This window comes from Lolium rigidum, chromosome 1, assembly GCF_022539505.1.
Source record: "Lolium rigidum isolate FL_2022 chromosome 1, APGP_CSIRO_Lrig_0.1, whole genome shotgun sequence".
Lineage (NCBI taxonomy): Eukaryota > Viridiplantae > Streptophyta > Magnoliopsida > Poales > Poaceae > Lolium > Lolium rigidum.
In genome coordinates, this window is record NC_061508.1 from 296,013,361 (window position 1) to 296,084,750 (window position 71,390).

Consider the following 71,390-nt stretch of genomic DNA (forward strand, 5'->3'; position numbering starts at 1 on the left):
GTTTAGCATTTTAGATAGATAATCTTGTGTATAATTTTTTTGAACAAACTCATATATTGCTACCGAGCAAGGTAGGTAGCGTGAGTCATTTTTTCCGAACAGACTTGTCTAGCATGTGCACCTATTTTAATTGTAAAAATAAATGTTTTCTTGCCGAACGGACTCAGCTAGCTAGCAAGTCTTTTTTTATAGCAAAAGACTATTCATACGACCAAATCGTGTGAAAGAGGGAATCTAACTTTTAGATTACACGGATAATGCAAATTTAGGTATTTGAAGGACAAATCGTACGTGTAAAGGATTCTATTTTTTTTCTTCCTAAATTCCACGTATATTACCAATCTAGCAATTGGATGCTCTATCACAATCTTGTTACGTGATTTAGAAGATTAGTTAGGGATGGCCCCACGTAATATTTTTTCTTACCATGTACGATGGTCCTTCTAAATCACGTGGGTATGGCTCCATGTATGATGGCGGTGTATGTCCTTAATAGCTTGTACGTGTCAACTTTTTACGTAACATATATCGGCTTTAAATCTGTACCATTAAAATTAAGATCAATGACATATATATTGAGTCTATGTGGATTAACCTGGTGTCTCCGTTAAAAGCCTCTTATTTTGCTTTTAGTATATAATAGATTATCATGGAACAAAAAAGTTCAAATGTAACTAAGTTAGACATAAAATACCCATACGTTGCTCTGGTTCCCTTGGTTTATTGTTTGTATCTATTGTTTGTATCTCTCCGTTGCAAACATAATGTATATAAAAACTCGGTTATATAGAAAAGAGGCAGCCGCCACCTAGTACTATTTATGTAATAATAAGATACTACCTCCGATTCAAGGAATAAGACGTCCTCGTTTTACGTGTTTTTCGTTTGACTAAGAATTACTTCAAATATATAAAGATTGTTTGTATGAAATTAACATCATTAGAAAGTGCTTTTCACTACGAATCCAACTAAGTCTAATACATATAATATAACGAAGATTTTATTGCTCAATTTTTATGGTCAAAGTTTGCATTGGAATACGTGTGCGCTTTATTTCTTAGGACGGAGGTAGTATCTCGCTTGGTTGCTTGGGACGGAGGTAGTCCCTAGTCTCATGCTCTCTATATAAATCTCGCTTGGTTGCTCGCTTGGTTGCTAAGGCTAGTCATAGTGGGGAGTAACTTAGACTAGTAACATGGTATATGTTACTAGTCTAAGTTACTACCTTCATAGTGGGTAGTAACTTATATGTGGTGTCATGCATTGTGTTATTTACTATGGTGTAGACTCAACTTGTCTTGGGCTGTGTGATGTTATGGTAACATAGCTAGTTACCACCTCACTCTCTTTCTTCATTCATTGACATGCCATGTCACCAAAATCCCTTGGGTTATGTGATGTTACTAGCTAAGTTACTCCCACTATGAGCAGTCTAAGAGCAAGTACAATAAGGCTTAGTCAGCAGGCTATAAGGATTTAAATATAATATATGTGCTTAGTTGGAGGAGAGAGAAGAAGAGAGAGAAGGTGGGTGGGCTCTAATGCAATAGCCAAATTCCTAGCAGCGTCTTCCTGCAAGACTTTGTGAGACTAAATAGTAGGCCATGTGTTGATAAAGTAGTGCAATCTTAGAGCCAACTATTATACATGCTAGCTATATGTTGACTATAAATGAGGTGGCATATTGCTTATAGCCATCAGCTGGCTATATTATTGGAATTGCTCTAAGGCAACGGGCGTCAAATAGGAATCACCGATTTTGCCCATGGGCGCTCCCCTCCACGCTCCATGGCTCGGTCGAACCTGGGATGGGCCGAATACCCATGACACGGAAATCTAGTGGCCAGGTTCCGATACCCAAAACCGGCCGAACCGCACAGCACGCACGCACGCCGCACGCGCGCGAGCACGTGCGCGTGAAGTCATCAACGTACCCACGGCGTGTCAGGCCAGGCGCATGACAGGTAGGGCCAACCGCAGAAACCCTAGATCTATAGCCGCGGCCGAAGACGCACACACTGCTCCTTATCTCCCGGGGAGTTGCGCCCGCGGCCGCCAGTCAGCCAGCCAAGCCCCGCCGCCGGCCATCCTCCTCCTCCCCTCGCCCCGCTTCGCCTCGCCCGCCGCACGCGAAGCGCCGCGCTCGCCCGAGGTTTCTGGCTTCGGGCAGCCCGGACCCTGCGACACCGGCCGTGAATCTCTATCTCTTCCCGGTAAATCTTCATGCCCACCTGCCTTTGCAGCGCGGATTGGTCCTTGCAGTTTTCTGCTGACACTGTCTGCTCGCAATTGTAACGGTTACTGCGAAAACCAGGATAATTCAGATGATTTCGTTTCGTGCAATTCGCTACTTCCTGCTCTGTACCTCATCGCGTCCATGTGCTGGAGTGTCCTTTTGGTTCGCTTGGTGTTCTTGCACGGCGATTCCCCTGATTCGCCTTGCTCGAACGCCACACCTGTTTTGAGTTGCGACTTAGCTTAGTAGTATGGTTCTGGCAGCAACTTTCGTGATTTGCTCTGCCCTGAAATCAGATAATCTGTTATGCATCTTCAACTGCACAAGCTCGTGTTTTATGGAGCTACTAGTAATGGCATCTGAACTAGTTAGTTTGCTTGGATGTTACGCATATGGCCCTTACTGCCAGACCACCCCGCCAACTAGATCATGCTTGAGAACACATCAGATCAGTTAAGTCCCCTTTTGTCTCATCGCAAAAAGGAAAGGAAATTACCCTCTGAACATTATTACCTAATTGACTGAGTTCCAGAGTCTCAGGTACACCATTTACATCCCTGTAATGTTTTTGTCATATGGTCAATATATGGATTTTCCCACACTAAGTGTTGTGTCCTGTTTTTTGAGAACATTGAAGTCAGCTTTTCCGTTGGGGAAATCCTGTATTCTAGAAATTGCTGAAACAACCAACTAGGCAACTGCTACTACGCAAAGTTGCCTCTCTGGCTGAATAAATTAATTTATTTACTGAAATTCTGTCCAACTTATCGCAGTTGCCTGATTTCTGTGTTTGTTTCACCTTCGCGAAAAGGAAAGAAAATTACCCTCTGAACATTATTACCTAATTGAGCCGAGCTAAGTTATTCCGTTGGAGAGATCCTGCATTCTATAAATTGCTGAAACAAATAACTAGGCTACTGCTAAGCAAAGTTACCTCTCTGGCTGAATAGATTCATTTAATTGCTGAAATCCTCTTCAACTTACCACAGTTGCCTAATTTCTGCATTCATTTCATCTTTTTAGGGGGCTGGCACCCATGGGGAAGGGGGGACAGATTGTGGCTGTTCTTCAGCTAGGTGGAGAGTTCACCACAGATGCTGATGGGAATATGTCCTATTCTGGCGGAGAGGCGCATGCAATGCTTGTCAAAAGTGACTGGACTTTTGTTGCATTTATGCACGAGATATCTTCGACGCTTAACAATCTCAAAGTGGACCAGTTCTTGTTCAAGTATTTCCTTCCAAGGAACAACAGAACCTTGATTTCTATTTCCAATGACAAGGACCTGCGTCGCATGGTTGAATTCCATGCAGAGTCGGAGACGACGTACATTTATGTCATAAAGAAGGTCGACAACAGGTACCTCTCTCTCTCTCTCTGTCTGAACATCAATTTCTTTTGTCCATTGCATTGCCGAAATGACAATAGAAATATTTGCAGGGCATTGAGCGTTGATGCTGACTCGGGCACTCCTGTAGATGAACCTGCCAGTGTTCCAACGACTCCTGATGGCTCTAAGAGGCAAAAAGTGTGTGCAGCTTGGAAGGATGTGATCACTGGAGTTGGCCAGTTATTTGAAGGTCCTAAGGATTTCCGTGATGCCTTGCATAAGTATGCCATTGCACATAAGTTTCATTACAGATTTATCAAGAACGACGCATCTCGTGTTACTGCCGAATGTACTGGTGAAGATTGCACATGGCGGATACATGCTTCCAAGTGTCCTGCCAAGAACAGTTTCATGATCAAGAAAATATCTGAAAGCCACACCTGTGAAACTGAAACTGTCAAAAGTCATCGTTTGGCGTCACAGCGATGGGTTGCTAGTGTTATAAAAGAAAAGCTACGTGATAGCCCAAACTACAGGCCAAGAGATATCGCCAAAGATCTTCAACAGGAGTATGGACTGTGCCTAAATTACTCACAGGCTTGGCGTGGAAGAACAATTGCTCAGAGAGAACTCTATAGCTCACATGAGGAGGCATGCATCCAGCTACCTTTGTTTTGTGAAAGGATTAAAGATACAAACCCTGGAAGCGTCGCAACAGTAGTGACTATGGAAGATTCAAAATTCTGTTTCTTTGTTGCCTTCAATGCATCGCTTCATGGTTTTGAGCATGGGTGCAGGCCACTCCTTTTCCTTGATGCAGTGTCTCCAAAACCAAATAACAAGTGGAAGTTACTGACTGCTACTTCAGTTGACGGGGAAGGCGATGTGTTCCCAGTTGCATTCTCTGTAGTGGATGCTGAGAACCGTGAAAATTGGCACTGGTTTCTTGAGCATCTAAAATCTTCGCTGTCAGCATCTCGTCCTATAACATTCATATCTAATGGAGAAAGTGGACTATGGGATGAAGTACCTCTGGTTTTCCCTGACAGTCATCATGGATACTGCATGGACTTTCTTATGGAAGAATTTAAGATGCAGCTGGACGATGCATGGACTGAAGAAGTAAGAGATGCCTTGGTTGAGCTTCTTAAGAAAGCCATTTATTCATGCACAGTTGACGAGTTTGATCAGCATATGGAACAAATTAAAGTTGAATCTGAGAAGCTTGCTGAATGGCTTTTGGAGATCAAACCTGAGCGGTGGTCAGATGCCCATTTCAAGGGGTCACGTTATGGTCAGTACTCCTGCAATATTTCCAACACTATTGTCGAGTGGATGCCCTCAAGATATGAGCTTTCAGTTGTGCAGTTAGTTGACACGATAAGATGCAAGCTCATGGAGATGATGTACACACGCAGAGAGTCTTCTAATGAATGGGCTGGGGTATTAACGCCTGCAGCGAACCATAAATTGCAGGAAGAGCTCAGCAAAGCTCATTCACTCAATGTTACGCCCTCAGATAGCGATGGAGATGGCAACATGTTTAAGGTGTGCGATGACTCAGTTAATGTTGTCAACATGGACATGTGTGACTGCACCTGCCGAAAGTGGCATGTTTCTGGGCTGCCATGCATGCATGCAATGGCAGTATTTGAGCGCACTGGGCAGTATGCATATGACTACTGTGTGAAGTATTTCACGACTGAAAGCTACCGGTTGACGTATGCCTTGTCCATAAATCCTATACCTGATGCTGTTCTGCCTTCTACTGCAATAACGGATCCGTCGCAGAGTCCAGCGACATATGCATTCCCATTGCGAACTCGGCGGCAGGTTGGCAGGCCGAAAGAGAAACCTGCTGATCCACGCATCACAGTTAAAAGGGGAGTGCGCTGCAGCAGATGCAAAGGGTATGGTCACAACAAAGCAACTTGCAAGATTCCTATCAGCGGCGAAGCCTTACCATCATCTGAGCTCGCCCTACCCGAGGCCGTACCACCAGCTGAGCTCACCCTCTCTGAGGCCGTACCATCAGCTGAGCTTGCCCTCTCCGGGGCTGTACCATCAGCTGAGCTCTCCCTCTCCGAGGCCTCACCACCAGCTGAGCTCTCCCTCTCCGATGTACACAGTTAAGGTGGAGAGTTGCTCTTGATGTTCCCTGTAAGGAAATTGGTGCTATTTCTTTCTCTGAGTAAGCTGTAATATAGATGCCGTAGCTGTTGACTGTAGCTCAAATTGCTTCGTGAACTTGTCGTATTCGCTGCTGTGTTTAGGCTGACAACATTCAGTTCGTAAATTAAACCTTGTGTGATGGACACCACCATTAGAGAAAGCTTTGGAAATTATTCTGCTATATTCTGGAGCCCGGTCTATTGTTGTATTTACCGTTCCTCCTGCTGTGTGGCTGCCTTATCATTTCTAGCAAGGCAAGGAATACGTCATAAGGTCAAAGTTACTTTTTCAGGGGCACTTAAAATGCAGTTTGTAACTGCTCGTGTATTCTACCTGCTATGCCTGAACTAGCTTTTTTTCTTTTTCCAAGCGACCCAACCATGGGATCGATTTTCATTATCAGGAGATAACGAAAACAGCAAAAACAGCAGTAATTTTAGTAGCAAGCAAAAGCAAACAACGGAGGGGGGAACGCCGCCTACTGCTAGTGTTATAAAGATATTACAGGGCGGAAGGAACCTTAAAAGTTTACATCCGGCGATAAACTAACAGGCAGCACAACATTAGACAAGGCAGGCGTTAGTATCATCAAACCATTAGCGACAGCAGCAAACTCAAAAGCAGGAGGTTGACTTTGTAACAGCAGCATCATCAAGAGCAAGTTAGGCATCGGCATCATTCGTCTCCATGTCCTCCACACCATGATCTGCCATTGCTTCATCGGTAATCATCAGGTTTCTCCTAGCAGGCCTCCCTTCAGTCGCTGAGGAGGTGGCAGCAGCAGCAGCAGCCGCAAGACAAAGCAAGTTGTTAGCGTCAGCTTTGATGTTTTCTGCATCAGGTGAATTATGGAGACCTGCCCAGTAATTCATAAAAACAACGGACAAACTGATTACTTCATTAGGAGATTTTATCAATTTTTTCTCAAAACAGGCTCTATTTCGAAGTTTCCGAATAGACCAAGATATTGCAGCCAGTTCAGCAATCTATACATTTCTGCTAGCAGGTACTAAGCGAGGAAACCACCAACAAAATTAAGTGAAGCTTCCAGGTCTATCAGTTGCCCCAACAGCCATAGCCACAGTGCTTCATACATATTTTGCTGATGCACATTCAAAAAAGAGATGTGATATTCGTTCTGATGACAAAACTGACAGTTGGCATTTCCAGCCTAGTTCCTCTTCAGCAAATTATCTTTAGTTGCAATTGCATTATGCCAGATCAACCATAACCATATCTTTATCTTCAGTGGAATCTTATTTTTCCACAAATGTTTGAAGGATCTATCAGTCCCACCATTCCTGCACATGTGATTGTACATTGATTTCACAGAGTAAATCCCATTTTTTGTCTATTTCCAGAAAGGCTTATCTTTCCCCTGGGATAGGACTGTCTGTCTCACAATCTCCAGCAACCCATGAACTTGAACAGTCAAATCAAGGGATAAGTATCTCTTAAAGGAGAAGTTCCAACCAAGGGCAGCATCATCAACAACTGTAACACTTTGTTCATTGCAAATTTGGAAAATGTCACAGAAGTAATCTTTTAGGATTAATTCCACACCAGGCATCACACCAAAAACTTGTCACTTTCCCATCTCCCACCTGCATCCTTCCGCCAGACAAATAAATCTCTCTTACTTTCTGCATATCTACCCACAAGGGAGAGTCACCAGGTCTGCTTTTTGAGTAAAAGACACCAGTATATCTAAGATATTTCTTATTCATAAAATCAAGCCAAGGACCAGCACCGGATTCATCTTTCCACCAACACTTGCACATAAGACTGATATTGAATTTTGAGAGGTCTTTTAGACCCATACCACCCTTCTTCTTGGGTTTACAGATCCATCTCCATTTAACAAAATGCTATTTTCTCTTATCTGCACTACTAGCCCAGAAAAAAGGAACTAGTAGGTTTTTCCATTTCCTCAATAGTAGTTTTATGCAACAGTCTCATAGACATATGGTAGACACCAGTACTGGACAAACAAGTACCAATTTTTATTATTCTCCCTCCAATAGACATATTATTTCCCACCCAGGCACTTTTTATTATTCTCCCTCCAATAGACATTTTGGAAATTCTATGAAAGAAAGAAGTGTTTCTATCTCCCTGAAGAAGCCATCTTTCTCTGGATCTCTGTTGCTAGTAGCTCTCCTCTTTATCAATGATATGCAACAACTCATGTTGGATCTGAGCCCTTCTTCTTATCTGTGTAGCAGACCGGGGTCGATCCTCTTCCAGTCTCTATAGTTCTTCGAGTTCTCTACCAATATGTTTCTTTCTTTTGATATCTCTTCCTCTCAGATTTGCTCCACAACCCTTCAAGTCTTTCTTGATATTTTTTCAGTTTCAGTTGCAAATTTCCTAGACTGTCAGAGGCCCTCACAGGATTTTGCCAGATCCTGGAGAATCTACAAAGGAAATCTTCTTCCTACAGCCATGCTTTTTCAAATATAAATTCTCTGACAACCTTATCTCTCTGTTCCATAGTGTGTAGGATCAGGGGGTTGTGATCTGACATATCTCTGACAAGCTTATGGACAGTTGTAAGAGGAAACAAAACCTCCCAAGAATCATTCATCAAAAATCTATCCAGCTTTTCAAGGGTGGGATCTTGTTGATTATTTGACCAAGTGTATTGTCCACCAGATAAATATATTTCTCTCAGACCATGACTATTAATAATTGCATTGAACATATCAGTCCATCTGTTCCTCCTCATGGATTTGTTCTTCTCTGAAGTAAATCTAATAATGTTGAAGTATCCTCCAATGAGCAAAGAAAACTTTTGATCACTACAGACATTCCCCAGCTCAATCAAAAATTCTTCCTTATCCTCCAATTGAGCAGCTCCGTACACAATAACCAAGTTCCATTTCAACTGCATCTTTTTATCTAACAAAGTGACTTTGATGTGGAATCTACCCACACTGGTATTACAGATATCAAATCCGGATGACCTAAAGCCACCCAAAATCCCACCACTCCTGCCGACAGAAGGAATCCATCTCCATTCAAAATTATTCATGTGATCAAACTTCCTGAAGAAACTAGGAGAGTAATCTTTCTTTATAGTCTCATGTAGGCCAATGAAATCTATCTCCTACACTCTTAACAGATCTGACAGAAAAACACTCATACCTCTCTTACCAACACCTTTGCAGTTTAGTGTTGCACCTATCATAGATACTTTGAATTTTGTTTCCTTCTCCTAGTTCCAATCACAATGCCACACAAAGGGTGGTCATTGGAGACTTTCACCGAGGCAACACTAGATTTTGGTAGTGCTCCTCCAGAGGCAACACCTGATTTGGCCAGTGTTCCTCTCAAACTCCTTTTTTCTGCTGATTTTATATTCTTTTTTGTCCTCCTGGATACCACAGGTGTATAATATTCTACAAATGAAGCCTGGTGATCAGGGGGATACGTGAGCACCCCCTACCTACTCAATACGTGTCTAACGCCATCCATTAATCCGTTAGCACTAGGTCCTCCTCCACAGTGCCCCACTAGGCCACCACCACGCCACCCTCCTCTAACCTCACGCACGCACCCAATATCTTGGTGCTCTGCATCTCTGGCCATCTTCTCCGCTTAGAGTTGAACCATCCCTCGAGTCCTCGGCCGAAGCGCATCAGCGACCTGCCAAGATACCAGCCGCCTCCGTCACGGAATCGCGTCTCATCCTTAGCGGCTCTCTTCGAGGCCCACGATGGAATCTGCAAAACATTGCGCCGGTACGCATAAGCATTCACGTCGGGATTTTTTTTGCTCGTAAGAAAATACTGTACTTATGTCCAGAGATTCCTCTAATCCTTTTCAATACCTAATGATTCAGTAACTTTTGGCATTTGATACGTAAAGAAGACAGTCCAATTCGACCTGCAATCTTTGTAATAAGCTGATGCATTTACATGCTCTAATTACTGATTGTTATTGTTCCCCATAAAAAGCAGCGGTGGGTGGTTGAGCTCCGGCGTGAGGGTGGTCCAGCTCTGGTTGCAGGCGATTTGAGAAATTGGAGCCGATCTGAACTGAGTAGACGACGATGGCTGTGGGTGAGTGACGTCCCTGGGCGGAACGGCCACGGGGACATCATCACGCCATGCGCGCGCCGGCGGCGGACGTCACATCCCGACGGTTCTCCTCCCAATTGAGAAATTTTGGGAAGGACGCGAGGATTCGGAAGAAGAAATATTGGAGATTCGAGATTTAGTGGGATTCCAATCTCAATTCCATTATGAGCTTCGCTCCAATCGGAAATCCCCAACTTAGAGAAGAAATCAGCGGGAGAAAGATAAGAGAGAGATAGACTGCATCAGAGGAGGCAGCGGAGGCCCGCGTTTAGCAGCTTTTTCTGGGAGAGAAAGATACTCACGCCGTATGGTCGCCGTGACCCAGAAAATGAATCTTAACGTTGATCCAACGGTATCTAGGGGGTGCTCACGTACCCCCCTGATCACCAAATCCACTCTATAATATTCTACATCATCCTCCATGTTGTCACTAAAACCCAACATCAAAATCTGGTTGGGTTCACTGTCTGGAGCAGCGCTTCATTTCTCTCCTGCACTTCCTTGATACATGTCTAGCAATCTCTAAATCTTTTGAGATAACTTACTTTTTCAAGGGGGAAAGAATCATGACTAATACCCATTTCAAGAGCTCTAGCAATAATATCATCATCATCTAGAACATCAAAGGAATTGGATGTATTAAGGGAAGTACCTGATAGATCTTTCTTCTCAGCAGCTGCCTTGGCCTTGTCATCAATCCTGGTAGATGTACACCCTTGGCTAGTCATCCTTGAGCTTCTTCTAGCAGGCACATCAACCTGCATATCAGCTTGTTGATCTCCTTCATCTTATGGTGGGTTGTCAACTTGAGAAGCTGGCTCCTCTTGAGTACATTCAGCCTCTGGTTGAGATCCATCAACAGGGATAACAACAGCAGTGTGCTCATGTGTGAGAGATGGAGCAACAAGAGCAATGACTCCTTGACCTGGATTAATAAAAGTCATATCAGAGCCTTGATTGGACTCACCACTCAGTACTACTCCCATAATCGACCTGTTCATCATGCATTCCATCATTCTCAGCTATATCTTCAACTATGGGGGGCAGAATGTGGCAAAATTGCTTCTTCAGGTGGAAGGACTTGTCAATGCCGGAGGAAGCAAGCTCACTGATGAATTTTATAAAGGAGGGATCATTTTTCTGGGTAAGAAAATCTTCTTCATTGTTTGTCTGTGCAAATGCCAGTGCAGTTACAGCATCACTCTGTATTTCATTTAAAACAGCCTGATTCTTGGCCTGCAAGGTACATGAAGGAGTAGAGGAACTGTCATCAGATACTTTATTCTTCCCTTTCGCTGCCTCAGCGTATTGCCTGGCATTGGGTGTGTTCTTGAGTTTCCTTTGAACACCAGTTGAGGAACCAGTACCAACAACTGGGGGAGCATATTGAGAGCCTGTTTTAGAATCATTTCCACCTGTCCTTTGTCTATTTGGCGTTCCTTGGTCTCCACCATCTCCAGCAGTGGTCTCAGCAACACCAGTTCTAGTACCAGATGGAGGAGTTGGCTCAAAGAGCTCTCTAGTATATTGAGATTCATAGAAACCCTTTTTTATTTCCCCAATCCTAGTATTGGGTACCAGAGAGAGAACCTGACAACCAATCTTAACCCTGACATAAGCAAAATTTCTCAGACAATTCTTGTCCAGGGCCAAAGGCTTTCCAACAAAGCGTGCAACATAATAGGCAGTAGACTTGCTCCTAAACTTCATGGGGATTCCTTGAATTCTAAACCAAGATTCTTCCAATACCCCAATGGGTTCTATGTCACCAGTCCATTTCTCCAGACTAATAATTGCTCCAGGAACAATTCTCATAAACAACTTACCAAAGTGAGCAAGTTCATCAATAGCCTTGGCAGATGGGAATCTGGTTCTGAATTCAGTTGGGAAGACCACTTTTGTAAAGAAACGCCAGTTGATTTTCATAGACTCAGCCCACACATCAAATTCATGTTCTATATCTCTACAAGAAACTTCTCCTTTTTCAACAGTTATATGAGCATAATTCAACTGATCTAAAGGAGGGGACTCAAGCTCTGCAGCAGGAATAGAATAAAATCCAGAACCAAATTCCTCACTACCATAATATGGAGCAACATATTCCAATGGTTCACGTTCCTGACACACTTCAATCAAGTGATTCAAGCCACATCTTCCACAAACAATATGATCAAAAACTGGACGCTGATGTCGTGCAACTGTTGTAGGTTGAGCCATCACCAGTGGTGGTGCAAAGGACCCCACTGGGTCAGGAGCAGAGGATAAAGACACAGATCTAGCCGTCGCATGAGCAGTTTGTTGTTGTTGATTATCTTGCACAGGTTGATTGGAAAGCACATTCACTGCATCTACATCATCAATCTGGGGGATATTAGAGGTGTTGCGACTTACATCGGGGGATCTGCTGCGAGTGGAGGGGTTGATGGAGGATCCAGGTTGCATCTCGGTTCTGTGCACCCACCGATCTCTTGCACGTGCTTCCTCCTCGATGTGGCGCTTCTCAGCGAGTGCACACTCACGAGCCAGCCGCTCCGTGTTGCGTGTTGCTTCACGATGACGTTCTTCCTCTAGGCGGCAGCGCACCTCAACACGTCGTCTTTCTTCATCACGAAGTCTCTCTTGATCTGCGAGGCGTCGATCTTCCTCACGGCGATGATCCCCTTCCCACTGCCAGTTATCTTCATAACGTCTTTCTTCTTCCCACCGACGCTGCTCATCTCGTCGATCTGCTTCAGATCCAACACGCGGCCGGTTTCCGAAGTAATCGCGCGGTGGAGATCGGCCGTGGATCGGAGATCTGCGAGGTGGCGACCTCCGGGAACCTCCGAATCTTTGATCCATAGACGGAGGGGGTGCAACAACAAGAGCAAACGATCTACGGTCGCCCGATCTAATCCCTTGCCAAGTCTACGGATGATTTGTTGGGTGGAAATCGTGGTGGATGATCTCGGGGCTAGGGTTTTGAACGAAAATCACTCTCGGATCTAGGGTTGAACCGAAGAGGGGAAATGGGGAATTGCGAGAGATCCCCACGATTTGGTGGGTTAACCCCCTCTTGATGAACAGTGTTGGGCTGCAGCCCAGTACCCAAAAGCGCCATGGATGAAACGGGGGAAGCATCAACGCAGGCCTGCACCCCGGTGCGGATCACAACGCACGCACGCATAGAGGGCGACGCGGGATGCAAATCCCGCACGCGAATCCTACCCACCTGCGGCCCAATCCAGATCTTGAACTCCTCCAAAGCAATTATCGCGCCAAAACTGAGGATGTTGATCGAATCTGGACTCCATGATCTGATCCTCTCTCCATTTTCCTTCGTCAACCAGATTCGATCCAAATCTGACCCAATGAACCCTCTCTGCCGGATCAGGAATCCCTCGCGTGAGATCGAGGTGAAAGAGGCTTCCCATGAGGTTGACGAGCCCGAGGCCAAGGGCGACACGGGAGGCGGGGGTGAGGGAGGTGGGGGCGTAGCGGCGATGCGGTCGGCGACGCGGGAGCCCTGTGACGCAGGAGCCATCCCTTATGCTCAAACCATCCCTCGGGGACCGATAATGATACTGCTAAAATAAGAAGTTTCTTGGATTCTTGGTAGTCTGCTGAATGTTCTAAGGAAGATATAACTTTTTTTTTTTGGGTTGCCCTCATTCCTGCAGGCATTGTCTAGTTCATGTTTGAGTTTTGAGGGTTTCTGAGGTTCTGGCACGCCCTCTCAAAACGTGCCACCCCTCCTACATATGTTTTCTTATATTTGCCTCTTAACGAAAAGGCAGCACTCTTGCCATTTTCTTGAAAAAGGAACAGTCTACTATTTGCTTCATGTTGAGCCAGTAAATATCGGTCCTTTGAAACTTTATTGTTCCTGCTATTTGCTGCAAGATGAGCGATGATGTTGCACTGGATGCGCGGCTACTACCTGCTGCTGCAGTCTGTGCTCAATTGGCATTCTGTGAACATGACAAATGCGACCTGGGCGTGGGATATACTAGCAGTATTCCTTCGGTTGCATTTTGAGCGTCCACAGTCCACACGGTATCCAACGCACACCTTGGATCATTATTACTTCTCCGGAGTACAGTAGATGAATACAACCATTTTACCCGACACGTTGCTGAAGCGACATGACAATGCTTGGCTATCGTGGAGTGAACTGAGCGAGTAGCGCCTTGTGTCATCAGGCTTTGCGTGGCCGCCCACCGTGACCTCTCCTCGGAGACTCCAACCGGCGCATCGCCGGTCCGTCCGTCCGTCTCGTACTACTCTCCTTCTCTGCCTTTACCTGCTGTCTTCACAAGCACAGCACCGACCACCACACTGTGCCGGAGGAGCAGGGACGAGCTCGCTCTCACCAAGCATGGCAAACTCCGCCCGCCCCCCGCGGCTCAAGTACGCGGCATTGTCGATGTCGCCGAGCTGCCTCCAGAAGCTGGTCGGTGACGCTAGCAATGCCGGCATTGCCGCCCGCCATTACCCTCCTCCTCTCCTTCTCTTCCACATTCCTGATCGGCTCTGTTCTTGCAGCGCGTTCCGGCGGAGTTCGCGGCGCGCCTCGAGCCCGGCGCCGGGGAGGAGGAGGCGGAGGTGACCGTGCTGGGCCCGGTCGGCAAGGTCTGGCGCGTGGAGCTGCGCTGGCAGGACGGCGCGTGCTGGCTGGGCAACGGCTGGGCGAAGCTCACCGCCGCGCTCGGCATCGCCGCGGGATGGTCCGTCGTGCTGCGGCGCGAGCGGCGCGGGGTAGCCACCCTCAGCGCGTTCGACCCTGGCCGATGCCTCGCGCGCCTCTGCACCCCACACGCAGGTGATTCTTCTACGCACAGTGCATTTACTTTTCTACGAAGCTGAAGATTAATCTGTACTATGATGAGTAACATGCTTGCGTAGGCGTGACGTGCAAGAACAGGCCTCGGTTCATCAAGTTGCTCGAACAGGATGACCTGGAGAAGATGGTGAGCAAGCTAGTCTCCTAGTTTTAGTTGCTTCTCTCTTCTGATAGTCATAAATAAATCTAGAACTAATGAGTATGTATCAACTTGACAAGCTATGAACTGAAACCTACGTTTTCATCAGTTCTTCTGTTCATGTGTTTCCTCTCATCTTCTGCTTCGTTTTTGCTCTCAATGTTCTTTCAGAGAATCCCTAATAAGTTTGTGCAGCAGCACCTCACGCAAGCTGGAAGTTGCATAAGCAGCCAGAACGCCATGATCTTTTGCCCTCTACGCAAGTTCTGGCGAGTCAAGCTAGACCATGGTCACTCGGATGTGCTGCACGGAGACGATTGGCCGCGGTTCGTGACAGCGCATGATCTCTCCGAAGGGAACATCCTGCTGTTCAGGTATGAAGGTAACATGGTGCTTTCAGTCGAGGTGTTCCTACGGAATGGGTGTCTCAAGGAGTACCATACAACACTTGCTCTGTGTACAACTGATGGTGCAAGGGGGCCAAGCTCTGCACTCCCACAAAGTAAGGCAGTATCCAACAACTGTTTTATGTGGATTCCAGCAAACCTTTCATATGAATTTCCTTCGTTCCAACGGACCCAAACAAAATTGTGCAGGTGGCAAGCGCCCTGTAGTTGCACCTTTCAGCAAGAAAAGGAAGAACGACAAAAACGTGGTTTACGCTATTTCTGCGCCGGTCCGGCCGCAGAGCAAACCTGCTGCCATTTTGCCAAGGGAGTCTTTCACAAAGGAGATCAACAACTATGCTCTTACTAAATACTTAGTGAGCACCGCATTTATTCTATTTATAGTTTGTTTTATTGCGTATATAGAATTGGACACAACTATTGAAATACTCCCTCCATCCCAAAATGTAAGGCGTCTAAGGACTGGTCAAAAGTCAAACTTTACTAACTTTGATCAAATATTTAGAAAAATATATTTACATCTATAGCATCGAATGGACATACTAAGAAAAAATATTTTATGGTGAATCTATTCATGTTGATTCAGTACTGTAAATGTTTATATTTTTGTGTATAAACTTGGTTAAACTTAAAAAACATTGACTTTTGACTAATTCTTAGAAGCCTTACATTTTGGAACGGAGGGAGTAATAGAGAAGAAGCCCCATGAAAATATTTCTCTTCAGTAAACCAATGCAAGCTAGGACTTCCATATTTGCTCACAAACCATTAAAATCAGCAAATGTTCGAAATTATTCCCGCACTGCACTTCCACAACCAAAAGTGACATTTATATCACATCAGGCAACTTGCTTTTTGGTTTGTCATAGCCAGTAGGGAGGCTATTGCGATCATCTGGAAAGGAGGTCTCTTCATTGAATTTGATGGTTTATATATGATTTGCATTTTGGATTTGTGGTAGCATGTGTGTAGATAAAACATCTACTGCCAATTTGCACATGTTTCAACCAAGACAAATTATCAAGCTTAGTTTGCTGTGCACAATCGAAAGTTCACTGAAATGCTAGTCCTTATATAGAACCCTTATTTACCATGTTGTAGTTTTTATTTTTTAAATAATCATAGATATCTCTCAGGCTCACAAGCCCTTCTTAAAATTCTGGCAACAATGCAGGCTGTGAAAGGGACCTTTTGCGCATCAATTGGTCTTGTAGGAGCATGCACAATCCAACTTAAAACATCCATGAACAACACAAGATCTTGGCCAGTAGCTTTTAACATCACCAAGACCTACGGCTACATAAGGGGAAAAGGTTGGCAAAGGTTTTGCAGAGACAACGAGGTTGAAGAAGGTGACCGTTGCATCTTCAAGGCTATTGAAAAAATGGTCTGGCTTGTTCTGATCAAGTGATGCCTGATCATGCCGAGCTAGTAAGAGCAAAACACTAGTCCCAGTATTTTTCCTACCAATGCCAATGGCAGTTCTTGGTTACTGGTTTTCCATGTGAAAACTTGCTATTTGGGTACTACTTTAGTAGACAAGTTAATATATGTTAGGGTCACTATGACATGGTATGTGTTGAATGCTAGTAGATTAGTCTATGTATCTAGGTTATTAGGCAGCCCTTTGGACAAGTTAATCTATGTTTTTTGTCACTGAAACATCAGTGTTGAATGTTACTCCCTGTGCAGCAGTAAACTTTCTGTCTGGATGATAAAATTATGTTCAGAAATCAGAATGGACTGTGGAAGTATCATGTTGGATGATAAAATCATTTTCAGGAATCAAATGGATACTTAGAACAGATACTTAAGAAGAGGCAAGAGCTTGCTGGGTTAGCATAGAACTGATTCCCAGGGCAGCATTTTCAGTCCATTAAAACCAAAGTTTCAGGGGTGAACTCAGAGTGAAACTCTGCACATCTGTCTGTAGGGAGTGGAATCATAAGCTTTCTCAGATTAGCATGATTACACACAACTCTCACATCCTTACAAATCTTCGTAAATTAACATGATTGCATTCCTCATTGAGAATTTTTTCACAGCAAGACATGTTAGCATACCTACCGTGTTATGTTTCTCTTGAGTAAACAGACACAAAGGGGAGAACTTGAGGAAGATGATGCTCTGTGTTGAATGATGCTGAGCCAGTAGAGATCGATGCTTCTCTACTGTAATTGATATTTGAGTGTTCATTCTACTTTTGTTTGCTGCAAGATGAGGTTGTTCCACTGAATGCCCGGCAGTACTACCTGCTGATGTTATGAATCAAGATGGGTAAACTGCTTTTATGAATTGGAAAGACATTTTGAAGTTCGTTGATAATGATGTATTCTGTCAAGGTGAAAAATCTCAATTCAAAACATCTTTTATTTTGGGCCACATAAAAATAACAAAATCTAACAAGTTTTGGAGTTTTCAAAGTCTGGCTTGTTCACTACTTCAGATATTCATTTATGTTAACTTTGCACTTCTTAGAATAGCACATTTATAGAATATATCATTCCCTACATCTATAATTTTAAAACTTCTATGAAAAAAAAACGCCGCACAAAGTTCATTTTTTTTTTCATTTTGGGCGTCCACACCGTCTCCAACGTACATGCAACTTCGATCATTTACTTCCCCTGAACGAATAACAACGTGTCCTCTTTTCATCCATTTTACCCGACGCGTTGCAAAACGCTTGATGTGACGAGACTCGTGGACTGAAGTGAGTAATCAGAGAAACAGAGCAAACAGGAGAGCCTTGTCAGGCAAGGCACACTAGCGTGGCCGCCCAGCGTCACCTCTCCTCGGGGACTCCAACAGCGCACCGCGCACCCACAGTCCGCCCGTCCCTTCTTCTCTGGCATACCACGTCGTGCTCAGGAATCTGCAGTCGTTGCAATCGCAGCACCGACCACCGCAGTGTGGTGACTGGTGAGCCGTGATGGAGGTTACACGCGCGCTCTCACCCAGCATGGCGCACTCCGCCCAGCGCCCACGGCACAAGTATGCGGCGGTGTCGCTGTCGCCGAGCTGCCTCCACAGGCTGGTCGGTAACACAAGCAAACACGGCACTGCCGCCATTAGCATCCTCCTCTTTCACATTCCTCACCGGCTCTGCTCCTATCCTACGTGCCCCTGTGATTGCAGCACCTTCCGGCGGAGTTCGCGGCGCGGCTCGAGCCCGGCGCCGGGGAGGAGGAGCGGGAGGTGACCGTGATGGGCCCGCTCGGCAAGGTCTGGCGCGTGGAGCTGCGCTGGCAGGACAGCGTGTGCTGGCTGGGCAGCGGCTGGCCGGAGCTCGCCGCCGCGCTCGGCATCGGCACGGGGTGGTCCGTCGTGCTGCGGCGCGAGCGGCGCGGGGTGGCCACCCTCAGCGCGTTCGACCCGGGCTGTTGCCTCGCGCGCCTCTGCACCCCACACGCAGGTTCATCACAGATTCTGTTACGACCGGTGCATTTTACTTCTCTTTTCATGGAAGGTGATGAAGATTAATCTGTAAAATGAGTAATTTTTGGGTTCATTTTCTGTTGCGTAGGCGTGGCATGCAAGAACAGGCCACGATTCATCAAGGTGATCCAACCGGATGACCTCGAGAAGATGGTGAGCAAGGAGCTAACTACCTAGTCTCACAGTTTTTTTTTTTGCTTCTCTCTACGTCTGATAATTATAGACCTAGTAATACTATGTAGCAAACTAGCAACTCGACAAGCTCTGAACCGAGAACTCACATCCTCCCTCGCTCCATTTTGCTCTCGTTCTTCTTCCAGAGGATACCTGATAAGTTTGTGCAGCAGCACTTGACCGAAGCTGGAGCTTGCCTGAGCAGCCAGAACGCCATGATCGTCTGCCCTCTCGGCAAGTTCTGGCGAGTCAAGCTAGACCATGGTCAGTCAGATGTGCTGTGCGGAGATGAATGGCCCCAGTTCGTGATGGCGCATGATCTGTCCGAAGGGAACATCCTGCTGTTCAGGTATGAAGGCACCAACATGGTGTTTTCAGTCGAGGTGTTCCTGCGGAATGGGTGTCTCAAGGAGTACCACACAACACTTGCTCTGTGTACAACTGATGGTGCAAGGGGGCCAAGCGATACATCCCCACAAAGTAAGGCGATACACTCTTTCCAGAGTTAAACAGTTTTGTGTGAAATTCCTGCTTTGCTTTCATATGCATGTATTTCCTTTGTTCCAAACGACCCTGAATAATTGTGCAGGGCCAACAACTCCATCTCTCAGTATGAAAAGGAAGAACGACAGACAGGTGGTTTATGCAATTTCTGCACCAACCCAGTTAAAGAGCAAACCTGCTGTCATTTCGCCAAGGCACTCGTTCACGAAGAAGATCACCAGCTTTGCTCTTCATAAACACTTTGTGAGCACTGCATTTGTTCTCTTTATACTTTGGTTTGTTGCATATATAGAATTGGACACAGCTAATTGAACTATTGAAGGAATATAATTTAACCTCTTGACCTATGGTGGTCCTTGCTTTCTGAATGTATTCTTATCTGTACCAGATATTTCACCACTTTAAACTGTTACAACTACAATCGTGACCTTTTCTATCAGAAACAACAAACTGTGATATCTGCTTTAATATGTCCTTTATAATGTCTTCATTCAAAGGGTGACAAAGACCTGACTTGAAGTCTTTTTTAAGGAGTCTTGAATTAATTATTTGGACAATTCCAAGCCATGCCCTTCTCTACACTGAAAATACGAATTATGTGTTAGTAACTCTACTAGGTTTAATCTGGTAGTTTAGATGTTAGTTTCCTTATAAATGGTATTGTTAAAATGATTTGCATTTTTGATTTGAGGCATGTGTAGGAAGAAACATCTACTGCCACTTGGCAACTGTTTCAAACTAGACAAATTTTTAAGCTTAGTTTGCACTGCACAACAGAAACTTCAGTCAAATGATATTTCTTATATTGAACCCTCATTTGCTCTGTTGTAGTGTGAACGTTAGTTTTTCATATTAACCATACATAACTCATAAGGGCTTCTGGCAACAATGCAGCGTATGGCAAGGTCCTTTTGCTCATTAATTGGTCTTCTAGGTGCATGCACAATCGAGCTTAAAACATCCATGAGATCTTGGCCAGTAGCTTTTAACAGCACCAAGTCCTACGGCTACATTAAGGGAGAAGGTTGGCAAAGGTTTTGCCAAGACAATGAGGTAGAAGAAGGTGACACGTGCACCTTCAAGGTCGTTGAGAAAACTGTCTGGCTTGTTGTAATCAAGTGATGTCTGATAATGCCCAGCTAGTACGAGCTAAAGACTAGCCCCAGTATTTTGCGTACCAATGCCAATGCCACTTGCCAATGACAGTTCTTGGTTACTGTTTTTCCATGTGAAAATCTGGTATTTGGGTACTTCAGTAAACATGTTAATCTATGTTAGGCTCAATCTGTGACACCGGTATATATGTGTCGAATGCTAGAAGATTAGTCTATGTATTTAGGTTACTATGTAGCCCAGTGGACACGTTAATCTATATTTTGGGCACTGAAACATCAGTGTTGAATGCTACTCCCTGTGCAGCACCAAACCTTAAGTTTGTGCATTGGACTGTGCAAGCATCAGTCTGGATGATATGATAAAATATGTTCGGAAATCAGAATGAATATTGAGAACAGGGGCTTAAGAGGCAAAAGCAAAATTTCAGGTGTGACTTGAGAGTGGAACTCTGCAACCCCGCCTTCCAAATTTGTTGATGAAAAAAGAATCATAAGCTTTCTTGGATTAGCATGATTACACAGAACTCTAACATGCTTACAAATATTGGGAAATTGACATGGTTGCACCCGTCAATTGAGTTTTTTTTTTCACAGCAAGACATGGTAGTCTATCTGCCGTGGTATCTTTTTCTTGAGTAAACAAACACTAACCCGAGAACTTGAGAACTTGAGAAAGAAAATGTTCCACTTCCTCTGTGTCATCATACTTATGGAACGGAGTAAGTATGTTGCATGGTGTGATAATCTGCAGTCAGCAGTCTTCACAAGCACGGCACCGACCAGGCGACCACCGCACTGTGGTGGAGGGTAGGCGTGCGCTCTCACCCAGAATGGCGCAAGTATGCGGTGCTGCCGATGCCGCCGAGCTGCTTCCATTCATTAGGGAATGGCCGAATGGAATCAATAAGCCTTTTCATATTAGCAGGACGACGACGGGAGTGATGTTTTGGCACATGGGAGCGTATGCTCCCTTTATTTTGAAATACATGTTAGACATATTTTAAAATGTTAAAAAAATTGAAACAAAAATTTCGCACGTACATCTTCATGTGCTACGCGCTCACAAAGTCGTTCATGAAAAATCGACATGTCATGTGGCGTGTGTAAAAAAGACAAAATTCGGTGCTGAAACAAAGCCTTGTCAGAAGATAAATTTTCTATTTTTTGCTTAGACTACAAAAAATATCATTTTTTCGCGAAACTTGACGAATACACATATATTATGGAGTTGTACATGTAAATTTTTGTGTCAAAATTTTTTAACACTTAGAAATATGTTATTATGGTAGAGGGATCATACGCACCCGGGAGCCGAATTGAGTTTCTGGACGACCACACGCAATTCTAACATACTAACCAATCTTTGTACGTATATTTCCACACGGCAAGAGTCTTGCTTACCTAGCTACCTTCCTTTAGATCTGTGGGTTACAGACTTACAGCCTGGGCAAAGAGATCAGTGCAAATCTTGCTTTCTAGAACAAGTGTAGCCAAGCTCTTGTCAGTTTTCAGATAATAATATTTATATGAACATTTCAGTAAAGATTGCGCCACTTAGGAGCTATCCAAATTAGACGAGAATTAGGTTCTCATGTTTTCTTCACAGATCTTTTAGTAATGCCTACGATGACAAAAATCAACAAACATAATTTATTAGCTTCGTGGTGCCAGCAGAATCATTCCATCACAGAAAAACGGAGACGCTTTATTAGGTGAAAAGTCTATTCCATCTTGCTCGTACTATCAGACCAAGGAGGTAACTACAAAGCAGACTATTTTTTAGTTCTAGCAAGGATAACATTTACAATGGTTAAACTTTCCAGGAACCTGGTGTTCTTTTCCAAGAGCAACTCGTACTTGCAAAGTTCAGAAAGGCTTATCTGATGACTTCTTCACACATCACAACTGTATAACACGGTACTAAGATGGCTCTCCGCCGTCCAATGTTTCTCCAAAGTGATGACATAGTAGTTCTCGTTTTGTCCTTCCGACAAAAGAAAACACAAAAAAAACATCACAGAGGCTATTTGGAGCAAACTTGACAACAGAAAAAGGAAGTGTCCCCCATCTTCATTTGCAGGAACTCCATAAACAGGGTGCCACAAAATGCTCAATTTTTTGGCACAAAGTTTTGTCTCATGATATGATCATGACCACCAAATCGTGAAATAGTTGCAGGCACATACACGCGTTGTTATTTGCAGACAAACATACATGCACATGCAAAATTCTTGCAGATGTCAAATGTCTTGTAGTACTATAGCAGGGTTGAACTGGAAATTTCTAGTGTATGTCCATGAAATTTCTTACTTCTCAGAGCATCTCCCCACCATTTCTGGAGAATATTCTGATTCACGAAAACCCTAGCTCCTAGCGTCGTCCCCGCGGGCGACCTGGGGGCTCCCTGGCGGCGCCCCTCCCGAGCCCTCCCCCTCCCTTCCCCCTCCTCCTCGCCGCCGCCAGAAGGCGTCGCCGGGCAAAGCCCGCGCGGCGTCGGCGGCGGCGGGGCTCCTCTGCTCCCTCGCACGGTGGCGGCGGCGCGGGTCTTCGCGGCCGGTGTGGGCGTCGTGCGGGTAGGGCGCGGCGGCGAGGTTGCCCTGCAACAGCGCGGCTACTACGCGGCTCCGGCGTGCTCGCGGCGGCGACGGTTCTCCGGCGCGGCCTTCTGCGGGCGACGCGAGCTTGGTGGTGCGGCGGGCCGGTGGAGTCTGGGAGCGTCGCGGTTGAGGCCTGGTGCGGCGGGCGCGGCCGGCGGCGGCGTCCGCCCTCCCCGTCACGGAGGTCCATGGCGAGGTGCTGGGTAGTGCGGCCAGATCTCGATCTGGTCGTCTCGAGTCGGGCCGAGGCAGGGGCCTGCGCCCCATTCGATCCCACCTACCTCCACCCCAGATCTGCGAGCTCCCGCAGACTTGGGGGCTGCTGGTTGCCGATCTGGATGGTGGTGATCTCCTGGTGCAGCGGCGGTGCGGCGGCGATGCGGCTGTGGTTTTGGTTGGGCTCTCTGGCCACCGCGCTTGCGGGCCAAGGCAGGGGCCCTGGGCTTTGACCCATTCCATCTCCAGTTTCGGCGTGCTCGGCAGCCATGGGGGCTGTCGATTTGCAGCTCTGGTTTCTCGCGTGGCGGCGTTTCCCGTCTCCTCTCTCGTTCGTCGGTGCTCTGAGCTGGGACGCCGGGGCAGCGGCCCTGGATGGTGGGAGTCATGTTGGTTGGCGGGCGAGCCAATGACTCTGGTGCTGGCTGGTGACCACGGCCGTGAGGGCGGCGTGGTGGTCGGCGAGTTGTGTGTTGTGGGGTAGAGGGGGTGATCTTGCCAAAGGGAAACCTTTGCCCCTTGGGGCCACGATGGCGGCGTCCGCGGACGGCGTTCCCTTGCTGAAGGCGCCGTGAGGCAAATCTTCGTCCTTCTACTTCCTCCGGGTGAAAACCCAAGATCCTCGGATCGGGTGGTGGCGGCACTCCGGTGTCGTACTCTTCTTAAAGACACTGTCTTGGAGCCCACAGCACAAGGCTCACCGAAGGTTGCGACGGAGGTGATTCTTCGGCGATCTTCGGCAAGGCTTCCTTCGTGCCCTTCCCTTGTCGAGCTTCCTTGGCGCTGTTGTTCGGTTTGTGAGCATCGTGGGTCGGTCCCCGGTGGTGGTTGGCCTCCGGTGGCGTTTCTGCGACGGAGGAGTGTTGTTGAGGCGCGCGTGAAAAATGGCTCGCTCTCGAGTGAGCTCCGGCCCGACTACTCGTAGACTCCGGCTCTACTCCGAGTCCTCGTAGGCGCGTTGGCTGAGCATGTTGGTCACGTTTCCGGCTGTAGCTTCTTCGGTAGTTCGTGTGGGTGTGTGGTGTCGTTCTGTAAGCTGGGTTCAGCACTTTGTACCGTTTTCGTCGTTGTTGGCTTTGTTAATTCAAAGTCGGGCACTTCAGTGCCTATTATCTAAAAAAATATTCTGATTCACCAGTCATGTAGATTAACAATCAAAGAGACATATTAACTGTTAATTGCATCTAGCTGGGGAATGTAGGCAGTACAAAGGGATCCGGCCCAATGCCGATGCTTCGGCGTCACTGGTGTAAACCAACAAACCTTTTCTTAAACCAACGAACTTTTCTGATCGTTTTGCAACACAAGGTCAAGGCAAAGCCATTGTCAGAAATCATTCGCTTGTTCTTATCTACTCCAAAAGGTACATCCTCCCTGGGTGGATTTGATGCCCCTCAAGTTGATGATTGGGATCTCAAAAAAAAAGTGGATGACTGCTAGAGGGGGATTTTTTGGTGTTAACGGAAACAAAGGACGAGAGCTGAGAGACAATTTCTTCAGGCCCCTCTAAGTAGGACAAATCATGCTGACTGGAAAGCTTGCATCACAGGTTGTTAAGAGGCTAGATTGAAGTTATTGTCATCAGATACCACCTACTATCACCTCACCCAGCCTTGCTTGCCACACCATTGCTTGAAGAAGTGCAGCCAGTGGGATAACGAAACGGGAAAAGAGACCAGCAAACGGTAACTTCCATTTCACACGAGCCAACTGTAAGAGGACGAGAGCTTCTACCAGATTTCAAAGGTTGAAAGGACACCTCAGGCTCAACCTTGTTGCTGCCATTCCGCGCTGATGCACAGATTCGCAGCTCCCCAAATATTTCAACAGAAACCACACGCCGTGAGAGCTCCAAGGTACCATCAGCGGCGGCAGAAACAGGCGCACTTCCATCTCCAAATTTTAATAGCGACACCCTCATGTGACTGACACTAGCAGTAAAGGCAGTGAATTGCCCGCTGAATCCATCTGGCCATGACCCTTCAACAATACGGACACTGATTGTGGCCTCAATGGATTTAACCACGATGCCACATGTCAGCTCCAGTGTACTGAGCTTGCTTTTATATTTCTCACTGCTCACACACGATCTGAGGGCACTCTCTCCATTACTCGCCTGATAATTGATTGATTCACAGCATTCATAGCGTTCGCCTATCAGGCTTAGAACTTTGTCCTCGGATACGTTAGTGCGCCTCACCTTCAGGATGACGTCCAAACGCATAGGCCCAAACATACTCACAGGAGCACGGACAGGACCTGTTAGTACTAAATATGGATCCTGCAAGCAACACACTAACACCACTGATTTAAGTATATATTTGCATAGCATAAATGATGTGATGTATATAAGATAAACTATAGCAGAAGATATTTGAACAAATGCACTAGTAACATGAAATCTGGTGGCGACGGCTGATCAGGAGAGCGTGCCGGCATGTCTTGATGGGCGGCGCAGCTAATTCTGCGTGTTTGCCTGCACGCACGTTGGTGTAACGGCCATCACACAGGTATGGGAAGCCCAAGGTTTTATAAGAAAAGCTTGCCCCAACTTGCTTGGGACAAAAGGCTTTGATGTTTTTGATGTTGTTGCACTAGTAGCATAAATAAAATGAAAATCTGCTGTGTTGAGGTGTGCAGATGACCGAAGAGAGATGCGAACATCTGCACACCTCAACACAGCAGATTAGGGCGAAGGAGCTTGCCCAGGCGACCCTCGCGGCTGCGGCCGCGCGGAAGGCGCGGGATGAGCAGGAGAGGCTGGCCAGGGAGGCCAATGTCTCTGGGGTGGTTGCTGCTGCTGTGTTGGATGACGCCCCATCTGTGGCGTCGGAGGATGTGCTGGAGGATTCGGACTCGGGGGTCCAAGCCTCGCTGGGCGATAATGTTACCCTTCGTAGCCTGAGGGTGCGCGCTAGGGAGCGCCGACCCCGGTTGACGGTGCGCAAGGGGCGCGGTGGGACCTCTGGTATTCAGACATGAGGGCTCTCATCTACAACATGCGGGGTTTTGGCGAGCCAGGGAGGCGAGGCCAACTTAAAAATTACCTCAAGCAACATAGAGTGGACATTGTCGCTATCCAGGAGACTATTAGGGCAGAGTTCACGGCGCCCGAGCTGCGCAGCCTTGAGGTGGGCGGCCAGTTTGCGTGGGATTGGGTTCCTGCGGCTGGCCACTCGGGCGGGATGCTCCTGGGCTTTCGGGATGAAAGCTTCGAGGTCGGACAATGGAAGAAGGGGACCTTCTTCATCACGGCCTCGATTTTCCAGTGCTCGAACAAAATGAAGTGGTGCTTCTTCATGGTCTACGGACCAGCTGATCACCGTCGCACTGAGGAATTCTTGGGAGAATTGACTCAGGCTGTCGAAGAGGCACCCTACCCGGTGGTGGTCGGGGGTGACTTCAACCTCATTCGCGCAGCGAGTGACAAGAGTAACGACAGTATTTCCTGGCCCAGGGTCAGGAGGTTCAATGAGGCTATCGCCACTATGGCCCTTCGAGAACTGACGAGAGCAGGGGCTCGCTATACTTGGACGAATCGGCGCCTCCGTCCCACGCAATGTGTGTTAGACAGGGTGCTGGTTTCTCCGGCCTGGGAGGCTGCTTTTCCGCTGTGCTCCCTCACGGCTATCACTAGGGTGGGTTCTGATCACACCCCGCTGATGCTGTGCAGTGGAGAAGGCACGCTAGTCCGCCAGTCGAGATTCTTCTTCCAGACTTGGTGGTTTGGGGTGCCAGGGTTTGGGGACCTCATGGGGGAGAAGCTCCGGTACTTTATCGCTGACTGCGGACCTCACCGGTGCGCCGTCGAGATGTGGCAATTTACTTCGAGGAATTCTCGCCAATTCCTCAAAGGCTGGGGAGCCAATCTGGGAAGGGAGAAAAGGGTTTTCCGTTCCAACCTGCTGCGCCAGGTGGAGGACCTCGACCGGGTGGCTGATGCTAACGGTCTAGATGAGGAGGGCTGGGCCCTCCGCTACTTCCTCGAGGATCAGCTGGTGGCGTTGGACCGAGTTGAGGAGGAGTACTGGAGACAGCGGTGCAGGACCCAGTGGACCCTTAAGGGGGATTCGTGCACCGCGTACTTCCATGCCATTGCGAATGGTCGCAAGCGCAAATGCTCTATCCCTCGCCTTCTCACTGCGGATGGAGAGGTGGACGAGCAGCGGGCCCTGATGGATCATATATACCAGTTCTATCAGGGTCTGATGGGGTCCAAGGGGGAGGAGAGGGTCTTCTCCCTTGGCCCGGACCTCTGGGACGAGGAACAACGGATCTCTGCCGAGGAGAACTGGGGCCTTGAGATCACCTTCTCGGCCGTCGAGTTGGATGAGGTCCTCGCTAGTATGAAGCCGGACTCGGCGCCTGGCCCGGATGGGTTTCCGGTGGCGTTCTTTAAGCGGTTTTGGGGCACCCTTCGGGCTCCCATTCTCATGCTTTTGAACGATTTTGCCCTAGGGAGGGTGGACATCGCTCGCCTTAATTTTGGGATTATTTCGCTCATCCCGAAGGTTAAGGGGGCGGATCGGATCACTCAGTTTCGGCCTATTGCGCTCATTAATGTCATCTTCAAGTTCGTGGCCAAGGCGTACGCGATTAGGTTAGCTCCTCTTGCGCATAGGACGATTGATCGGAGCCAATCTGCTTTCATCAAAGGGAGATGTCTGCATGAGGGTGCTCTTGCCTTGCATGAGATTGCACATGAACTCAGGGTGGGGAAGCAAGAGGGCTTGCTCCTCAAGTTAGACTTCGAAAAGGCCTATGACAGAGTCAACTGGGACTTCCTTCAGGAGATTCTCCTACGGAAAGGATTCTCAGCGAGGGTGGTCCACCGGTTATTGCAGTTGGTCAAGGGTGGCCATACTGCCATCAATGTCAATGGTGAGATAGGGCCGTTCTTTCGCAACGCTAGGGGAGTTCGGCAAGGCGACCCTCTCTCCCCGATTCTTTTGACTTCATCGTCGATGGGCTTGCTGCCATTCTGGCAAAGGCTAGTTCTGCGGGACACATTGAGGGTGTGATCCCGCACCTTATCCCAGGGGGGGTTACTCATCTTCAGTATGCGGATGACACTATGGTGTTGATCAGACCTACGGGGGTAGGAATTGCGAACCTTAAGACTATTCTTCTCTGCTTTGAGAATATGTCGGGGCTCAAAATCAACTTCGACAAGAGTGAAGTGGTCGTGACAGGGGTCACCCTTGAGCTTCAACACCAGGTTGCAGGTATGCTCAACTGCAAAAGGGGGGAGTTCCCGATTAAGTACTTGGGATTACCTATTAGTGACAAGCCGCTTAGGGTGGCGGATTGGAACTTCTTGCCGGAGAAGATTGGGCATAGGGTGGACCCCTGGCAAGGATTGTTCCTTGCCTCGGCAGGCAGGTTAGAGCTGACCAATTCATGCCTTTCCAGCCTTCCGCAGTTTGCCATGAGCCTGTACATGCTCTTTGACAGTACGCACATGGCCATGGACAAACCACGGTGCCGCTTCTTTTGGGAAGGAGTGGGCAACAAACGGAAGTACCACATGGTAGATTGGGCTACAGTGTGTAAGCCTAAGTCGTTCGGAGGATTGGGAATCCTCAATACCAAACTCATGAACATCGCTCTGATGCTCAAATGGATTTGGAAACTTTACCAGGACGCCGAGGGTCTTTGTGCAGACATCATTCGTGCAAAGTACCTGAGGGGTCGGGACCTCTTTGATGGTACAGTCCCCACTAAAGGCTCCCAATTCTGGAATTCCATACATAAAATAAAATGGTATTTCAAGTTGGGAGCCAAACATGGTGCTCGAAATGGGCGACGCACGAGGTTCTGGTTGGACTGGTGGACGGGCCGGGGGCCATTCATGGCTAGGTTCCCTCGCCTATTTAGCTGCTGTACCGACCCGCTTATTTCGGTCGCTGATGCGGCACCTCGGGAGGGGAACCCTAGGGAATGGGGAGTTGAGTTCCGGCGACCTTTTGGCACGGCTGAAGTGGTTGAATGGGACAACCTTTGTCGGGAGGCCATGGGATGGCAGCCAGGGATTGAGGAGGACACGGTCTCCTGGTCCATCGACGCTTCAGGGTCCTACACTGCCAAGTCTGTCTATTTGGCACTGACACAGGGGGCGTCGGTTACCTGCTTCAAAGAGGCCTGGCGCACTAGGGTTCCCCCCAAAATCCGGGTCTTCTTGTGGCAACTAATCCGAGGACGCCTTCCCTCTTGTGAACAAGTTGCTAAAAGACATGGACCTTCGGATGGGAGATGTGCGCTTTGTCAGGAGGTGGAGGATTGCAATCACATCTTCTTCTCCTGCCCCATCGCCAGATTGATGTGGTCTGGAGTTAGGGAACTCCTCCACTGTGATTGGAACCCCGCAGGGCCGGGGGAGTTCATTGCAATCGCCCAAGGCCTTTACGGTCCGATGCGTAGGCTAGTTTGGTTCACGTTCGCAGCCCAGTGCTGGACCTTATGGACTATCCGCAACAAGCTTACGATTGAAGGAAAGATGATCGGTCACCCGGCTGATGTTTTTTTACCAAATGTTGATACATATGCAGTGCTGGAGGGTTCTGGTCAGACAGAGGGATCGGGCGATGCTGGACGCGGCGGTGGACGACGTCAGGAGACTGTACGCGAGACTGCGAGCTGAGTAGCCGGGGACCCAGGCGATACACCATGGTTCCTTCTATCTATCTATCTATGTGGTAGTGGTGTGTGTGTTTGTGTTGGCTAGGTGTGCTTTGTTTCGCACCCTCGCTTCTTTCCATGTCATGGGTTGGGACTGACCTGGTTTGCCTTTGGGCGAGTTATGTGTGTGTGCGCGTTGTAAGACTATATTGACTTGTTGCCTTGTGGGCTTTATTTATAAAGCCGGGCCGTATGACCTTCTGTTTAAAAGGTGTGCAGATGAAGCTTAAAGAACATTAACACATGCCATGGCTGTAAACTACTGCCCTCGTTCCGACACTGAAGAAGATTTTACTACAGGAGTAAACTAAAGCATCTTACATTCTGAAATTGCATAAGTGCAAAACACCAAGAATAATATAGAACAATATGAGGGGCGTACCACAAATGATAGCACAAAGTATTAGCCCAAATGCATTATTAACATTAAAAAGGCAAATATGTTTCTGTCTGATACATAGCTCAAAGAACATTAACCCAAGCCACGTATAAATCAATTGTTTTCTGATAAGTTGCAAAATTCCGAATACATTATGCTGCCAACCTCACAAGAAGCATCAGAAACTATCAAGTACAATGAAAATAATACAGTATCATAAAACAGAATGAGGGACATAATGGTTATTTCCGTTGTATCTACTTTGTAATAAAAAAATGGCATGCAACTGATTTTCCAGACAATTCCCATTAACTTTTGTGAGTTTCGACATAAACAGAGCTGTAGACATTTCTCTAATTTAAGTAACATAAGTTTATGAATGGTAAGGGATATGAACCTGCTCATTGAGGGTTTGACAGTTGTCCCTGTTGCGCTCAAAGATGACATTTCGATTGTAATCCAGGTCGTCCCTCACAGCAATGATACCAAACACATCCAGCGGCCAGTGTAAATCCCCGCACACTTCCTTGACTTTGACTGAAAAGATCTGCATGGAACGCATGGTCCTGCTGATACGAGGCATCGGATCAACCGTGAAGCACATAGCAGGGATCCGAGCTGCATATAGTGACAGAAGATTTCAATTTGGTAAAGAGATAATCAGCCTACGTATGCAGTGCTAGGAAATTTTGATCAAGTCACATCACCTCTATCTATCTAGAAAGGGCGAAACTAGTATAGTAGGAACATAGCAGATATGTGTACATATAGTCAAAGGAGAGAAGCAATGGAACCATCAATCGATGAAAATAAATAGCATCATATAGCAATACCAGAACCGAAGTAATCAGGGCGTACACTAAGATATGAACTTACTCCTGTCCTCGAAGGAGCCGAACTCTTTGTTTGTTTTCCACTCCCAATGCTCTCGGTAGTGTTGGTAAAGCCGGTCGTCGTTGTCTTCGTTCGGATCCCTTTCCGCCTCCACTCTCGCGTCTTCCTCCTTCATCCTGGCTGCGTACGCCTCGCCAATCTCTTTCTCCCTGGCCAAATGCTCTTGTTTCAGCGACGCCCGCTGCTCCTGCGTGAGCTCTTCCAGCACAAGCGGCGTCACATTGGGGTTCTGGGCGTTCCACTTGGCCACCAATAGCTTCATATAACTCTCATGTTTCCGCTTGTCGGAAGCATTCATCCATGATGGATACTCGATCGGTGTGATCTTCCTCGACGTTCTCCTCTCCGAACCGTTCTGGTGGATTTCCCTCTTACTCCCCACCTCCTCCGTCGTCTCCGAATCTACCTCCATCTCGGCGAGCCGATGCAGTTGATCTTCTTGTCCTGCCGCCGTCGCCGCTCTGTTCCTGATGGGGAAACTCTGGTAACCTGGGCTGGCCCGTCTATTAGGAGCTTTAGCGCATTCTCGGTTTACGCCTTTTGTTTTAGTAAGATTACAGTGCCGCTGCGCGCATCTGTGTTTTTTTTTTTTTTTGACAATCAATACCACATATATACATAGTAGTAACAAATAGTACATGGTAGAGATACATGAACTGACTCCAACGATTACAAAATAAAGTCTAAAAGATAGTAACAAATCTTCGAGGTCTTCAATTTCTTTCTTCTTCCAGAACACAATCTTGTACTCTTGTGAAGGCAGCAAAGATACATAACGAACCATAGACACTGTAGATACCGACGAAAGTTCTCCCATAATTTTTTGAGCCGCAATGCCAAGATGCGTGCACGCACGCAACCATTAAAGCAGTCATACAACATCGGCAAGAGTACCAACACCAGTATATCAGGGAATAAAAACCAACTAGCTTTGTCGTCGTCGATGGAGAGCCGAGAGTACGAATCACCATTGTCGAGGACGTAGCAGCCGGGACAAAAACTGCGAGGATAATCCTCCTCGCGGCAACAACGACAAAAGATCCAAAATCGATCTGGCGAAGCAAGATCCGAAGACCCATACCTAGAAAATTGTGATTGTTCAACACCACCATTGACGCCGGGAAGAAGATCTCGTCGCCGAACGAAAGTCCGAAGATCACTTATTGCATACGATGCCATCTCCATTGAGGGGAAACCAACAAGAAGGCGGCTACCAAAATCCTAACATAATCTAATGAAAACAATACTTTTATTCAAAACTCCACGCATAGATCGGGTTCCCCACTCCTCCTGACGCCGGCGAAGCCGACCGGATGAGGGGGAACCAATCTATGGAGGAGGATGAACTGGAGGCGGCTAGGGTTAGGGCGGCGGCTGAGAGGAGAGACCACGGGAGGAAAAGATCTCTAGTCTGCGCGCATCTGTGTTATTTGCCCTATGTTATCATTTTAAAGTGTTTTGATTGACCGAAACCTTTCATCTGTGTGCTCCCTTTGTTTTGATCGTACTTCTATTTAATTTAAAAACGTTTATGAATGCATGTTGTCTTTTGCTCTCTCCGTTCTTTTTTCAGAGCAATGCCAAAGACATGCATATTTTTATAAAAGAAAATAAGTTGTTTACAAGATATATTTTCTCTTTTTATATAGACCATTAGAAATATTGTTTTCCGTGAAACTTGACGAACACACGTATATTGTGGACATGTATATGTAGAGAATATTTTATCAAAAAAATTTGACATTTCGAAATATGTTTTTTTGTAGAGGTAGCTGAATTGAATTTCTAGTTGACTAACTAGTATTATCGTCCTAGTTTGGCAACAAAATATTTGTATAAGTATTATAAAATCATAGTATTTTACACATCCTTTGGCAATACTTTAGTTTCAGAAAAAAGATGTCAAGAGTTGTTTTTCCTATTCTTCAAAAATAGCACATTTAGAGGCATAATGAAGTATTAATATTTATTGGAATTATAAGAATTTTTCTGCATAAATTACCAACAAAAAAATAGATAAAACATAGCTTGAATTAAAGAAAATAAACTAGAAATGTCATCAAGATGGGGTGGGGAAGACCTTCTTCGGCGCAAATCTCTGAAACTAGGAGGCTATGTATTTGTGTGTATTTCTGGAGAGGATCGACCACTCTTTTATAGGTACACGGAAAGAGGCGGAGATGCTACGGGAGATGAAACAAAGGGATGGAAGACGACTGAATAGGCAAAAAATTCCATCCAATACAACAAAACATTTCTGTTTCTGCAACCATTCAGAGCATCTTCAGTCGCGGCCCCAAAGCAAACCCCCAAACGGCGCCGGATCGAGCGTTTGGGAACGCATCTGCTTCATGCTGTATTTGGGGCGCGTCACTGCCCAGCCGTGCCCCCAAACGCGCCCCTCAAACATAAAATAACTCACTTTTTTGCATTTTCATTTCAATAGAGAGAAGGAATTTGTAGGTAGAATCGAGATTTTGAAAGTACTGCAACATGTTGAAACAAATTAAACATAAAAACTGCGAAAAAATATGTTCAAACTAATTTTTAAATTACTTCTTCTTTGATGGCCTTGCCTCGTCATCCTCACGGAGGCGCTTCCTGCTCGTCACCTCTTCCGAAGAGGAAGTGGCGTTCGACGCATCCGATGAGCTTGTGTCCCCCTCCGAAGAGTAGTCCTTCATATCTTCGTTGTCGTCATACATGCACGCCGGCTATGCCTACGCCTTCACCTTCGCCCGGGCAACTGCATCGTCGCTGCGCGCCAATAATAATTCCGTCGCGAGGTAGGCGATGGTTGTGTGTCGTTCATGTGTCAATGACGCTTTGGACCCGCCACTCCCCGCCTGGTTTCTGGCTTTGTCCGGCACACCCGAAGCGTTCCTTGTGGAGCAGGGACGGGCTTGGGGCGCCGGGCAATGTTTGAGGAACTGGGCAGAAGGGGGCTTTGGGGCGCGCCACTGGGGCCGGAAAAATGTTTTTCGTGCCCAAAAAACCTTTGAGGAACGCGACTAGAGATGCTCTCATGTGTGGCAAAAAAGAGAACTTTTGGCTTGAGGAAAATCCCCGCAAACCGCAGCTTGCGCGTCGTGACGAGGCGTGCAACAGAGGAGGAGCATGGGGAGGAGCACGTGTATAGAAGCTCTCTTCTCATGCTCATCCCACAAGTGGAGCAGCCCCCTTATAAGGAGATCTAAATCTCTCTAAACAAGCAAGGTAGGTCTAAACTTTGTCCCACTCATTGCCATGCATGAATGGGTTAATTGGTTATTTGAAATTTTCCGTGGACTATATTATATGGGCTGAGCCTACATTAGGAAAAATTCCAACAACATCCCACCAAGTCCTACAGACATACAGTTTTCTTTTGGTTTCAGAACACTTTTTATATATTGGTACTATAGTGAAGATTAGATTATTAGATTGAGCTTTCACCTAGATTTTTATGAATGCTACTTGAACTGTAGACTAAGCCTTGAACTGCATGTTTTCTGTCAATCTAGGTTCACATAAAGCCTGGACCGACACTGGGCCATCGCATGGGCATCCGCGCGGGTGGAGCTTATACGTCATATTCCATGACCTTTCATGATTTTATTTGAGAGCACCTAGCTCTCATAGGTTGTGACATTTAACAACCAAACTTATATAGATGCCTTCTTCAACAAATGTTTTGCAGAACATCATTTGTATTTAAATAAGCCACTTACAACACATTAAGATAAAATCAGCTTAACATGCAGATTAGGAAAGCATTGCATCTTCATGGAGTGGTGTCATACAAAGAGTAAGGATGCTATCCTCTCAGTTGACATACAACTTGCCTCCCAATTATAATTCACATGATCTACAACCACATAGAGTGGTTATCACCGTGGACAACTTATACGGTGGGTCTCATACCCATCTTCTTTGATGCATTATCTATCAAATTATGTGATAGACTATTTGTGAAAGGGTCTGCAAAGTTTCTAGATGTATAGATATAATCCAACACAATAACTTTAGAGTTTCTCATTTTTCTAACATATTTTAACCTCCTCTTCACATGTCTTGATGAATCCATATTATCCTTGAAACTGTTAATTTTGATGATCACAATTTAATTATCACAGTTAATTGGAATAGCAGGTATTGTTTCTCAACCACAACTAAGTTTATCTAGAGTTTACGAAGCCATTTTGTTTCAAGAGTGACAATTTCTAGTGTTGTGTGTTCCGCTCCCATTGTTGACCTTACTATTCATTAAGATGGCCTGCTTGTAAGATTTTCAAGAAATAGCACCACCACTAACTGTAATTTCATATCGCTAGTGGCCATAATATCTCATCAGTATCATATATCCCGTTTAAGTTACTATAACCCTCCACCGGCATAGTGAATGCCATGAAAACTGTTACAATACCTAAAACATCCATTTACTTTATCACAATCATCATAAATTGTATTTTTTGTAGGTATCAGCACATTTTTTTTATAAACTCAATGAAACTTAACAAAGTTCAACTTATGACAAATCTTTATCTTTAGACTAGTCACAATAAAAAAGTATAATACACTCGTATCATGCATACAATGGCGTAGGACGAACTAGAAATTAGGTATGGCAAAATTGACCAAATAACTATTGAAATCTGTAGAGTAAATAATTAAAGTTCCTAAACGGCAGATTTTTTCAATTGCATTCAAACAAGTTACGGTGAACCAACAACAAGCAGCCAAATCCCATGACAAAACAAGCACCGTGAGGGCTTATATGGAGCTAAAAGTCAAAACTGAATGGGGTAAAAGTCAATGGTGGCAAAATTTTAAAAATGCCACAGCTTGCCAGAATGGGCCCTCCGCCAATGCATGCATATGATACTAGTTTATGATACCACTCCTTTAATGCATATTATTATAAAGTAGTATGATAGTTCCATCGTATTTAATTTTTTTGTAGAATCTCAATGCAAAATTATGTACATGATATATTTGCTATCAATTTTTCTAATTTTAGTGCTATGATATTGTATCTACCTATGATACCACTATCATTTCTCTTCTCGTTAATTGTTGTGTTACATCAAATTTTTGCCAACATAACATATATGATATTACCTATGATACTTTCATCGTGGCAAGTGTTAGAACGGGATGGATTAGCAGGTCGAGGGGAATAGCAAGTCCACACTTGCGCATGCATATCTCTTTTTTTAGGGGAATTGAGCTTGCATGCATATCAATTTCAAAGACCGGCTTATAAGCTCATGCCTCGGCTGTTGCTCTTATTTATGGAATACATATTTACTGAACACAACCTCAATTACATTATAACTTCAGAGATTAATGTAGATAGCCATGCATGGGACTAGACTACTAGCTAATAAAATTAACTGAAGAGAGCAGCAAGATTACAAATCAATGTCGAATGAACCAAGTGGATTAGCCCGAGACAAGATCACTTGCGGAAGCAGTACGACGAGATCGACAGAGCAAAGATTGAACAGATATTTGGTTTCCGGGCGCGCGCTCAAGCTCAAGCCTCCACGTAGCTGGCGGAGGCGTGGAACCTGGCGATGAACTCCGTGGCCTTCCTGTCGACGTCGCGCTCGCCGACATACCACAGCCCGTCCTCGTCGCTCGGCCTCACCTTCCTCGCCGACCGCCACGGCTGCTCGTACTCTTCGTAGTCCCGGCCGCCACCGCCGAAGCATGACTGGCTCCCTCCCATTGATTCTCTAGGCTTTCTTCCTAGCTAGCTTCCGAACCTAGCTCTAGGCTGCTGCGTGGGAAGCTTCTCGTGAAGTTGCTGCTCTCTTGCTCTCAAGTTCAAAGGACAGCCAGCCTTCCACGATTTATAGGGGATGAGGGGTCTCACCCGGACGGACATGATTTTTCCGGGCTGTCAGGCGCCGCGATCCGACGGCGGTGAACGTGCGCGTGCAATGTGCGTCTCAACCTGCTACCATAAGATTCTCCAGACTGACGACGTACGCAACACACGGTGAAACCAAACACTGAAGGATTGATTCTTTCGTCAGGCTTTGCTAGCCAGCTTTGCTGTTCTCTGAAACCTGAAGGCCTGAAAGTCTGAACAGAGCAGGTAATGGAGCAACGAACAATCCACTCTGCATGGATTTGAAATGACCTTATTATAAGATAATAATTGCGGCCAAGTAGTATTTTGGCGTTTCTAGCTAGCATGCAGTGCGTTCTTAACGTAGAACAATTTTTCCTTTTCCTCCTTTTCCTGGGATGATGATGTAATTCAGATAAGGGAGGGACTGTTCAGATGAGAATAAGTTTTATGGCGATAAGCCGGCATCTGAGAGTCACTAATACGTTTGGTCATTTCAGGCGCAATTTTATATAGTACTTAATTAGCGTTCGTCCGAGATTTGGTCTACATATGCGGTGCGTGATCGATCACCGCGTGCGTTGTAACCAATCGCACGCACACAACTTGCAGGACAGCTAGCTATAGCTGCTGCCTGATTTCCAAGCAGCAGTGTTTGCATGCACTTGCCTACTAGCTTGATTGCGGCCGTTTACTTGCTGCATGCCCAGCTTAGCTATATACTGAAAGTACTCTCAAGCCAGTAAAAAACGGATTAGATCCCCTGCTGATCGACGACTTTCAGCTGATTGTTACATGCATGTTTTTTGTCTTTGAAACAAATAAAAAAGTCCCACTCTGACGGCCCGACGAGTCATCTACTAAAAAGGACCCTCCCCGCTGTGCGCCCCTCCTTGAATTATTCGGTCATGCAATACTTTTTTAATACTAAGAATAAAATGCATTTCAACCCCGTCCTAGTTCTCAATCATTTCGTGGCACCGGGTGTGGCTGAACCATCTACGATGGGGAGAGCGAAGGGAGGAAGCTTAGATAAGAGAATACGCTCTCGCATCGCTTTTTTTGTAGAAAGCGAGATCCATCTTGTCCTGCGGATGGTTCAAAACTAACCCCAGTTGAGAGATATACTAAAAGAAATGCTTCAGGAGCTGTATCATGGCAGGTTGAACTTGTCCAGACTAAACAAAGGTGTCATTTCTCTACTGCAAAAGATTCTGGATGCTAATATAGTATCCTACAGTATAGAGCCATATGTATTCTAAATGTTATGTTTAAAGCTCAGACACTTATATTCATTCTATTGAGTCCTCTGGCTCGACAAGTAATCCGCTGTATTAGGAATGGAAAGTAAGTCAACTCCATCCTATTAGAGCCACTTTTCGCTGCTGTGACTACTCTTTCTATTTGAATTGAATGTCAACGAATCACTTGTTTCACTAATGTGACTAGTCTTGACTGCTGGTTTTTGCTTTCTATAGCTATAGAGACGCTAGAGATGCTTATGAGGGTTGGGAGAGTGAGTAGCATCCTGGATGACACCTACGTGTCAACTTGTTCTCTTCAGATCAATCACTTGAAAGATTTGTATCCATTTAAGCGTTGCTTAGTCCATTTCTAAATAAAGGATTGAAGTACCTTACCTATAGAAGACGAATCGCTTCCCTTGGTTGTTTTTTGCATCCTAAATCTTGAGTGCCGACTCAGCAATATCTATGTGTTCTGTCATCTCATAGGAACCGAGAAGATATGATTGAACTTGGAATTAGCTGGTACAATAGGGCCCAAGATCATCAGGAAATTTCATGGTTGAGTTTCCTATCATGACAAATGCACGTATCATAGGACTAGCTGGTTGTGCGTCTCCAGAAGTAAAGTGATGGGTACATGCTACTATAGACATAATTGACCGTCTTTCCTTAATTAACAACTTAAGTACACCAACTAAAGATTGCATTGAATAAATTACTCCCTCAGTCACTTCTCTTACGCGTAATCCCATCCCGCATGCCAATTAACAAGGTGTTTAAAGAGAAAAACAGCACTCCTATAAACAAACCCAGATGTTCATTACCATATCCGACCGGTGCCTAACAAGTACACGCAACAAACATAGGCCAATTAGGTGCCTAACAAGTACATAACAAAAATAGACCAAAGTCCCTCTCCCACATTAGTTTTACTTGCATTATGGCACATGTATCGGTAGGGAGCTATCTAAGTCAATGAAAGTAAATAAAAGATTACTAACCGATAATGGAGGACCAGTCAAAAAAGAAGGATCGATTATGCCAAAAGCACCCAGTAATGTAATTGCAAAGTGAAAGTTGCATGAATGCACACGCCTACACAGCTTTCACCACTTTTTTCAGAAAGAATTGCACCCCTTTTGCCCGTTCTAGAGATGCAGAAAAAACTGAAGAACCAATGTTCTCTATCTCCAGTTCAGTGGCATCACATCGGTGCGCGTAATGTGCTTGCAGACTGTAACCACAATGCTTATAATAAGAAGCTTTTAGGAAGAATCCTATGATTGATGATCACTTGATCAGAGGTCTATTGTTCGGCGAGAGCTATGGTTGATGTAGTTGATATATGTTTATGTCTAGCTCTAGATTTCTTTTAGTAGTAAAGTTGAACCAATTGTGTCCTTATGTTGATCTCTCCAGCTGTCGATAACAAAAGATTACCCGGAAGAGAAGTACTTATCAAGCATGTTGCATGTATGGCATTCAAGAAATGAGATATATTATAAATTTAGGAGGGAAGATAATTTCCCTCGATTAAGGGCTTCTGCGCTATGAAGTCGTCAGTTATTTGTTGGCTCTTTTTTATCAGTACTAGCACAAAACCCGAGCGATGCTACGGCTCAACACTAAATGAAATGCTTTTCATATATTCAAATATGTACCTAAGTCAAATCTAAATGGCATGAAGTCATTGATTGATGTGTCTTTTGTACCACACAATAGTGAAAACCATATAACACAAATTTTAAATGTGTAATACTCCCTCCATCTAAAAATAGGTGACTCGACATTTTCTAGATATGGATGTACCTAAAACTAAGATATCTACGCAAAAGTAAGACACACATTTTTAGACAGAGGTAGTAATAAAAATCATATCTCACATGAGAGGCTAGGACTCTATACCGCATCGTCGCCAGGTAAAATGTGTGGATGAATTCCTCAGCCACGTCGAAGTTGAACAAATCGCCGTGCTTTTCAAATCAATGTTGGCACAAATGTGAAGAAACAAATTGGGACACTTGTTTTACTGTTGTGCACCAAATGAATGCGACCATCTAAAATATTTGACATGCAACACATAACTCTGAAACTGCTCGTATTTAATTCTGCAGAAAACCATTCCCTGATTGCGCTTCTGCCAGAAAGTACATTTGGATGGATTACATAATTATAATCCAGAGAATAATTCACTTCAACCGCTCATGTCATTTCCTTTATAGCATACAACCAACGGCTTCAACAAGTAAATATAGGACTATATGATTGGATCAAACTGGTAAAATATGTCGATTGGTTTGTGTCTCTTACCATCTTGCAGCTGGAGGAACGTCCTGATTGTTAGGTCGGCCTTGGTTGGTTGCAGTATCAATGTAGAATTCTTGGACCGGCCTTGGTTTGCAGCAGTCCCAGAATTGTTAGGTCGGCCTTGGTTGGCAGCAGTGCGGGCGTGCACAACGCCGGATGATGAGGGCATCTCCAACCGCGCGACCCAAACGGACGCGCTGGGCCGTCCGTTTTGGGCCGTTTGCGTGGCCGAACGGACACCCGGACAGCGGCCCGTGTCCGCGTGTCCGTTTGGGTCGCACGCTGCGCCCAACGCGCGGACGCAGCGCATTGGTAATAAAATAAAACAGAAATGAAAATAAAAAAGGAAAAGAACAAAACATAAATTTAAACTAGTTGGTCATTAAACTTAGCCCTATTTTGGGCAAATTTTACACAAAAGAAAGCCATATATGGCTTTAAACTAAAAAAAGCAAACCCTAGCCGGGGTTTGCGAGCTCGCGGTGGCCGCCGGCGATACTACCCCCGGTAGTACTCGTCATCGTCGGCGTCGATGACGACGACGCCGCCCGGCGGCGGCGCGCTGTTCCGGCTCGACACGCCGGAGGGCACCGGGGACTCCGGCCGGGGTCCCACTGCGCCCTTTCCCGGGCGGAGTGCGCGTTCGGCGGGCTCGCCGGCCTCGCGCAGCCGTGCCCTCCGCGCGGACTCCTGTCGGAGCTGCTCCTCCGCCTGCGTGGCCAGGCGCTCCTCCTCCGCCAGGCGCGCGGCCCGGCGCTCCTCCTCCCGGAGCGCCGCCTGACGCGTAGCGGCCTCCTCCTGACGGCGCGCCAGCTGGAGGAAGGCCCACGCGTCCGCCTGGGCGTCCTCCCGGGCCTTCTCGGCCGCCTCCTCCGGCGCGGAGGTGCGCAGCGTCTCGGCGAGGAGCGGCCATTTGGCCGGCTCGTCGAGGTCCTGCTGCTCGCGGGACGCCGCGAGCGCCGCCCTGCAGCTCCGGGTCGTTCTCCTCCTCCCGGGGCTGCGGGCCGCGGCTGCGGCTGCGGCCGGGGCTGGGGCCGGGCGCGGGCTCGCCGATGTAGAGGCCGCCGGGCGGCGGCCGGCCCGCCTAGCGGCTCGTGCTCGGCTGCGCGCGAGGCCGCGCCGTCGCGGATGTGAAGCACGTGCGCCGCCGCGCATCGTGCTCCACCTCGAACCACAAGTCCCGAGTTGGGACTTGCGTCGCCGTACGCGGGGTCTCGCCGGAGGTCCGCCGGCAGCCGAGCGCGGCGCCTCCGGATCTCGGCGTAGCGGGCGCGGCCGGACGCCGGGATGGGCGGCACCGGAACCCGATCCGGGCTCGGGTGCCGGCCGTGGGGAGGTGCACGTCCCCACGGCATTGGGACGCCGGCGTCCCGGAACATCCGCGCCACCGCTACGGTGACGTAGATCCGGTCGCGTCCGGGCGTCGCCGGCGGCCCCATGGCGAACGGCGCCGCGCGCGGCCGGCCGGCTGCGTCGGCCTCGTGGTCGTTGGCGGATGGCGAGAACTCGCGCTTCGGGGCCATGGCGGCGCGGAAGCTTCGAGCTCGCGCGTGCGGCCGGAGTGGAAAGTGGGGACTGGATAGGGACGGTCCACTTCCCGATCCACATTTAATAGGACCGGGGCACCGACGAGTGGGCCGGCCACGCGGACGGGCGGACACGCGAGGACGCCGCGTGCCATCCGCGGCCACGCAAACCCGGCCCGGATTTGGGCCGGGTTTGCGCTCGTTCCAGACGCCGCGGCCGTCCGCTTTTGCGGTGCGTCCCCGCGTTGGGCCGGGTTTTTGTCCGGCTCGACCCATCCGGACGCGCGGGCGCGGGATGGGTCGCCCCGTTGGAGATGCCCTGAGTGAGTTCGCCCTCCCGAGAGGCGTTTTAGGTCTGTGTCTGTCTCTGCCAGGATCACACATCCGTCATTCTCGAACATGTTGTCCAGGAACGCGAAGGTGAAGCCTCAGTGCAATAGTATACACATCTAAGCGATGGTTTGCCTGCACATCAGTTGATTGTAATCCCCCGATACATATACAATTTCACAATTATACAACAGAGCTAGACAAGTACGCCACAGTACCATCAGCTCTTCAGCATTCCAATCCAGTCCACGAAGATCCGCATCACCAAACGTCATGAGGCAACAGATGGAGCCTCGATCTGGATGGGAGAAGAGACTGGGAGGATGCTCGCGAGGGTGGGCAGGCTTCACTGAGCAGATGACTTTGAACAAGACAGTAGTCGCGGTAGCCGCCGAGCAACACCAGTAGTTCTCGATCTCCCGTCTCCACCCCCTTGACCCGACAGACGGCGCCCCGCAAATTCGTGCATCGCGCGGATCCTGCGGCAATCCGCCCTGTGGCCTCCCTCCCTCCCTTGCATCAAAAGTAACATCTGGCCATTGCCGGCGGCGCGCAGATCTCTGAATTAATTTCTCCCCGGCGACGGGAGAGTGGGCAAACTGGGAATCCAGGGTAACGATTCTTGGTGGCGCGGGCTAGATGTTGAACTCAGAGCAAGGTGGTCTGGACTCTGGAGTTCCCCGACTTTCTCCGGATTATGGCCGGAGATGAGGGATCAGCGCCTCTTTCCGCGTCTTCCTTGATGGTCATTGTCTTCCGGGGAGGTGCGGTACAGCGACGTCGAGAGGAGCTCCTCCGGCAGGCGCTCTGGGGATTTTCGTGAGGAGAGGGTAAGAAATCTGGATCTCGATTTAGGGTTCGAGTTTGGCATGAACTGTTCTTGTTTGACTGCGGGACGGCTGGACGAACGCTCGTATGAATCGGTAGGATGGCATTGGTGCGTTGTACAGTATGTATTTTGGTGGGAGGGCAAAATAGTCATAGAAAAAGTTGGACGAAAATTTTGGCAGAAACCTTAGCTCCTTTATTATTAGGTATAGATGGTATTATACGGTAAAATTATCGTTTTACACCCTTTATCAATTTTCTACCCTTTCTAGCTCTAGACATTTTCATATATTACTTCTAGAGATAATCAACTTTACTTTGAGGACATAGTTAGTTTGACCAACTTCCGCATTTTCATTCCCTTGTACCTCTGTCACGGTGACATGATTGCATAAACTATGTACATATTCTACGCCCTCTGTTCCAAAAAGAACTGCAATTTTTTTAGGGCTTTCTATTTCCGTGCCCCTGGTTCGTTAGTTGTACTCAGTTTTCCCCAGCCGTTTAACTTTTCCTCAGTTTTTCCCTCCCTCTAGTTTGAAACTCCTCGCAAACGCTCGGACGGGAGGGTTGCCGTCCGGTCAGAGGCCATGCCGTTAACGGTGACGGCTAGAGAGTCGCGGTGGTTGTGAATTGACCGTTGCTTTTGAATGGTGTTGACTGTTGACCCAATGAGACACGTCGGACTGGCGGTCTCTCACTCACCCAAAGTTTTTCCCCTCCGCCCGAGACTGGAGGAGCTCACACACCGCCCCTCCGCCGCCACGCCGTCCTGCCCTCCTACCTTATGGCGTCATCCGCCCCCGAGCCACCCCCGCCATCGGGAGGCGGAGAGGGCTCCGCCTCCACTAGATCTACCCCTCTCGCGGTACAATTTGTATAGCTGGTGTGCCGATTCTGCCCCTCAGCCGCGGAGAAGATTGGGAATCGGAGGGATCTAACGCATGGATTTCATATGGGTAAGCATCGTCTGCCTATGTGAATTAACAGTATGCAGTTTTTTAGCGCGAATCGTTGTTGCTCAACTAACTGCGTTGCTTTTCGAATAGGATTGATCCAGCGCTGGCTTTTCGGCTGGTGGTTAGGCTGGATACTAGCTTTATGCGTGATTCTGAACGCAATACGACAGGATTTTACATCCCAACGGTAGTTGCAACCACCATCTCGTTGAGGGATTTGAAAGATAGCATCTGCACTATGTACCCCTGGGGCTATCGCGATTCAGTTGATTTCGAATATTTCAACAACACGGAGGAAAGATTGGTTCCACCAATTTTCGATGACGATTGGGAATTCTTTTTTGCTTTGAATGAATCTTGCCGTGTGGGTAAAATTCGTATCCATGTGGACAGGGGCCAGGCATCATCTGGTGTTGGGGCATCATCAGGTGGTCGGGCATCATGTCTTTGTACTATTGCTGCCTCTGCTAATAGTGTGTGCCGCCGTGCTCCTTGTAGGTCCACAGAAGCACCATCTGTCCCCAGTGCTAGTGGTAGCCAGATCGTTCCTACGGTCGATGTGGAGGACGATGGAGAGATTGGGGATCAGTCTCCTCAAGATGATGAGGATGAGTTAATGTTTCCTGAATTGGTAGATCAATGCGGTAAGCAGGCAATGGGAGATCAATACATGGAAGATATTGCACAAGGTGCCAGACTTGATGACACTGATGATGAAGAGAAGAATGAAAACAATGACAGTCTCGTTTTAGCCGATTACGAAGGTGATGACTTGCCAACAATTGATTGGAACAGGGCGGATCCTCAGCGTGCAGAAGGCACCATATTTCAAACGATGATGGACTACCGTAATGCAATTACTACATATTGCATTCTCTCCAAGAATGATTATAAGGTTATTAAAAGTGAGCCAGGTAGGTTCACAGTTAAATGCCCATACAAGAGGTGTAGGTGGAGGCTGCATGCATCCACAATGCTCAGAAGCACCCCTGGTTCAGGTACTACGCCAACCAGTTGTGTATTTTAGATAACGGTGAAAAATTTGTAACTGTTACCGACATCCCTTATCATTATGTTGGAGATAATAAAAAAACTCGATCAAACATAGTTGTCCACCTCGAGGGGGAGCACCAGAGGATAAAACAAAGCTAGCGAAGACTAGGTGGTTGGCAGATGCAATCATAGATTGGTTGAGAGAAACTCCTTCACTTGATCCAACAACACTCCAAAAAAATGATTGAGAAGTTTAAATATACAAATACCTTACATGAGGATGTTCTATGCAAAGGAAATGGCTCTTGACAGGATCAATGATCCATGGAATGAAAGCTTTCAGTTGCTTTACACTTTCAAAGCTGAAGTGGAGATGGCTAGTCCAGGCAGTGTTGTAGCGATAGACAAGCATACATTTCCCTATAAATTGAAAAACGGGAGGATAATGCAGAAGGAATGTTTTAGAAGGGCTTTTGGTTGTTTCAAACCTTGCTGGAAAGGCTTTCTGGACGGTTGCAGGCCTTATTTGGCCATGGATGCAACAGCTTTTCATGGCAGGTTTAAATGACAGCTAGTTGCTGCTACTGCAGTTTATGGACACAATTGGATGTTCCCTGTTATTTATGGAGTTTTGGAGGTTGTGTCAGAGAAAAGTTGGATTTGGTTTCTGCAGAATTTGCGCGATCTTATAGGTCAACCACCAGGACTTGCTATCCACACAGACCAGGAGCAAGAGAAAGATTTGAACAATTAATTTGAATTTGTATGAACAATATTTATTGGGGACCCCTTTGTATGAACAATTTTTATTGGGGATCCCATTGTATGAAGAATTTGTATTGGGGATCCCTTTGTATGTTGAATAATCACACTAATGTATGTGTTATTGCAAGTTTTCTATGGTCATGCACCTCGAATAAGTTCATCGCTTAAGCCACATTTATCATTTTCTAAGTGACTAAACCCAAAAAAATAGAGTTTTGGGTTTAGTTCAATTCAAAATAATTCAAAACATGGTGGAACCTTCCCATGGAGTCTTGTTATGTTACCTACAACCCAGAGAAATAATAATGGAAAAGGAAATATAGAGATATGAAGTTTTCCCCAAAACCACTTCCTAGTCCATGAGCTACTAGCTATGAAGATGTAGGGCTTTCTACTCAACACACCTCCCAAACACCCACTATGCTTACAAACTTTGTCCAAATGAGTCCAAATTCGTCACACTTGTGTATCTTTGAATTGCAAACATTATGACGTCGGCAAAAATGTAATATATTGTTCAAATAGCACAATCTAACAATTTTTATGCCAAAAGCTTCAATTTCCCTTACTCCCTTTATTATTTGGGTGCCCCTGTTTTACTTAGTTTTACTCAGTTTTCCCCCTCTGGGTCCACTTGTTTTACTCATTCCTACTCAATTTTGCCCTTCCGATAAACATTTCCTCACATTTCCCTCTCTTAGTTCTACTCAGTTTTCCTCACTTGTACTCACTGGCTGATCTCAGATTGGTCAAGATGTATGTCACACGGATCTTGGTTGGTTGATAACTCAACGTACGCTTGCACCGTTGGATCATTTATGATCGGACGGCCTGTATATATCTCTCTACCTCGATGGACGCATATGGAGAGAAGAGCAGAGCACATACCTACCAACCCTGGCAGTCGCATAGTCCAGTCGCATCTTCCTCTCTCATATTTCCTCTTTTACTCTAGCGGCTGCGGCGGCGCGGATCTAACCGTGCGTGCGGCGGCGTGGATCTAAGAGTGCCAGTGAGGATCTAACCGTCAGAAATAGTTGAAATGTCTCTCTCTGTCTCACTTTCGTTTCTCTTCTCAGATCTATTGCTAATGAAGAAAACACCAAGACGGCGGCCATGCCGACAGTGGTCATCGATGCCAAGAACATTGAAGACATCACCTACAACATCGCTGCCACGGCGGCCGTGCAAATCGATGCCAAGACGATTGACAACCGCGCTGCGAAGCCGCCGATCCAGCGGTCCTCAGATCCGTCGCTGATGAAGTATACCAAGACGGCGGCGGTGCCAAGAGTGGTTGCGAAGCCACAGATCCAGCCTTCCTCCATGTCCGAGTTTGCGGATGGCGCAGATGACCACCCCTCAGCCGCCCGTTGTCCCGGCCCTTCTAGCCCATCGTTGCGCGGCCGTGTTCGACGCCGCAATGGGATAAATTACGATAATTTTGTAATTTTAAATTTCAAATTGGGATAAAATTGTTCGAACAGTACCTCCGTCTAAAAAAAAAAACTTCTCCACTTTCTCGATGTGTCCATGTACATTCGTATGTATGATTTGAATTCTATCCCAACTTGATTGGGAATATTGATATGTATTTGATCAGAGAGGCTGGTACATGCTTTCACTTTTCGGATCCCGTCACTTTTATAGGATGTTCATGCATGCTAAAATTATCGCGCGTATTACTTAGCACAACTAGGAAATTGTACGCCAAAATACGTGGTTAGAGCCACACCAAAATATAGTACTATATAGCTGGTGGGGGCACCTTGTCAGCGAGACGACGCGACGGCTCGCATCAGCCGCGACGCGGGAAGGTTGGTCGTCCGCGTTTAATGGTCTCCCGCATGGAAACCGAGGCGGCCACGAGGGCAGCGACTGGCCACGCGGCGTCCAGTCGCCGTAAATGTGGGTAGTTGCCACCGCTATATAGTACTACGCTGTCCACCACCGCCGCTCCATTCTCTGCTCTCATCTCCACCACCGCCGCTCCATTCTCTCCTCTCCACATCAAAATGCCGCGCCATCTGAAGACCACCTACTCGATGCTTGGCCTCAACGGCCGCGCGCTGCCTCCACCACCACCGCAGCCGGAGCCGGAGCCGCAGGACGATGCGGAGTACAGCTCCGATGAGGACGTGGGCCCATGGTTCGCGGCGTGCACGAGGCCTACATCGCAGACGTGGAAGCAGAGGCGGCGGAGGAGGCAGCGCAGTCGGGTGAGCCGCCGCAGGCCCCCGCCCACCCGGAGCAGGCGGTGATCCTCATGTTGCTGAACGCGCAATGATACCAGCGGTTGAAGGAGGAGGAGCGCGAGTTCGTCAACGACGTGAATCTCGACCACGTCCTCGAGATGTCGCGCCAGCGAGCGGCCTCGGAGGAGGCGGGACGCCGCCTCAGGCGGAGCGACAGAAGCTCACAGAGCTCAGCGCTTATCGCCACTACGAGGCGTTCGCGCGCCAGCAGGCGAGGCGCGCCGAGATCGAAGCTTCTCGTGAAAGGCTGGAAGCGCGGGGATAGCGCCGCCGGCAAGCCCCTGCGACACCGGCCGCCATGCTCCACCGCCAGATGCGCGAAACAAGAGAGGAGAAGCGGGCACGGACGCATGCGGCAATGGCGAAGAACGACGACGAGGCAGGGCCGTCGAGCGCCCCAACCGACGGCCAGCAGATCAGGATTAAGTTTAAGTTTTAGTTATGTTTAAATTCGAGCTACTTTTGTATGAATTTCGTATGAATTTGGGTTTTTAAATATTATTTTAAATTTCAAAATCTATCGGGGCTGGCGTATGGGGGCTGCTCTAATGAGATACACAACACTAGGTTCCAGCCATGTTTAGCATAAGATTCACCCCACTGGTCATTGTATGTGGCAGCCCCACAGAGCGACAATATATATCTTTTCTGAAAAATACACGGCCCCACTAGTCATTGTCTGTGGACCCCACAGAGTGGCAATATATGTCTTTTCCTGAAAAATACACGACTCCACTGGTCATTGTCTGCGGCAGCCCCACAGAGCGGCAATATATGTCTTTTCCTAGAAAATACACGACCCCACTGGTCATTGTCTGCGGCAGCCCCACAGAGCAGCATTATATGTCTTTTCCTGAAAAATACATGACCCCACTGGTCATTGTCTGCGGCAGCCCCACAGAGCGGCAATATATGTCTTTTCCTGAAAAATACATGACCCCACTGGTCATTGGGTGTGGCAGCCCTACAGAGCGGCCCCATTTGTCATTGGAAGCACCGCGTATATAATCAGCAAATAAAACGGCCCACACATCAGCGATAGATGGATGGCTGCTTGATACGTCCAAAACGTATCTACTTTCCCGAACACTTTTGCTATTGTTTTGCCTCTAATTTGTGTATTTTGGATACAACTAACACGGACTAACGCTGTTTTCAGCAGAATTGCTCTGGTGTCTTGTTTTTGTACAGAAATCCAACTTTCAGGAAAATCCCCGGAATAGGTCTTATTTTTCCAGAAGAATTACGGAGCCGGAAGGGCAAGCCGGTGGAGGCCCGAGGCCCCCACACACTAGGCCGGCGCGGCCCAGGAGGGGGGCACGCCGCCCTACTGTGTGGCCGCCTCGGCTGGCCTCCGACGCCCTCCTCTGGACTACTTAAGGGGTTTCGACCTAAAAAACACGGGAGAGAAGGAGAAGTCGCCAGAAACCCTCCAGAACGCTGCCACGTCGCGAAACTCCGTCTCGGGACCAGAAACTCCGTTCTGGCACTCCGCCGGGACGGGGAATTGGAGGAGATCATCGCCATCATCACCACCGACGCCTCTCCATCGACCAGCAATGTTTCCCCCATCCATGTGTGAGTAACTCCCCCGCTATAGGCTGAAGGGGATGGTAGGGATTGGATGAGATTGGTCATGTAATAGCATAAGATTGTTAGGGCATAGTGTCTAGTGTCCGTAATTGGTACTTCTATGATATTGTTGCAACTTGTTATGCTTAATGCTTGTCACTAGGGCCCGAGTGCCATGATCTCAGATCTAGACAAATTGAAAATACTGAAACTCCTAATGAAAATGCTGCTACACCTGTTAATTCACCTGAGTCTGTTGATTATTTTAGTGATGATCCTGATGAGGATTATGTGGAACTTAATGATGATTTTATTGATAAATGCAATGCTATTACTGATGCAAGAAAAATTAAAAAGTTTCTCGCACAACATACTGTTAGATATAAGCTGTCTCCTGATCCTAAATTTGCCACATCTCCTATAAGCATTAAGGATAAAGATTATGATTTTTCTCTTGATCTATCTCATATAGCTATTGTTGAGAAAACACTCTTTTGTGGTACTGAAAAAGAAAGTGATGTAGAACATATGAATGAACTTTCTTCTATGAGTAGCTTGTTTTCTGATGATGTCAAGTTGCGCACTTATTTTGTTGCTAAAATTTTTCCTTTCTCATTAAAGGACGATGCTAAAACTTGGTATAATAGTTTGCCTCCTGGTTCTATTAATAGTCCAGGTGATTTTCTTGATGTTTTCTTTCGGAAATACTTTCCTGCTAGTGCTCAACATGCTGCTTTACAGAAAATTTATAGCTTTGACCAGGAAGATGGAGAGAAATTGCCCGAAGCATGGGCAAGATTTTGCTCTCTTATCAGAGCTCGACCTGGACATGATTTGGAAAAGCATGATTTACTTGATATATTTTATAGTGGACTAACCGTTGAGTCTAGAGCATATTTGGATAGTTGTGCTGGTTGTGTTTTCAGGAAAAGAACTCCAGACGAAGTTGAAGAATTATTGGCTAAAATAGGCCGGAATCATGATGATTGGACTACACCTGAACCAACTCCGACGCCAATATTGAAGAAGCTGGGTTTAATTAAATTGAATGATGAAGATATGAGGGAAGCCAAGAAGTCTCTTAAGGAGAAAGGTATTAAATCCGAAGATGTGAAAAATTTACCTCCCATAGAAGATTTATGTAAGATAATTCCTCCTTCATCCATGATTGAGGTAAACTCTCTTCAACGCTTTACTAGGGAAGATATTTCATATTCAAAACCTCCTGCTCAATGCTTAGATGAGTTTGATAATTATATTGTTAAGCAAGAAAATTTTAATATGAGAGTAGAGAATCATCTAATGGAAAATTCTCAAGCTATTAGCAATTTGCATGATATTGTGGAGAGAACCTCGAATGATGTTAAGATGCTTGTTAAACATTTTCATATGGTTCAAACTCAAATTGATCAACTCACTAAAGTGCAAAATGACTTGTTAAAAAATAATTCTAAGGAGAAACATGCTTATGAAGTAACAACTAGAGGCGGTGTCTCTACCCAGGATCCTCTATATCCTGAGGGGCATCCCAAAAGAGTTGAACAAGATTCTCAACGAATTGAAACTAGTGCTCCTTCTAAGAAAAAGAAGAAGAAACAAAAAAATGTTGTTGAATCCTCTGAACCTGTTAATGATCCTAATAGTATTTCTATTTCTGATGCTGAAACTGAAAGTGGTAATGAACATGATAATGATAATGATAAGAATGATGCTTCTGATAAAGAAGAAGTTGAAGATGAACTCGAAAAGCATGCTAAAAATAAAAAGTATACTAAAGAAGATTTTATTGCTAAGAAACATGGTAATGAAAGGGAACCTTGGGTTCAAAAGCAAATGCCTTTTCCTGCTAAGAAACTAAAATCAAAGGAAGAAGAACATTATAATAAATTTTGTGATTGGATGAAACCTTTATTCTTGCAAATCCCGTTGATCGATGCTATTAAATTGCCTCCTTATTCAAAGTATATGAAAGATATTGTCTCTAACAAAAGGAAAATTCCTAATGAGGAGATTTCCACTATGCTTGCTAATTACTCTTTCAATGGCAAAGTTCCAAAGAAGTTGGGCGACCTAGGTATACCGACCATTCCTTGTTCTATTAAGAATAATTATGTTAGAACTGCTCTATGTGATTTGGGAGCCGGTGTTAGTGTTATGCCTTTTTCTCTTTACAAGAGACTTTATTTAGATAAGTTGATACCCACTGATATATCTTTGCAAATGGCTGATAAATCTACTACTATTCCTGTTGGTATATATGAGGATGTTCCTGTTCAAGTTACTAATAACTGCTTGATATTAACTGATTTTGTTGAGTTAGAAATGCCTGAAGATGATAATATGTCTATTATTCTTGGGAGACCTTTTCTTAACACCGCAGGGGCTGTTATTGATTGCAATAAAGGAAAGGTTACTTTCAATGTCGATGACAAGGAGCATACCATTTATTTTCCCAAGAGGATTGATAAAGTATGTGGAGTTAATACCATTTCTAATGTGAGAACTATCAAAATTGGAGCTATTGATTGTCCTATATATGAGCCTAAAGAAGGATATCAACATATTATGATTGGATCCATATCAATACAATTCAAGGTAACATGATTGATTTGAGGTTTATTTCTTCTTATGCTATGTAAAATTTATTTGGTGGCAAGACTTGATCAACCTTGTTAACAAATACTTTTTATATGCATAGAGGAGGTAAACAACATTTCTTTCTTCCTCTACTTGTTCTACTTGCTGTAGCATTTTTGTTTTGCAAAGTTCTTTAGTCAATTGGGGGATTTCAAAATCTTTTTCTGCCCAGTAATAATAAATTTAACACCCAGAAATGTACATTTTTCAAAGTTATCAAAAATTCACAAAAATTATACCGTTGGTCCTATTTTTCGAAGACGCACCTGGGAGCACCTGGGGATGACCAGTGGGGCACCCCAGGGTGGCACCCCACAGGCCGGTGCGGCTAGCAAGGGGGGCGCGCCACCCTGTTGTGTGGGCCCCTCCTTGCCCCACTATTTCATCTCTTTCTCCCACTCTCTTCTCTCTCCCGAAAAAACTCGCACCAGCTTTCTCTCACTCGCGTTTCTGCTCAAGAGCTCAAGATTTCTCGATCTCTTTGCTCAGCCCAGATTTCTGTCTGAAATTTGACACATTTGCTCTCCGGTATGTGACTCCTCCGATTATCCAAGTAGAATTTTGTTTGGTTGAGTATATCTTGAATATTTTGCTGCTGTAGGTAACATGTTTAGTGAGCTTTTTTACTATGAAGTTGGAAGAGTTTTGTATTTCATTAGATATTGCCCCTGTAGGTACAGCGAAGAGGATCGAGGACAACCCCAGGGCTTTGCTTGAACTCTATCGAGAGATCACCAATGATGATTGCTGCACCATTCAGCGTGGCAAGATAAGAAACATCCAACTCCCCGCCATTAAGTATTTTGCTTATTACCTTGCTACTAGCATTCTTGGTAGGGAGAACACTAGCAATATTTCTAGCTATCAAACTTGCTTTCTTAATTGTTGCACTCACTGAAGATACACCTTATCATCTTGGTGCTCTTGTTGCTCGCCGCTTGTCTAGCAGGGGGCCTATTTTTGGAGGAATTATTGCATCGCACATTTTAGCATATCTAGACCTTCCTCTTGACCCTACTGATGTGCAATTAACTCCTATAAGGCTTGATATTGCTGCTATGAAGAGTCATTAATTTGTTACAGCTGACTCTAGTTTAGATAATATGGTCTATAGAATGTTGTTTGCTGACGGGGATGAGAGGGAAGTCCCTTTGCCACAGCCAGATTTGTTCAGTGTTGACAGGAAACCATGGTCGCGCTCTAAGGAGGTGGTGGATGAGCAACTGAAGATACAGGGCTTCCACCAGCAGCATGACTCCGAGGACGCCGAGCCCTCCTACGACTACACCATCACGTATCCGGGTGCTTCTTCCAGCACATGCCCAGAATATGATCCATCTTCGTCATACTACGGAGGTGCTACTTCATGGGCACCATGGGATTGAACTCCACTTAGGCCAAAAGCCTAAGCTTGGGGGGAGGTATACCGGCATCACTCATTCTTTGCATATTATGATTGCTGGATACTTGTATATACTTGTTTAGCTTCTTGAAGTGGGTTTTCTAATAAGGGGGAGATGATATTTGGGGAAGTGCTGCCTGAAAACAGATTCTGGACTGATACCAAAAAAATTCTTAAAAATAGCCCGAACGGTATTTTGCGAAGCCAATTTTTGTGCATGTTCCCCAGGTTGTTATCTAACTTTCATTGGTTGAACACTTTTCGATTTGAGCAGCTGAAGAATTTCTTAAAAATCGATTACTGTACTGCTGTCAAGTTTGACGAATTCCTGCTGCTTTGTGTTTATGTGATTCTTCTAGTTTTCATTTTCTTGTTTTTGATTTGTTTCCTTCCTAAAACACAAAAAGACCAAAAATATTTCTGTTGTTTCTCTTCACCATTTGCTTATTTTGGTTTCTTGCATTTATTTTGCTTTATTTGCTATCGTTGGTTTGCTATAAGAAAATCCAAAAAGATTTTGCTTTGTTTGCTTGTTTCCTTTTGTTCTTGTTTCAATTCGAAAACACCAAAAATATTTGCTGTTCTTCTTTGGTTTTGTAAAGTTCATTATGAGTTCAATGGTCTTCGGTGGCTGGAGCGTGGTTTTCATTTCATATTATTCAAGCTACACAAGTGAAAGGCAATAATGACGATCTACGACAATTCGACTGTGGTGAGAGGCTGGTATGAACTCTATTTGTTTTCATTTTTGTACATATACTCATCCATGTGAGCATGCTTAGTTGGTTCATGTGAGGTATATGTCATTTAAGAAAGTCTAGTAGTTCATGATCTCTCATGTTTAGCTCCAGTTTATTAATATGAGTAGCATGTCATGGATGTTTGCTTGCATTGTTTTATTCATAAATAGGTATGACATTGTGGTATCCTCCTCTGAATAATTCATTTGAATCGACTTGGTACATGCTCACGCATGCATATGACTGAACAAAAGTCAATTAAGCCTTGATGATTTACTTTGCCTCAGAGTTCTTGTATCACTTTTATGCCTCCGTTAATTTATTTTGCCGCAAGCATGATTATGACGATGGATCGCTCTCTTGATTGTCGCTCCCCGGTCTATTGCTATCATTCACTTGTACGAGCGGGAATGCTGCTCGTGCTTCCAAATCCTCGAAAACCAAGTTATTCCAAAGTGTCCACCATAAATACCTATGCATGGCATTTCAAACCATTCCAAGTAAATTCTCATGCGCTACCTTTAAACCTTCAAAATGCTTCTCAATTTGTGTTAATGTTTTATAGCTCATGAGGAAGTATGTAGTGTTTATCTTTCAACCTTGTCATTTACTTTTGACGGACTTTCATAATAAGAGCTGGCAACGGGGTGCCCAGCCCCAATTAATAACTTCATTAATAATTCTCTTCACACGTTTTGCTCTGATTCATCAGTAAGCAACTTAATTTTGCAAATAGACACTCCTCCATGGTATGAGATTGATGGAAGGCACCCGAGGATTTGGTTAGCCATGACTTGTGTAAGAAAAGGTTGGGGGGAGTGTCACCCATAATAAAACTAAAGTACGTGTGTAAACAAAAGAGAAGAGGGATGATCTACCTTGCTGGTAGAAATAACTTCCTTCATGGGAGCCGCTCTTGAAAGTCTGGTTGGCGAGGTAGTTGGTGTACCCATTACCATTCGTTGACAACAACAAACACCTCTCAAAATAATTTTACTCATGTTTTAAAAATGAAAAGCTCTAGCGCATGTTAATCCCTGCTTCCCTCTGCGAAGGGTCAATCTTTTACTTTCATGTTGTGTCACCATCCTTTCTTTGAGTACTTTCTTGAGAGCACAACTGTCATTCTTAGTATAATATGCTTGTCCCAAAATATGATTGACTGTGGTATAACTTTGATGCTTTTATCTTTGACAATCTCTATTTCTAGTCTTTCTATGAACTTCAGAGGTGCCTGGGCATTTATGTTTTGTTGTTCAAATTCGGGCAAGCGAGATACCACTTTATCATATCCTTTTATGAACATTGCAATCCTGCTGATAGACATGGTTCATGATGCTTATTATTAATTTGTTGGTACCTTTCCATGATTGACATAGCTATTGGATGATCTTATTTGCATGTATCTTATTATGAATTGCCTAACTACTAGCCCATATCATGAGAATATTTACATCATATGAACAAATGTGTTCGTGAAAGTTCTTTTATCACACTCAGTTGTTAACTGAATTGCTTGAGGATAAGCAATAAGCTAAGCTTGGGGGGAGTTGATACGTCCAAAACGTATCTACTTTCCCGAACACTTTTGCTATTGTTTTGCCTCTAATTTGTGTATTTTGGATACAACTAACACGGACTAACGCTGTTTTCGGCAGAATTGCTCTGGTGTCTCGTTTTTGTGCAGAAATCCAACTTTCAGGAAAATCCCCGAAATTTATGTCGAAGGTCTTATTTTTCCAGAAGAATTACGGAGCCAGAAGGGAAAGCCAGGTGGAGACCCGAGGCCCCCACACACTAGGTCGGCGCTGCCCAGGAGGGGGGCGCGCCGCCCTACTGTGTGGCCGCCTCGGCTGGCCTCCGACGCCCTCCTCTGGACCACTTAAGGGGTTTCGACCTAAAAAACACGGGAGAGAAGGAGAAGTCGCCAGAAACCCTCCAGAACGCCGCTGTAATATCCCAGGTTTAGAGACGATCGAAGGGTAGATTTTAGAAAGGGATGTGCATTGCATTGTAATTTACGGGAAAATTTCGCGCTTTTAAACAAAAACTGCATCGAAGGAGAACAAGTTTCTCTCTCGACACCTTATAGGGTTAGGGTTTCGAGAGTGCGACAAACCTGTTCCTGATTCAACTAAACTAGGGTTTTGAGAAGAGAGGGGAGAGTTTGCATCACAAACTTAAGTTGCATGATTGAATTATAAGTTAAGTTGTTTGATTTAATTCAAACCAAATTCGAATTTGAATTTCAAATTCAAACATTAAATAATCATCACATAATTCAAATTTGAGATAATTTCACAAACAATTACCATTGAGCAATAATACAAGTAATACAATTATTACATTAAGCTCAATAAGGAAAACTTGGGCTTTATTGATCATCACACACATATTACATTGTCACTTACAATATTCAAAATTGGAACAAATGAATATTACAACATATTACAAGAATTGGACAAAATGGAAAATGAAAAGAAAAGAAAAGTACAATTTAATGTTCTATCCTAACACTACAAGCTAGTCTTCATCTAGCCTTGTACTTGATGATCTCCATGATCCTTGGAGCATCAGGTTGTTTCCCTGCACACTAACACAAAGCAAATGAAAACAAGTGTTATGCCAAGTTGCATAGCCACTTGGCAGGTTAGCAAACAAATGAAATGAAGTGGATATGCTCAAGTCTCTGCCGAGCAGAGCCATGCCACAGATAGAATCAAGCCCAAGTGCACAGCACTTGCACACACACACAACCAGGTTGCTCACCAGGCTATGTGCATGTGTAACACACACACCCACCAGGGTGAGTCACCACAAGCTGCAGATGGAGCTGTCGACCAGCAAGAGCAAGCCAGCAGCATATAAAAGCTTTTCCCAGCCAAACCCTAGCCATTTGAATCATCCATCGGCAGAACTGAACTGGTAAGAACACCAAGAACACCAAGAACAGCTAGAACAGATAGAACAGCCTCACTGTTCAATCTATTCCAGCACACCACTGATTTAAATCAAGTTCATCAAGTCACCAGGAGGAGCAGGGCAAGCAAAGCAACCATAAGATCAACACGAGAGGCAAACCTCTACACCAACAAGCACATTCTAGGAGCTGGAGTGAGGTATACCACACAAGAGCCTCGAGCAAGATCATACCTTGCTCATACTTAAGCATGCTTGCATCACAGGAGCACAGTAAGGGTAGGAAAACCCCGGGTGTATCATCATTTGGTTACTAAACCAATTGGTGCCGACAAGTACAATCAAGGCTAAAAGGAAAATAAACCAGGGAACACTCGGTTGTGACAACACAGTGTCAAAACCGAGAGAAATCCGAGCATGGATTTACTCCTTGTAGCCATTCAGATTCACAAAGCACCTATTAGCCTAGCTAAACCATCAGTTTGACAGGCAACATGTGCCTATCCTGTTTATCAACATCAAGGCTACTGGAAATTCACTAAGTGACTAGCCAGTGAGCATCTATCCATCACAGAAAGCCACCAAATATGGGAGCTACCCTAGGGCAGCATATGAATACTGCCAGGGACACCTCAAACCCTAGATCAGCCAAACCAACAAGCCAAATACAAATATCATCACCCTGATTGGGTTCAAAGAAGGGCTAGGGTTCCCAACCACTGTGGGCATCCATCTAGCCTAAGCCAATCAATTGTGATGATCATCACTGTATCACAGTTCACATCAATTATCCACTCCATCAATTAAAGCAACACAGATAATTTATGTTAACAAGCAAACCTTGGAATAAACATTTGCTAATGATCCAGAGGATCACTGCAATCATCAGCTGATGCTTGAGCAAGCACCAGCACTGATCTGTGCCACACACATACACATAAATAGGTAACAGCAATGCACAGACACAGGTAAGCAAACCAATTATCAGCTGTTGATGATCACATGATCATCAGAGCTTGCCATAGCATGCTAGGGCATGCTAGAGCATCACTAAGCAACAGAGCATGGACCAGGTATTTAATTGGCCACAGATAATCAACAAGTGTTTCACAGACAACCAAATAGATAATTAAATGGTTGTATCCAGAAGCACATCCAAGGCAGGATGAACCACTAGATCAAGATAAATAAGTAAAGCACTTGGTGCTCATCACTGAATCATGCAGTTAACCAGCAGTAATGCTCCATCAAGCTTACACATGAAATTGAGCACAAGGGACAGCATACCAGTGCCCTGGAACTTGCAAATTGCAAGGATTACACATGGTAATCAAGCCAGGGCAGCCAAATTGAATACTGAAGGAGATATGCCCTAGAGGCAATAATAAAGTGGTTATTATTTATATCTTTATGTTTATGATAAATGTTTATATATCATGCTATAATTGTATTAACCGAAACATTAGTACATGTGTGATATGTAGACAAACAAGAAGTCCCTATTATGCCTCTTAAACTAGCTTGTTGATTAATGGATGATTAGTTTCATAATCATGAACATTGGATGTTATTAATAACAAGGTTATGTCATTGTATGAATGATATAATGGACACACCCAATTAAGCGTAGCATAAGATCTCGTCATTAAGTTATTTGCTATAAGCTTTCGATACATAGTTACCTAGTCCTTATGACCATGAGATCATGTAAATCACTTATACCAGAAAGGTACTTTGATTACACCAAACACCACTGCGTAAATGGGTGGCTATAAAGGTGGGATTAAGTATCCGGAAAGTATGAGTTGAGGCATATGGATCAACAGTGGGATTTGTCCATCCCGATGACGGATAGATATACTCGGGCCCTCTCGGTGGAATGTCGTCTAATGTCTTGCAAGCATATGAATGAGTTCATAAGAGACCACATACCACGAGTACGAGTAAAGAGTACTTGTCGGGAGACGAGGTTGAACAAGGTATACAGGTGATACCGAAGATCAAACCTCGGACAAGTAAAATATCGCGAGACAAAGGGAATTGGTATTATATGTGTATGGTTCTTTCGATCACTAAAGTCATCGTTGAATATGTGGGAGCCATTATGGATCTCCGGATCCCGCTATTGGTTATTGGTCGAGTGAGTACTCAACCATGTCCGCATAGTTCACGAACCGTAGGGTGACACACTTAAAGTTGGATGTTGAAATGGTAGTACTTGAATATGGAATGGAGTTCGAATATTTGTTCGGAGTCCCGGATGAGATCCCGGACATCACGAGGAGTTCCGGAATGATCCGGAGAATAAGATTCATATATAGGATGTCATTTTATGTGAATTAAAATGTCGCGGAAGGTTCTATGGAAGGTTCTAGAAGGTTCTAGAAAAGTCCGGAAGAAACCACCAAGGAAGGTGGAGTCCACATGGGACTCCACCTCCATGGTCGGCCAACCCTAGTGGGGGAGGAGTCCCAAGTGGACTCCCCCTTAGGGGCCGGCCACCCCCATATGGGAGGTGGAACTCCCACCTTGGTGGGAGTCCTAGCTTGGCTAGGTTTCCCCCTCTTATGGGAAGTTTTTGATTCGGGTCTTATTCGAAGACTTGGAGACTAACTCTTGGGAATCCACCTATATAATGAGGGGCCAAGGGAGGGGGCCGGCCACCCCAAGACCACAAGCTGGCCGCCCCCCTTGAGTGGCCGGCCACCCCCTCCCAAACCCTAGCCGCCCCCCCTCTCCTCCATATCTCCCGCATAGCTTAGCGAAGCTCCACCGGACTTCTTCACCGCCACCGACACCACGCCGTCGTGTTGTCGGATTCAAGAGGAGCTACTACTTCCGCTGCCCGCTGGAACGGGGAGGTGGACGTCGTCTTCATCAACAACCGAACGTGTGACCGAGTACGGAGGTGCTGCCCGTTCGTGGCGCCGGAACCGATCGTGATCAAGATCTTCTACGCGCTTTTGCAAGCGGCAAGTGAACGTCTACCGCAGCAACAAGAGCCTCCTCTTGTAGGCTTTGGAATCTCTTCAAGGGTGAGACTCGATAATCCCCTTGTTGCTACCGTCTTCTAGATTGCATCTTGGCTTGGATTTCGTGTTCGCGGTAGGAAATTTTTTGTTTTCTATGCAACGTTATCCTACAGTGGTATCAGAGCCATGTCTATGCATAGATGGTTGCACGAGTAGAACACAATGGTTTGTGGGCGTTGATGCTTTTGTTATCTTTAGTTGAGTACTTTGCATCTTTGTGGCATAGTGGGATGAAGCGACTCGGGCTAACTTTACATGACCGCGTTCATGAGATTTGCTCCACGCTCGACATGCAACTTGTATTGCATAAGTGGCTTTGCGGGTGTCTCGTCTCTCCTACTATAGTGAAGATTCAATTTACTCTTCTATTGACAACACTAGTATCACCGTTGTGGTTAATGTTCGTAGGTAGATTGGATCTTACTCGAAAACCCTAAACCACGTAAAATATGCAAACCAAATTAGAGAACGTCTAACTTGTTTTTGCAGGGTTTGGTGATGTGATATGGCCATAATGTGATGATGACTATGTATGAGATGATCATTATTGTATTGTGGCAACCGGCAGGAGCCTTATGGTTGTCTTTAAATTTCATGTTGAGTAGTATTTCAAAGTAGTTGTAATAGTTGCTACATGGAGGACAATCATGAAGACGGCGCCGTTGACCTTGGTGCTTCGCCGACGATGATGGAGATCATGCCCGTTGATGATGGAGATCATGTCCGTTCTTTGGAGATGAAGATCAAAGGCGCAAAGACAAAAGGGCCATATCATATCACATATGAACTGCATGTGATGTTAATCCTTTTATGTATCTTATTTTGCTTAGATCGCGACGGTAGCATTATAAGATGATCCCTCTCACTAAAATCTCAAGATAATAAAGTGTTCATCCTTAGTAGCACCGTTGCCAAGACTTGTCGTTTCGAAGCATCTCGTGATGATCGGGTGTGATAGAATCAACAAGTGCATACAACGGGTGCAAGACAGTTTTGCACATGCGGATACTAAGGTGGCCTTGACGAGCCTAGCAAGTACAGACATGGTCTCGGAACACGTGATACCGAAAGGTAGAGCATGAATCATATGATTGATATGATGAACACTTTGAATGTTCGCCATTGAAATCACACCTTGTCTCGTGATGATCGGACATAGGTGCGGTGGATTTGGTTCGTGTGATCACTAAGACAATACGAGGGATATTGTTTTGAGTGGGAGTTCACCTAGTTTTTAATTAAGTTGAATTAAAATTTGAACTCTATTTGTCATAAACTTAGTCTAAACTATTGCAAATATATGTTGTAGATATGGCGTCCTCAATCAATTTTAACCAGTTCCTAGAGAAAGAAAAGCTTAAGAGCAACGGTAGCAACTTCACCGATCGGTTCCGTCATGTGAGGATTTTCCTCAATGGCGGAAATCTGCAATATGTGTTTGATGCACCGCTAGGTGACCCTCCTGCAGAAACTGAAACCGATGAAGTAAAAGCTGTTTACGCAACTCGGAAAACTCGGTACTCTCAAGTTCAGTGTGCCATTTTATGCGATCCGGAAGCCGATCTTCAAAAACGTTTTGAGCACCACGATCCACATGAGTTAATCAATGAGTTGAAGACTATATTTGAGACTCATGCGGCCGTGGAATGCTATGAAGCATCGAAACACTTCTTCGACCTGCATGATGGAAGAAGGCAGCTCCGTTAGTGAGCACATGCTCGCCATGACCGGGCATGCGAAGAAACTCGGTGACTTGGGAATAGTGATTCCTAATAGATCGGGGATTAATCGTGTCCTTCAATCACTGCCACCTAGTTACAAGAACTTTGTGATGAACTACAATATGCAGAACATGAACAAAGAGTTACCTAAACTCTTCTCCATGCTAAAATCTGCTGAGATTGAGATCAATAAAGAGCACCAAGTGTTGATGGTCAACAAGACCACCAGCTTCAAGAAACAGGGCAAGTCTAAAGGCAAGAACAGGAAGAGTGGCAAGAAAGCTGCCACGCCTCCTATGAAACCTAAGACTGGCCCTAAGCCTGATGCTGAGTGCTATTACTGCAAGGAGAAGGGACACTGGAAGCGTAATTGCTCCAAGTATTTGGCGGATCTGAAGAGCGGCCTTGTCAAGAAGAAGAAAGAAGGTATATCTGATATACATGTTATAGATGTTTATCTTACTGGTTCTCGTACTAGTACCTGGGTATTTGATACTGGTTCGGTTGCTCATATTTGTAACTCGAAACAAGAACTAAAGAATAAACGAAGACTACTAAAGGATGAAGTGACCATGCGCGTTGGAAATGGATCCAAAGTCGATGTGATCGCTGTCGGCACACTTCCTCTACATCTACCTTCGGGATTAGTTTTAAGCCTCAATAATTGTTATTTTGTACCCGCGTTGAGCATGAACATTATATCTGGATCTTGTTTAATGCAAGACGGTTATTCATTCAAGTATGAGAATAATGGTTGTTCTATTTTTATGAATAATATCTTTTATGGTCGAGCACCACAAAAGAATGGCTTATTTCTGTTAGATCTCGATAGTAGTGATACACATATACATAACATTGATGCTAAGCGAATTAAATTGAATGATAATTCTACTTATATGTGGCAATCGTCGTCTTGGTCATATTGGAGTGAAACGCATGAAGAAACTCCATACCGATGGATTACTTGAATCACTTGACTTTGAGTCACTTGATAGATGCGAAGCATGTCTAATGGGAAAAATGACTAAGACTCCATTCTTCTGGTATTATGGAGCGAGCTACTGACTTATTGGAAATCATACATACCGATGTGTGTGGACCAATGAGTGTAGCATCGCGCGGTGGTTATCGTTATGTTCTAACCTTCACAGATGATCTGAGTAGATATGGGTATATCTATTTCATGAAACATAAATCCGAGACTTTTGAGAAGTTTAAGGAATTTCAAAGTGAAGTAGAAAATCAACGTAACAAGAAGATTAAATTTCTACGATCTGATCGCGGAGGTGAATATCTGAGTTATGAGTTTGGCATGCATTTAAAGAAATGCGGAATACTTTCACAATTGACACCGCCGGGAACACCACAACGAAACGGTGTGTCCGAACGTCGTAATCGAACTCTCTTAGATATGGTTCATTCTATGATGTCTCTTACTGATTTGCCGTTATCATTTTGGAGTTATGCATTAGAGACAGCCGCATTCACTTTAAATAGAGCACCATCAAAATCCGTAGAAACGACACCGTATGAATTATGGTTTAATAAGAAACCTAAGTCTGTCGTTCCTGAAAGTTTGGGGTTGCGAAGCCTATGTAAAGAAGTTACAACCGGACAAGCTAGAACCCAAAGCGGAGAAATGCGTCTTCATAGGATACCCTAAGGAAACTATAGGGTACACTTTCTATCACAGATCCGAAGGCAAAATCTTTGTTGCTAAGAACGGAACCTTTCTTGAGAAAGAATTTCTCACTAAAGAAGTGACTGGAAGAAAAGTAGAACTCGATGAGATTGATGAATCTATACTCGTTGATCGAGTAGCGCAAGTACCGGAAGATGTACCTGTACCGCCTACACCGGCAACAGAGGAAGCTAATGATAATGATCATGAAACTTCGAACGAGGAAACTATCGAACCTCGCAGATCGACAAGGGAACGTGCCACTCCTGATTGGTATGATCCTTGTCTAAATGTCATGATTGTGGATAACAATGATGAGGACCCTGCGACGTATGAAGAAGCAACGATGAGCCCAGATTCCAACAAATGGCAAGAAGCCATGAAATCCGAAATGGGATCCATGTATGATAACAAAGTATGGACTTTGGTAGACTTACCTGATAGCCGAAAGGCTGTCGAGAATAAATGGATCTTCAAGAGAAAAACAGATGCTCGATGGTAATATTACTCGTCTATAAAGCTCGACTTGTCGCAAAGGGTTTCCGACAAATTCAAGGAGTTGACTACGATGAGACTTTCTCACCTGTAGCGAAGCTAAAATCTGTGAGGATTTTGTTAGCAATAGCTGCATTTTTCGATTATGAGATTTGGCGAGATGGATGTCAAAACGGCGTTCCTTAATGGAGACATTGAGGAAGAGTTGTATATGGTACAACCCAAAGGTTTTGTCGATCCTAAAAATGCTCGACAAAGTATGCAAACTTCAGCGTTCAATTTATGGACTGAAGCAAGCATCGAGAAGTTGGAACCGACGCTTTGATAAGGTGATCAAAGACTTCGGGTTTATACAAGTGTCATGGAGAGGCCTGTATTTACAAGAAAGTGAGTGGGAGCTCTGTAGCATTCCCGATATTATATGTAGATGACATATTATTGATTGGGAATGATATAGAACTATTAAGCAGATGTAAAGGGTTATTTGAATAATAGTTTTTCAATGAAAGACCTTGGTGAAGCATCATATATATTAGGCATCAAGATTTATAGAGATAGATCAAGACGTCTAATAGGGCTATCACGGAGTACATACCTGGACAAGATTCTAAAGAAGTTTAGAATGGACGAAAGTAAGAAAGGATTCTTACCTATGTTACCGGGCAAGGTCTTGAGTAAGACTCAAGGTCCGGCTACGGCAGAAGAAAGAGAAAGGATGAGTCGATCCCCTATGCCTCGGCGATAGGCTCTATCATGTATGCCATGCTATGTACAAGACCGGATATAGCACATGATGTTAGTTTAACTAGCGAGATATCAAAGTGATCCAGGAATGGAACATCTGGACAGCGGTCAAGAATATCCTGAAGTACTTGAAAAGAACTAAGGATATGTTTCTTTGTTATGGAGGTGACCAAGAGCTCGTTGTAACAAGTTACACCGATGCAAGTTGGAACACTGATCCCGATGACTCTAAGTCACAATCTGGGTACGTGTTTATATTGAATGGTGCTGCAGTAAGCTGGGCAAGCTCGAAGCAGTGCACGGTGGCGAAATCCTCAACGGAATCGGAGTACATAGCGGCTTCGCAGGCTTCATCGAAGCGGTATGGATGAAGAGGTTCATTATAGAGCTCGGTGTGGTTCCTAGTGCATTGGACCCACTAGTCATCTACTGTGACAACATGGGTGCCATCGCCAATGCACAAGAACCAAGGTCACACAAGAGGTTGAAGCATATCAAGCTGCGTTACCACTCGATTCGCGAGTACATCGAAGATGGAGAAGTAAAGATTTGCAAAGTACACACCGATCCGAATGTAGCAGATCCGTTGACTAAAGCTCTCCCTAGGGCAAAGCATGACCCGAATGCCATGGGTGTTAGGTATATTACAATGTAATCTAGATTATTGACTCTAGTGCAAGTGGGAGATCGAAGGAGATATGCCCTAGAGGCAATAATAAAGTGGTTATTATTTATATCTTTATGTTTATGATAAATGTTTATATATCATGCTATAATTGTATTAACCGAAACATTAGTACATGTGTGATATGTAGACAAACAAGAAGTCCCTAGTATGCCTCTTAAACTAGCTTGTTGATTAATGGATGATTAGTTTCATAATCATGAACATTGGATGTTATTAATAACAAGGTTATGTCATTGTATGAATGATATAATGGACACACCCAATTAAGCGTAGCATAAGATCTCGTCATTAAGTTATTTGCTATAAGCTTTCGATACATAGTTACCTAGTCCTTATGACCATGAGATCATGTAAATCACTTATACCAGAAAGGTACTTTGATTACACCAAACACCACTGCGTAAATGGGTGGCTATAAAGGTGGGATTAAGTATCCGGAAAGTATGAGTTGAGGCATATGGATCAACAGTGGGATTTGTCCATCCCGATGACGGATAGATATACTCTGGGCCCTCTCGGTGGAATGTCGTCTAATGTCTTGCAAGCATATGAATGAGTTCATAAGAGACCACATACCACAGTACGAGTAAAGAGTACTTGTCAGGAGACGAGGTTGAACAAGGTATACAGTGATACCGAAGATCAAACCTCGGACAAGTAAAATATCGCGAGACAAAGGGAATTGGTATTATATGTGTATGGTTCTTTCGATCACTAAAGTCATCGTTGAATATGTGGGAGCCATTATGGATCTCCAGATCCCGCTATTGGTTATTGGTCGGAGTGAGTACTCAACCATGTCCGCATAGTTCACGAACCGTAGGGTGACACACTTAAAGTTGGATGTTGAAATGGTAGTACTTGAATATGGAATGGAGTTCGAATATTTGTTCGGAGTCCCGGATGAGATCCCGGACATCACGAGGAGTTCCGGAATGGTCCGGAGAATAAGATTCATATATAGGATGTCATTTTATGTGAATTAAAATGTCGCGGAAGGTTCTATGGAAGGTTCTAGAAGGTTCTAGAAAAGTCCGGAAGAAACCACCAAGGAAGGTGGAGTCCACATGGGACTCCACCTCCATGGTCGGCCAACCCTAGTGGGGGAGGAGTCCCAAGTGGACTCCCCCTTAGGGGCCGGCCACCCCCATATGGGAGGTGGAACTCCCACCTTGGTGGGAGTCCTAGCTTGGCTAGGTTTCCCCCTCTTATGGGAAGTTTTTGATTCGGGTCTTATTCGAAGACTTGGAGACTAACTCTTGGGAATCCACCTATATAATGAGGGGCCAAGGGAGGGGGCCGGCCACCCCAAGACCACAAGCTGGCCGCCCCCCTTGAGTGGCCGGCCACCCCCTCCCAAACCCTAGCCGCCCCCCCTCTCCTCCATATCTCCCGCATAGCTTAGCGAAGCTCCACCGGACTTCTTCACCGCCACCGACACCATGCCGTCGTGCTGTCGGATTCAAGAGGAGCTACTACTTCCGCTGCCCGCTGGAACGGGGAGGTGGACGTCGTCTTCATCAACAACCGAACGTGTGACCGAGTACGGAGGTGCTGCCCGTTCGTGGCGCCGGAACCGATCGTGATCAAGATCTTCTACGCGCTTTTGCAAGCGGCAAGTGAACGTCTACCGCAGCAACAAGAGCCTCCTCTTGTAGGCTTTGGAATCTCTTCAAGGGTGAGACTCGATAATCCCCTCGTTGCTACCGTCTTCTAGATTGCATCTTGGCTTGGATTTCGTGTTCGCGGTAGGAAAATTTTTGTTTTCTATGCAATGTTATCCTACAAATACACATGAGTGTCTAGCAAGAATAGTAACTAGAACAGAGGCACAGGGAAGGATCCAAGCCAGATATGCAAGATTCAGCAAGCATGTGGCTCTGGAACATGCACAGAACTGTGCACAACCAAGATAGCAAGAATTAAGCATAGCTAATAGGCAGAATAGGACAGCACCGTAGCTAGGATTCATGGCAGTAGCTCAAGCAGCAGCAGCACACGCCACACAACAAGCTAGGCGCAACAGAGCAGCAGCAACAGCACGGCAGGCTCTCCATTTGGAGGAAAGCCTTGGCTAGAGCTACTGAGAGAGGTAGAAGAACAGGCACATAAGAGAGAAAAAGAGGTGGAGGACGTACCAGGGTCGAGCAGGCCAACCACCATGGCGGCCACGGCGGCACACGCCAGGGCGCGGCGGCGCCAGGCCAAGCCAGGCCATGGCGGCGCCACAGCACCACCCCATCGTGGCGGCCACAGCACCATCTCGCCCGGAGCTTAGGGAGCCACGAGATCCAGCGGATTCCGAACCCTAGGCATGGCGGCGAGGGTCGAGGACGAGCGAGGGACGGCGTCAGCTCCAAATCGAAGCGGAGAGAACGAATCGCCGTCGTCTGGCGGATCGATTGCGCCCCATGGCGTAAGCCATGGCGGCCGGAGACCGCCGGAATCGGCCGGCGACGGTGCGGGCGGCGCAGGTCGCCAGTGAGAGAGAAGGGGATTAGGGTTAGGTCGAGCGGCGCGAGGTGAGGGAGTGAGCGAGCGACCGCTCGGGTCGGTTGGACCCGAGCTGGTTTAGCCCAACCCACTGGGCTCCACTGACAGGTGGGCCCAGGGGCAAATATGACTTTTCACAATTTGATAAAAACCTGAAACTTTGAAATTCAATAGAAAATTGAAAAAGCTCTAAAAAAATAATTAAAAATATGAAATTGGATCAGCATAAAATTCTCTATTTAAATAAAATACCAAACAGAATTTTTGAAGACAATTAAGAATAAGTCTTATTTTGATGATTTAAATAAGAATTTAAATCACATATATTATTTTCTAAAATGAAAATAAGTCCATTAGTGCAATTGGACTTTAAAAACACCTTGACAATATTTCAAGGTTGTGTTTATCCTAAACAAAGTATCCCTAAATTATTCTTAGTATTAACCTCTCACATGAAATAATAACGACATCGGAAGGGGGGAACAAACCCTAAAACTGGAATCATGCATAAGTGCTTCTTTAACCATTGCCCTTATCGGACAATGATGCTATTTTTCAGAGACAGAGGACAAGGTTCAGTCCACACCTTCCAACTGCAAAACTTTGCAGTGTTCAGGCAAGTTCATCACTTGCTCATGTCATTCGAGTATTTCTATCAAATTACTTGCAAAGTATTATGGTTATCACTATTGCATAAAAATCAAAACCACTACTTTCATAACTATGAATATGACTATGTGGTGGGCAATGGAACCATGGAATGTGTTGATATGGTGGAGGTTCCATTGCACGGGTTTATATCCATCTAGGATTAAACAACAAATGTCGCCAGTGATTCTTGTGCCGTAATACCGTGTTAACCATAAGATCCGGAGTGGGATGGAGTAGTCAAAAGTGTTTCCACCTCTCGTTCATCAACGGATGCGCTTTATCGTAGTACACTTGTAATCCAAGGGGGCAAGCGGTGAGGCTGGGGAGTCCTAAGTCCCCACGGCATAGTCCGTAGTACACTTGTCGCCCGAAGGAGCAAGCGGTGAGGCTGGGGAGTCCTAAGTCCCCACGGTATTGCGGTCTATGATGGGTTGCAGCTACCGGCGTAGGAGTGTATGGTAGAGCCCAGCACTGACGTCGTGGTCGGGGTCCACCTTGAAATCTACAGGAATAATGGGACCGGCGTGGACCCAGGATCGGGGCATGCAACAAAGGGTGGGTGTTCGAGGTAGCGGAGGAACATGATTGGCTAGACCTTATACCGGGCCTCACACCTAAGGAAGTGTGGACGGGAAAGCTGCCCGGTTGGCACCAAGGTTAAGATCTCTTATGGGTAAAGCAACACACCTCTGCAGAGTGTAAAGAACTGTGACCTGTCACTCCCTGTTCCGGGATGAGGAACTGTGAACGCGGACGGAAAGGAGCTCCATGAAGTTCTAGTAAACCGGTGAAGGCTGAAGGACATAGCTCTTTGGAATAAAAGCAATCTCTTGAAGAAATGTTTATCAAAACTTGCATTGGTATTAGACTTTCTGGTCTAATATTGTAGCTAGAGCATTAAACACCTCTTATCTATAATGAACTTGTTGAGTACGCTCGTACTGATACCACTCTTAAATCCCATGCTTAGATTGTCTGGATCGTCTGGAGGAGGACTACGACCACAATGAAGGAGCCGAGATCATCGGCTATGAAGAACCGGACCTCTCGGAGGTATAGAAGGCGTAGACTACCTCATCGTCTACGGATCCGGGGAGGCTTCCGGAGGAGATCAAGCCTAGAGATATCCAGAGTAGTAGTAACCGAGCAGCCCGAACTCTTAGTATTTAGCTGCTCGAGGAAATAAATGTATAACTTAATGAGACTCTTATATTGTAAGCTAAGTTGGGTTCGCCTCGAACCCAGGAGTATTCCTCTTAGGACCCAAGAGGAGCTCCGAGATGACATGTGTATGATAGTTGTAATAATAAATGAATGAGTTATGGACCTGCTATGTTCTGTTGTACTACTCTGAGGGATGTAATATTTGCGGAATGGTACTTCGTGAATGTTATATCAACGACTGGCATACTACAACATGCAGTGGTATGCAGGGTCACCACAGCCGCCACATCGCGAAACTCCGTCTCGGGACCAGAAACTCCGTTCTGGCACTCCGCCGGGACGGGGAATTGGAGGAGATCATCGCCATCATCACCACCGACGCCTCTCCATCGACCAGCAATGTTTCCCCCATCCATGTGTGAGTAACTCCCATGCTGTAGGCTGAAGGGAATGGTAGGGATTGGATGAGATTGGTCATGTAATAGCATAAGATTGTTAGGGCATAGTGCCTAGTGTCCGTAATTGGTACTTTGATGATATTGTTGCAACTTGTTATGCTTAATGCTTGTCACTAGGGCCCGAGTGCCATGATCTCAGATCTGAACATGTTATTGTTTCATGATGATATGCATTGTTTTATGATCTTACCTGCAAGTTGTATACACATGTCGCTGTCCGGAACCCGAGGCCCCAAAGTGACAGAAATTGGGACAACCGGAGGGGAAGGCAGTGATGTGAGGATCACATGTGTTCACGGAGTGTTAATGCTTTGCTCCGGTACTTTATTAAAAGGAGTACCTTAATATCCAGTAGATTCCCTAGAGGCCCGGCTGCCACCGGCTGGTAGGACAAAAGATGTTGTGCAAGTTTCTCATTGCGAGCACGTACGACTATATACGGAACACATGCCTATGGATTGCTTAGTACTTGGATACCGCTTTATTACTATCTGCAAATGCCCTGCTTTGATTATTACATGAGTTTCTCTCATCCATGCAACGCCCGTCATCCATCCCTGTGCCTACAGTATTTTAATCCTGCTGTTTACTATAATCACTACTGCTTCTTTATTTCACTGCTGCTGCTATTTCACTACTGCTACTGCTATAAAACTGTTACTATTGATAAACTCTTGCGAGCAAGTCTGTTTCCAGGTGCAGCTGAATTGACAACTCCGCTGTTAAGGCTTTCAAGTATTCTTTGTCTCCCCTTGTGTCGA

General features: G+C 45.7%; 5 protein-coding genes across 5 annotated transcripts; 3 read left to right on the top strand and 2 right to left on the bottom strand.

The window, feature by feature from the left end:
- Positions 1–2,179: 2,179 nt before the first annotated feature.
- Positions 2,180–5,946, top strand: LOC124696451. The gene is made up of 3 exons (XM_047229184.1): positions 2,180–2,213; positions 3,260–3,595; positions 3,677–5,946. Exons 2-3 carry the CDS (start codon positions 3,273–3,275, stop codon positions 5,697–5,699), a joined length of 2,346 nt encoding a protein of 781 aa, XP_047085140.1. The 5' UTR covers positions 2,180–2,213; positions 3,260–3,272; the 3' UTR covers positions 5,700–5,946.
- A 7,763-nt stretch (positions 5,947–13,709) lies between these two features.
- Positions 13,710–16,599, top strand: LOC124660445 (putative B3 domain-containing protein Os06g0632500). The gene is made up of 7 exons (XM_047198262.1): positions 13,710–13,855; positions 14,002–14,209; positions 14,345–14,639; positions 14,705–14,769; positions 14,953–15,283; positions 15,378–15,544; positions 16,363–16,599. The coding sequence occupies exons 1-7, from the start codon at positions 13,710–13,712 to the stop codon at positions 16,597–16,599; spliced, it is 1,449 nt and encodes a 482-aa protein (XP_047054218.1).
- A 1,551-nt stretch (positions 16,600–18,150) lies between these two features.
- On the top strand, positions 18,151–19,616 carry LOC124660455 (putative B3 domain-containing protein Os06g0632500). Its single transcript, XM_047198272.1, has 5 exons — positions 18,151–18,225; positions 18,327–18,613; positions 18,713–18,779; positions 18,947–19,280; positions 19,390–19,616. The coding sequence occupies exons 1-5, from the start codon at positions 18,151–18,153 to the stop codon at positions 19,614–19,616; spliced, it is 990 nt and encodes a 329-aa protein (XP_047054228.1).
- A 4,797-nt stretch (positions 19,617–24,413) lies between these two features.
- LOC124660465 lies at positions 24,414–31,595 on the bottom strand. The gene is made up of 3 exons (XM_047198283.1): positions 31,166–31,595; positions 30,687–30,907; positions 24,414–25,513 (listed from the first exon to the last, which is right to left on the bottom strand). The coding sequence occupies exons 1-3, from the start codon at positions 31,593–31,595 to the stop codon at positions 24,836–24,838; spliced, it is 1,329 nt and encodes a 442-aa protein (XP_047054239.1). The 3' UTR covers positions 24,414–24,835.
- A 5,106-nt stretch (positions 31,596–36,701) lies between these two features.
- Positions 36,702–36,896, bottom strand: LOC124660475. The gene has a single exon (XM_047198294.1). The coding sequence runs from the start codon at positions 36,894–36,896 to the stop codon at positions 36,702–36,704; it is 195 nt and encodes a 64-aa protein (XP_047054250.1).
- Between the last annotated feature and the right edge of the window lie 34,494 nt (positions 36,897–71,390).

Excerpts from the sequence above, each read along its gene's own strand:
- LOC124696451 (XM_047229184.1), top strand. The coding sequence starts at position 3,273 with ATGGGGAAGGGGGGACAGATTGTGGCTGTTCTTCAGCTAGGTGGAGAG. Across the intron at positions 3,596-3,676 it reads ATAAAGAAGGTCGACAACAG|GGCATTGAGCGTTGATGCTG; the intron begins GTACCTCTCTCT and ends AAATATTTGCAG.
- LOC124660445 (XM_047198262.1), top strand. The coding sequence starts at position 13,710 with ATGATGTTGCACTGGATGCGCGGCTACTACCTGCTGCTGCAGTCTGTG. Across the intron at positions 13,856-14,001 it reads GAGCGTCCACAGTCCACACG|GCTTTGCGTGGCCGCCCACC; the intron begins GTATCCAACGCA and ends TTGTGTCATCAG. Across the intron at positions 14,770-14,952 it reads AGGATGACCTGGAGAAGATG|AGAATCCCTAATAAGTTTGT; the intron begins GTGAGCAAGCTA and ends ATGTTCTTTCAG.
- LOC124660455 (XM_047198272.1), top strand. The coding sequence starts at position 18,151 with ATGGCGCACTCCGCCCAGCGCCCACGGCACAAGTATGCGGCGGTGTCG. Across the intron at positions 18,226-18,326 it reads CGAGCTGCCTCCACAGGCTG|CACCTTCCGGCGGAGTTCGC; the intron begins GTCGGTAACACA and ends CTGTGATTGCAG. Across the intron at positions 18,780-18,946 it reads CGGATGACCTCGAGAAGATG|AGGATACCTGATAAGTTTGT; the intron begins GTGAGCAAGGAG and ends TTCTTCTTCCAG.
- LOC124660465 (XM_047198283.1), bottom strand. The coding sequence starts at position 31,595 with ATGGAGGTAGATTCGGAGACGACGGAGGAGGTGGGGAGTAAGAGGGAA. Across the intron at positions 30,908-31,165 it reads CGGCTCCTTCGAGGACAGGA|CTCGGATCCCTGCTATGTGC; the intron begins GTAAGTTCATAT and ends CACTATATGCAG. Across the intron at positions 25,514-30,686 it reads GTCAAACCCTCAATGAGCAG|GATCCATATTTAGTACTAAC; the intron begins GTTCATATCCCT and ends TGTTGCTTGCAG.
- LOC124660475 (XM_047198294.1), bottom strand. The coding sequence starts at position 36,896 with ATGGGAGGGAGCCAGTCATGCTTCGGCGGTGGCGGCCGGGACTACGAA.